Source organism: Lacerta agilis, chromosome 15 (assembly GCF_009819535.1).
Source record: "Lacerta agilis isolate rLacAgi1 chromosome 15, rLacAgi1.pri, whole genome shotgun sequence".
Taxonomy (NCBI): domain Eukaryota; kingdom Metazoa; phylum Chordata; class Lepidosauria; order Squamata; family Lacertidae; genus Lacerta; species Lacerta agilis.
The window spans coordinates 16,953,357-17,024,392 of NC_046326.1; the positions used below are offsets into that span (position 1 = coordinate 16,953,357).

The following is a 71,036-nucleotide window of genomic DNA, read 5'->3' on the forward strand; positions in this document are numbered from 1 at the left end:
GCAGGAAAGGAGAGAGGGTGGGAGGTGATGCCTCTCTCCAAAGAGCCATTGCAGGTGATTACTTGACAGACCTGACAACCACTTTTGAGGAAGGTATCGTAATGATAGCCCCACTGAGTGGGTGGGAAACTTGCCCATCAGCAGAAGGAACCTCAGTTCCCCAGCGACATCTGCGCTTTTGACAAGCCTGTTGTGTGGAGCGTGTGCAGGATAATTTTTCACGTCCTTGTATTGTCATTTGGGGCACTTAAAGTGTCACCAAGATTTCACTACCCTAAAAGCTTATCTGTCAGTGTTGGTGAGTTATTCCAGCAAAAAGGGTATCATCAACACCAACAATGGAAAACAAAAGGCGCCCAAGGTTTCAGATTCTATCGTGGTGAGTTCTTTATTTTCTGGGCTGCATCTGCTGTCTTCCAAAGGACAGCCACTCTACAAAGGGATGCTTCTCCAGGCTGGCTGGCTGGCTGGGAGAGGGTGGGATCCATGCTAAAACCCTCACATTAAACCTGGAGTTAATTTAGTTTTCCCAACTAGAAGGACCTCTTGATTTTTCAGCCTCTCTTAGCCTGGGTGGTGTAAGTCAAAAGGTTCACAAACTGCAAAAGAACAATCCATTTCCTTTTGTGAAATTGCAGATGAAACAGCTGGGAAAGTCAGGGAAAGAAAATGCCCAATTATTTACTGGTGTGTTTGTTCATGTGGTGAGGAGAATGCTGAAGCCAAATCTTCAAAAACACCCTGGTGCCCTAATCCTAAAAAAAGCTCAACAACTTCAATCTTAAACAAAGCTCAACAACTGTGGTCGGCCCTCACACATGTTCATTTCATCAAATCTGGCCCTCTTGAAAAAAGTTTGGACACCCCTCAATCCCTTCAAAAGTATTGTTATCAATTGGGGAGGGTAGTCTAAATGATATCTGTGGGCCGCACCCAGGCCTGTGATTCGGCATCAAAGAGGCTTAGAATCTAGTAGAAAAGGCTACTGAACTGTTCAAAACAGTGGCTGGGGAGACCCAGCCAGATGGGCGGGGTACAAATAAATTATTATTATTATTATTATTATTATTATTATTATTATTATTATTATTATTATTATTATTATTATTTCTTCGTAAGATAATGGCCTTAGCTGGCCAGTTAAGTACCACCATTTCCATGTCCAAAAATGAGCCCTGTTGCCATAGAGACAAATGAGCAGGCTTTTCCCACCACACCTGGCTGGATGCCATGTCATCCTAGGATGGAGTACATTAAGCCAAGGGGGACAGTATGTGCATGAGTTTTGGCTGATGCTGTAGGCTTGTCTTGCTCTGCACCAGCCTATGCCTTGGGAATCTCCTTGGAAACCTAATGGAAATACAAGATCTGCTGAGGTGTTAGTGCTGTGAACCCCTCTGTCCAGGGCTGTCTTAAGCATATGTGGCGCCGGGGTGCAAAGATCCACCCAGCGCCTTTCCCCCCCCCAGTTGCCCAGTCCCAGGTGTGCAGGAAGGCGGAGCCAGCTGGCCGCATCAGCATCTCGCTGGCTCGGTCAGCCCCAAACTCGCGGTGCAGAGCCACCCTCAGCAGAAGAGCCCACCGCGGCACTCAGACTGACAGGCGGGCTCTTCCCTGGACTCAACTCTCAAGCCCTGGACTCTCGGCCTGGCATCCTTGAGAGCGTGGCGCCCGGGTGCCCCGCACCCCTAGTGCCTATGGGTAAGACGGCCCTGGCTCCGTCTTGTGCTCAGGTTGCATATATGTGTAAATAAAACTATACAGGTGAAACTCGAAAAATTAGAATATCGTGGAAAGGTTCATTTCTTTCAGTAATTCAACTTAAAAGGTGAAACTAATATATGAGATAGACTCATGAAATGCAAAGCGAGATATGTCAAGCCTTTATTTTTATTTTTATTTTTTATTAAAGATTTTCTTGGTTTACAAAGTGTGTGTAACGTCTCTCGTATTTTTCCATAAAGCATTTTTACAGATCAATTTTAGTTGTTGAGACATTAGGGAGAGGGGGCGGGGAAGGAAGTGGGTGGGATGGGTGGGGAGATGATGTTTTTATTTTCCTTAAAATATGTAGGGTTTGGTATCAGCGTCGCTTGTGTTGGTTCTCTGTTGTTTGCTTGTGTTTCTTTGGTGGTGAGAGGTTGTGATTGGCGTAGGGTTTGATTGTTCATTTGTGGTTGGCTGTGGTGGTCTTTGGTTTCCTGTGTGAGTGGGGTGGGTGGGTGTTTTGGATCAGGTTAGCCATATTGATTTGTATGCTGTCGGTAGATTTTTGTCATTGTCTTGTTGGGCTGTGTGCGATGAAGGGGGACCATACCGGGGTGAAGGTGTCTTCTTCTGTTTGTCCCCGTGCTTTATTTGTTATAATTGTGATGATTATGGCGTACAGCTGATGAGAACCCCAAATTAACAATTTCAGCTTTGGGGTTTTCATCAGCTGTGCGCCATAATCATCACAATTATAACAAACAAAGGCTTGACATATCTCGCTTTGCATGTCATGAGTCCATCTCATATATTTAACTCCAGTAGCAAATGAAAAAAATTGCTTACAATTTTTCGAGTTTCATCTGTATATTATGAGGGCACCACAGCTTCCACTGGCCTTCATTCCAAGGAAACTGAACTCTGGATAGATGCAGGCATCCCTGAAGTCTCTCACCACTCAGCAATTGGGGTGTGCACAACACTACAACCCCCCCCCCCCCCGCTTTCTTTCTGCCCCACCAGCCTCCCAGAGAAGCTCAGCTGATCTGCACCCAACCACCTTGCAAGCCAAGGCTCTCCTGTGCAGCTTTGCGCCATTCTTCCTAAGGTGCCAGCAGAAGAATAGCAAAGGAAGAAGCCTGCTTTTGTGAGCTAAACAGGCCCTAACATTCTGTTAACGATATTTATATGACACTCTGTCCAAGGAGACGGATTTACATATGTATTAAATGCATGTCAGCCCACTACAAGACTGCCATGTCGTATTTCATTTACACTGGGAATCTAGTGCCAGCACAGGTCATAAACAAACAAACAACAACAAATTGTATAAGCATGCATAAAATATTTGTTGCAAATGCAGAAGTGAATAAAACAGGCCCTGGATGGATAGGGAGCCCAGGGGGCATATCAAACCGGGCCGAGTCAGAGGGGAATCACTCAAGTGCCATTTGCAACTCATAATCAATCGAAAAAATATTTTATTTCCTTACAAAATACACAGCAGCCGCCTGCACCTCCCACCAGATGGAGTGTGTAGTCCCTCTGTGTAAATTGATTCCTGTCTTTTTGATTCAGCTTTAGCTGATGCTGGCAGCCATGGGGAAGTCTTTCAGTGTTACTTCCAGTGAGGGAAGGGATATCCTGGCAGCAACAGCTGAGACTCTGACTGGGGACCTCTTGTTTTGGGGTTCTTTGGGAAGGGTGGGGGGAGAGGAAGCCACTCAAGGCTGCATAGCAGAGTCTAGGGATATAGGATATACTCGTTCAGTTTGCATAGTAAGGTGAGCTCACCAAACTGGCCCTTGGCAAATGAAAATGGAGCTACTCTTCAAAATGTGCACTTCTCCGAGGTTGGTGACATAGTTTTCCAACCAGAAAAGAAGTGTGCGCACAAAAATTGTTTATTTTAGTGGAAAATGGTGTACAAAAATGCATTATATTGAGGAAAAATGGTTGCAAAAATGCATTTATTAGACAGAATTGCACACAAAATGTTTATAGATTATCATGTGGAGATTATATATATATATATATATATATATATATATATATATATATATTCACAATCTCTCTCTCTCTCTCTCTATCTATCTATCTATTCACTACACACACACACACACACACACACACACACACACACACACATATTCACAATCTAATGTGGAAATGGGGATTAGAGAACTTAAGGATAAGGGGGGAAATGAGAAACCTAAAGGAACCAAAACTGACAGGTCCCTCCCTCCCTAACATAGGCAACACAGTCCTCCCAAGAAGCAGACACACATTTCATTTCAGTTAATGCAGAATGAAATGATAGCATTAGCTCATTCCGCTGGGTGAAAGAAGATTTGAATGCGTGAGGTGGCCCCTGGTTTCTTTAATAACATGTACCCAATATCCTCTACCCCAAGAAGAAGAAGAAGAGTTTGGATTTGATATCCCGCTTTATCACTACCCTAAGGAGTCTCAAAGCGGCTAACAATTTCCTTTCCCTTCCTCCCCCACAACAAACACTCTGTGAGGTGAGTGGGGCTGAGAGACTTCAAAGAAGTGTGACTAGCCCAAGGTCACCCAGCAGCTGCATGTGGAGGAGTGGAGACACAACTTGGTTCACCAGATTACGAGTCTACCACTCTTAACCACTACACCAAACTGGCAGCACACCACATCATTCATGGTTGACAAAGCAGGAAAGGCCATTTCACTTAACAGTGTCCTAAAGTGTGGGAAGGTCCTGGGTGCTGTCCAAGGTCCAGGAAACTTGCTTCTTGACCTGGTTTCTGTTGGCGTACTCATGATCCTCAAGCTCCCACAGAACTGGTGGTAGAGTTTGCAAACTATTGGCAGTGGGGCCCCACTACTAGATTCTCTGGTCTGAAGTTTGGGGGGCCTTACCACCTCTCTTGGGTGACCCGTTACAACCTTTCCAGAAGCCTGACACAGAATGGCCACAACCCCAGGCCCTGCCTTTGCATCGCAGAGGAGTTATGGGGAAGGGCCAAGACCTCACACTTTGTGAGCGATGCTGGACCTCCTCTTCCTCCACCTTTCCAAATACCTCTGCACCTTTCAGATGGGTCAAGAAGGAGGAAAGAACCCTAACCTTGTGAGGAGTGTCTGGGGCTTCGCAGGCAGACAGCATGAGAAGTGAGGATGGTGGTGCAGTCCATTTGGTGGATCTCTGGCTCCTGGCAATCTGGATCATCTCTGTGGCATAGGACACAGGCAAATGGACAGATGTAGAGCGGGGGACAACCCTTTGTTACACTTTTCGATACCCTTCTGGGAAGGGTTGTTTGCTTGCCTGCACAGAAAGCTCACAAAGAGAAATTTCTGGAGGTTCTCATCCCAGGTGACACCTGCAGGCAATGCAGACATTCTTGTCAGAATGTTAGGGAAGGATGTGAATGGGCCGGTGACCTAGAAAGGAGTCCTTACCTCTCCCAGGGTGTCAAGACACTTTAGCAGAGTGACAGAGGCTTTGCATGCCCACGTGTGCTCTAAGCCCTTTGGACAGATGAAGCAACCTCGTACTCCTCACGCTCCCGTCCCTTGTTATCTGCCACCGGCAACTCCTTGACTCCTGCCAATCTGAATCTTCTCATCATCTAGCAACATCTCTATGCAATCTGACAACGGAATCCCTTGCTAAAGCACACGACCTGTTTGTTTTGCTTTGTGTCTCAGTGGAAGCAAAGGCGGCTGCATTCTGGCTCCAAAAGCATGATTTGCCCAGTGACAAGCAGGGACCATCCTGGTACAGTGAGAGCAATCTGTAGGTGGTGGGTGGCTTTTCTCCATATACTGTATCCAGTTGTGGGAGACAGGGTGCAGTCCCACTGAACTGTCTGTCAGCATCTGCTGATTTGGATATGGAGGAGCATTTGCAGCTAATAGAGCCATACGGTTGCCCAATGGTGGCTTTGCACTAGAGGGCTGTGTTTACCTAGACACAAAATGGGTCGTCCACTTCCCTCCTAGCCTCCCTACCTATTGCAAGGGGTTGCCCTTCTGTCCAATCCTTCTCATCACCAGAGACGCCCCCAAACCCCAGGAGCACCATTTATGGGGTTGCAGGATCTTTAGTGAGTTGAGGCGATGGGTGAAAATCAGGTGCCGTGACTTGCACTGCCTCCGTTGCTGGCTGGCAAGACCATCAAGCCTTATCCTTCCGCACTCTCTCCTGCTCTGGAACCATTCGTGGGAGCGGCAAGAAGAGACATCTTTATTGCTAATTCATTAAAAACACATAAAGAAAAATCTAACAGCAGATTAGCTTATGAGGGCAGTTTTTACAAGTGCACTGCAATTAGCGTATATAGAAAACAATTATTTCCTAGTAAAACTCTCCACTTAATCTCCCTCCTTATTTGCCCTCTATTGGATCTTCAATCACTCTCTTGCCTTTTAACACACACAGGAACACAAACCCCTCTGCCAGTACTCTTACCTGCTTTCCCCAAAGCTCTCAGCTTTCACTGCCCAACTTGCACTTCTGTTACTGCAGGGAACATGGACCCTTGCGTCAAATGGCAAAGGAGAGCCCATCATTCAGTGGCAGTGTGTTTGGGTTGCATAAAGTTTCTGGATCAAACGCTTGCCTTCCTCATTTCACAGGAGGACTCGGCAAGTAGCAGGTTTGGGGCAGGACTACAAGCCCCACCATCCCTGGCCATTGACCATGCTGGCTGGGCCTGATGGGAAATGGAGTCCAGTAACCTCTGGAAGGTGGTAGGTTGGCTGGACTTGGCACAGATGATAGATGGCCAACGGTCTCACACTGGGTGGGAGCAATTTCACATCTTCCTTTTCCATTTCTAAACATTGCTGCAAGGCCTTTTTTTAAAAAAAGGCACTCTGGACATGCTCGGAACAGACTCACTTTTTCACTTTTTCCATTGAAGTCAAGAAAACTGTGCAGTCGAACAATCAATTGGCCTCGCCCAGTTCTCTGCTTGATGTCTGTGGCTCAACAACAGCAACAAAAGCCCTGACAAGAAGCAAACACATAATTACGGTGAAGCGTAATTCACTGACAAGACAATGGAGATTGTCTCAAACCACTCCTAGGGATGGAAGCTTGGGAGCAGAGACAACAGAAGTGTTATTAATTTGTGGAGGGAAGGAAAACAAACAAATTAACAAGCTGCTCAACCCTTTCTTGTAAGTAGAGAGAGAGAGAGAGAGAGAGAGAGAGAGAGAGAGAGAGAGAGAGAGAGATGGACAAATAGCCCTCTGGTTGCCCATCTGTCTATACTGCTGGCCAAGAATGGCTTCCTGAAGGCACACACACCTTCTGCAGCAAGTGAACAATCCATGCCTCACAGACAGGGGTCTGTAATCTTCATTCGTGCCCCCGCCCTAAGGTCTGCTAATGTTGAACCCCCACTTATGCGAAGAACTGCTTGCTTACATTTCAGTAGCTGGGAATTTAACCATTACTAGAGGGGATAGACTGCGGCAGCAGCAACAATGAAGAGTCTTGTGGCTCCTTAAAGGATAACACACCCTGACTCCCTAGAATTCCACAGAACTGATTTGGCCCTGCCCTCTTCACCCGCATAACCCCACCTCACCCCACCCCAAATTAGATTAGTGGCCAAAGTGGAACTTGGTAACTGACCTTTGGCAGTGATATGGACCTCGTTTTAAACAAAACAAAACAACACCTTGCATACAGCAAGCACACAGCTCCCCACAAAGATTTTCAACCCCATGCCTCTTCCTCCGGCATATGCAGTTGGTGTTGATCAAGGGTGGGGAAGTTCAGGACCTGGGGGTGAATGTGGCCCTCTAGACATCTTTATCAGGCCTTTAGGCTAGAACCAGCTTCAACGGCTTTGTCTTACAAATCTCTGTGGATGTACTTAAGTAACTTATTGCTCCAGATCTTCCTTGAACTTCCCAGCTCAATTGTTACCTAGGGCACGACCTTTTCGTTAGAGGGTTATTATTACACAGCTTTCAAAAACAAAGGAGGTCAGGTTAAAGCCCATACCGTTTAATTGTTGTTGTTGTTCAGTCGTGTCCGACTCTTCGTGACCCCATGGACCAGAGCACGCCAGGCATGCCTATCTTTCACTGCCTCCCACAGTTTGGCCAAACTCATGCTAGTCACTTCGAGAACACTGTCCAACCATCTCATCCTCTGTCGTCCCCTTCTCCTTGTGCCCTCCATCTTTCCCAACATCAGGGTCTTTTCCAGGGAGTCTTCTCTTCTCATGAGGTGGCCAAAGTACTGGAGCCTCAACTAATAATTAAGGCATAATTAAAGTTGGTATCAAGTAAAGATTCTCCTTAAGATTTTCGTTTTAGAGGCAGATTTTGTTCAATAATTCAGTTTGTTCTGTCTTCAAAGATCCAAGACACGATAAAGGAGCCACTCGGGCCTGACTTTTTTGATCCTATGGAAGAAGAGAGTTGAATAAGCACCAAGTTCAGTCACCAAGAATGGTTCTTTAAAGCAGGTATGGGGACACTTCTTTAGATGTTGCTGGACTACACAACACTCATATTTCCTGGTCACTGACCAAGCTGGCTGGGGCTGATGGGAGATAGAGTCCAGTGCCATCTGGAGGACCACAGATGTTTCACCAGCCCTACCCTACATGGGACCACCCTTCAAATCTACCCCATGAAACCAAGACTATGACCTGCTCTAGGCTTGTCAGGAAGACCAGCGTAAAACACAGGGACAGCGTCAGATTGCTGTCAGTGGCTCCCGGCTGGTTGCCCAGGAAAGTATAAAGACAAAGAAAGTTTCTCACAGTCCTTTTTATTTCAAACTTTACAGAGAGAGGCTATAGAACCCAGTCACTTGGATAATGGTGTTGTCCTGAGTGAATCTCCACCCCCTTCTCTCCCACTTCCTCATTTGTCATCATCATCATCATCTCCTCTATGGGTGCCACAAAGTGTCCTCTATCTTTGAGCTGTTTGCTCTCCTACATTTATGGTTCACCCAGTTCTGGGAGATAGTGGGTCTGGAATGCTTTCTAGCTGATCCAGCTCTGCCTGCTCCTCCTGTCCCATTATTTCCCCACTTTCCCCCTCATCTGCCTCTGAGCTGTGACCTCCCGCAATCCACTGTTGTAAATCTATATTGTCTTCCTCCTCCTCCTCCTTGGAAGGGTCAGGATGGGGAGGCGGTCTCCACCACTTCTCCTCCTCCTCTGCCCAGCCCCTGACACACAGAGGTCATTGTGAAGGCCCATAAAAGCCAACTATATTTGAGCCTTCATAGGGTTAAGCACGGCAAATTGAATTGTGCCTGCAATGCTAAAGGAAGCAAGAAATGCTGCAGCAATGGGACAATACATTCCCCTCCCCACAGGAAAGCAAGTTAGCACATTCTGCAGCAGCAGAAGCCGTAGAACAGTCTTCAAGGACAGAAGAACATAATGAAGACTCGAATCCTGAATGATGGTTGCCAAATCAAAACCTGAAATGAAAGACAGATTCATACCTGAAGCATAACTATCCAAAAATTGTATTAAAAGCCTTCAGTGATGGATACTGTCTATTGATACAAAACCCTCTTGCAGAGACCACCAGCTTTTTAACTCCTGCACTTGCCATTGGGGGAGCTTCAGCAATGTGAGTTTTATGATGAATCTGGGGTGTCATTATGAGAACATTCATAAGAAGCGACAGCACTTTGGCTCAAAGATGCAACAATAACATACCTGAACAGGCCTCTTGATGGAGGATTTTGGCAGGGGTGCAGGCAATTTTGCAACCCCACCTGCGTCCCAGGGCGAGCGATCCATATTGCCGGCTTTCCGAAAAGCACACGGAAGCAATCACCACCTTTTGACAGCAGACAATTAATTCCTCCGGAAAATGTGTGGCCAGATAAATCCCACAATGCACAGCTGCTGGACAATTCAACTGATGGATGGCAAGAGACGGAGTCTTTTGACTTCTGAGGACCCTGGAATCAAGCCAGTCTGCAGCAGCAACGATGGAAGGATGAATGCCACCAACCCTGCCGCCAGTCTAACGGCTGCTCAGTGACCTCTATGATGTGACTAATTTCCCACTGGACAGATGTCAGGGCTGGGGGGGGGATGCATGGGTCCCAGTCACTAATTGCCCTTTCATTTGGAGTAGAGTTTTGGCTGCAACAAAGCCTGGGAGGCTAATTTGCTTCTAGGTCACATTTGAGTAATGCTGTTGATACAGTCCTTCCTTTCGCCTGTCCTGAAGCTCCTGGCCTTCAGCTTCATTGGATGACCCTCACTGGGTTCTCGAGTGGTGATGAGGGAGGGAGAGAGAAAGAAAAACGATAACTCTCTGCCCGCTTCCTCCATGCTATAAAATTGTGTACCAGTTTGGAAACTCAGCAAACCTCCAAGATGCAAATCCAGATTTTGAGTATTCAAATGTCAAGTGTTATCATTGCTCACTTACGAGGGACTAAGGCTGGGACCCTGCTCTGGAGCTGGTTCTGTAGCTGCCTGAAGAGACCACAACTTAAAATTTGGCAGAGATTATTGGGTAAATTCATTCATAGGGGAGAGAAAGTACAGTTATGCAGCAGGATATTGTATAATAATGGCAACAAGGGAGGTCTGGGAGGTTCCCCATTCGCTTACATATTATAAGGTGTTCCAAATCAGGAATTTTGTGTCTTTCATTCAAGTTCTAGGAGGAAAACCATGGACTGATATAGAACTGGAAGATCAGAAGTTTAGGGCATGGCATTTTCTTACTATTATCTAGAATTAATGTGCAAGGTGGAAAACCATTAATTTGACATTTTTAAGCAACATGGTTGTCAGTTACGTTGTTTTATGTGTGATGTGAAAAATGAAAATTAATAAAAACTTTTTTATTATAAAGGGGGGGAAAGAGAGAGGCTGGCTTCCACAGTGTTCCATACCAGGTAGAAATCCATTAAACAAAACCACTAGGAGGTTTTATTACAACCAAATGCTGTGAAATAAATGAAATAATTTTTTGTTGACTTTCAAAGGCAGTTTGATAGGGCTTGCCATGGCCGCTGTTTAAAAGAAAACACCCACTGGGAATGCCTTAAGCATTCTCGATCCCATCCCAAGCATTAAATCTAGTGGTTAAATTTTAAGTCAGCAATATGAATGCACATAATACAGGGTTGTGCTTTTGGGGGGGGGGGAAGAAAGAAAGAAAGAAAGAAAGAAAAAAGTTTAGGTCAGACAGAATACATTGTTTGGAATGGTGTAAACATTCAAATCAAGGTAACCTCAACCTGTCCTGCTAATGACATGCATTTCCTTGGCTGCCTACCTTGACTGCCCACATCTGCCTTGCTCACCTGCTTCCAGGTGTCCCTGTGTGGCTTCTTCCTCATCTCCAAGGAAAGGCTTTTCCATTCCTTTCTTTGCAAACTCTAGAACTTCTTAAGGGCACAATAATTTGCAAAAAAAAAACCGCACACCTGTTTGGGGATTTTGCTGGCTCCAAAGATATAGGAAATGGAAAGGGTGCCATCTGCTGACAGTCAATAATATTTCACTTGCATTGCCAACCAGTTTAGTGCTTTTCAATGGTGAAAGGGTGCAGCTCCTTTGTGCATTAATAAAGTCTTGCAGGACCACTAGCCCTTCAAAAGGGTGGTTATGCTTGATTGCTAGATGAGCCACCGGTCCTTCACTTACTGTTTGTACACAAGCTGCCTTCAAGCACTTGAGGGACGGTCTCTGTCCCATTTTTGATGTGCACAAGAAATGCAGTTTTAAATATGCTTCTAGCAGGTTTTTAAGTAGCTTGGTAGCCATATGAGGAAATCTGTTTGTAATGAAAGAAAAAAGTAAATTGTTCATTTTGATGAATTCACGGGGTGAGCTGTTGTCTTCCAGTCCCTGAACACTCTAATGAGCATAATGACACTGACCCTGGTGCCACAGGGCACCATAAAGCTATGTTGTTTATATGCTAACTGGCAATTCCTCTAGTACCCAGAGGTTATAACATCTTTAGGCATTTCGGTTCCTTGTGACATTTCTCAAATGATTAAATTGAATCTAAATAGATCGGTGACAAATCTCTCGCTTGATTTGGAAAGATGGGCTTTACTTGGACATAGCGTTTGGGATAAGGCTAATATAATTTAAGAGGAATGTTTTATTGTGGATAATTTATGTGTTTCATGGTATTCCTTTCTATATCCCCCAAGTGTATTTTCAAAGGCATTTCAGTTTACATGAGGAGGGCGGGCGGTTCCTGCTCACCTCGTTTTTCATTTTAAAAGACGCCGTTGCCAATTTAAAAGGGAGGTTCAGCTTCCAAGATCTTATTTTATATTGTACCGCTTAGTCCATACAAATGGTTGGAGAGTTTCTCTTTCTGCAAATGAGTAATCTTGGAGATGGCCTACATTGCACCTCTCTTCGGATGAATGGCATTCGGGTCTGCATACACATTTCCACCTGCAATGACATCAGACAGGGAGTCATGGGGTTTAATGCCTCATCAGTTACATTCTCACCCACCACCTGAAGATCCCACTGCCCTTTCTATTTCCGAATGCACGCTCGTCAGTTTCATACATTGCAATAGTTGGTTTCATTTAGATACATATTTAGACTTTTGGAATGCCTATAGTGATGCACATGTTTAAAACTAATGGAATATTATTATTGCCAGTGTCGTGGATTTCTGTGGTTGTTGTGAATAAACACAGCAATTTTGCCAAAGGCAAAAGAAAAACACACACCAATAAATAACTTTTAGAAAGGGGCAAGATTGGACGTAGATGCACAAAGCATCCCCAACCCCTCCAAATCAAGACTTCTTTGTGCTCCACTTTGCTCCACCTTTCTTCCCACCCAGGACCAGCCTTTCCTCTGCCTGCCCTCAGACTGTGGACCTTAGCAGCCACAACCTCTCCTCCTCCTCCTCACCCACTCTCCAGAAGCTGCTACGAGCTACCCAAGTGGGGAAGTTCACAGCAGAAGCCACGGAGAGGCCATGGAGAGCCAACAAGATGTTCCCTCACAGCTGGCTCATCCTCCTTTCTGAGCTTGGCAGTGGCAGCACTGGTGAGGGAAATAGGGACATACATACTGGGATCAAATCAGAAGCAGAGATGGCTTTCAAAATTCTGGGACTGTCCCTGGAAAATTGGGACAGTTGGAGGGTATGCCCTTATGTTTTGGTTCTCTCTCTCTCTCTCTCTCTCTCTCTCTCTCACACACACACACACACACACACACACACACACACTTTTAAACCACATATATATCCTAAGACCCAGCCCCAATCATCTTAATTTGTCCAAAGGCAAATTTGCATCATGGGCCTGTGCCCCCGAGTCCTTTAAGTACCCCAGGAATCAGCTTCAATCGCTCTGCAAGGAGGGAAAACCCATGCATTAGTTGTCGTTGTGCCGCTCAGCTTCAGCCCCTGATGGAAGATGACAAGGAATCGGATGTTTCTGGGAGAGAAAATGCAATGATGAATCATATTAGGCTATTTCATTTCATTTCGTAAGCAGAGGATGCTTGGAGTCATATGTCTTGCTTGCCCAATGGGTGTTGTCTTTCGAGCTTTCCAGATTTTCATGATCGGCTTCAAGTAACTGTCATGTGAAATTGTAATGGATGTAGGAACTAGCAATTTGCCTGGCTCCGCGCCAGACTCCAGACCTTGGGATAGATGACCCAGGCTTCAATTCCAATAGGAAAATGCATTATAGATGCAAAGGATTCCACCGTTCATGAACAAAGCAGGGGATGTGGCGGGCCCTTCTTTCAGATGAAATTAAGAGTTTTGAGAGGCATCTGTCTTACAGGCAGCAAATAAGGTTTCTTTAGGATTGTACCACTGAAAAGCCTCTTCTGTTATCCTTCTTTTCTTTGAAGGTACCATATTTTTCCATGTATAAGACTAGGTTTCCCCCCTAAAAAATAATGTCAAAAATATTATACACGGGGCCATCTCTCCCCCCCCCCCCCCCATTTTCTTAAATCTGAGTCACCCAAAATCTTAAATCTGAGTCTTATACATGGGGGCGTCTTATAGACGGGAAAATACGGTAGATTGTGCCTCACTAAAGCAAACTCCAAGCACAGAACATAGTGCACAAGTGTACTTTAAATTGTCGAAAGGCTAATTTCTTTTAAAATTTGTCTAAAATATCTCTTCCCTCCAATCGAATGCATTTGCTTGCCCATAACATAGCAACAACAACAACAACAACAGCAGCAGCAGCAGCAGCAGCAGCAGCAGCAGCAGCAGCAGCAGTTTTATTATTTGTACTCTTGCCATCTGACTAGGTTGCCCCAGCCACTCTGGGAGGCTACCAACATATACAAAACCATGATAAAACATCAAACATTTATAACTTCCCTACACAGGGCTGCCTTCAGATGTCTTTTAAAGGTTGTATAGTTACTTATCTCTTTGACATCTGATGGGAGGGTGTTCCATAGAGTGGGCACCTCTGCTGAGAAGACCCTCTGCCTGGTTAATAATAATAATAATAATAATAATAATAATAATAATAATAAATAATTTGTTATTTATACCCCACCCATCTGGCTGGGTTTCCCCAGCCACTCTGGGCAGCTCCAAACAGAATATTAAAAACACGATAAAACATAAAACATTAAAAAAAATCTCCCTAAACAGGGCTGCCTTCAGATGTCTTCTAAAAGTCAGATAGTTGTTTATTCCCTTGACATCTGATGGGAGGATGTTCCACAGGATGGGTGCCACTACTGAGAAGGCCCTCTGCCTGGTTCCCTGTAACCTCACTTCTCACAGTGAGGGAACCACCAGAAAGCCCTCGGCGCTGGACCTCAGTGTTCAGGCAGAACGATGGGGGTGGAGACACTCCTTCAGGTATACTGGACCGAGGCCATTTAGGGCTTTAAAGATCAGCACCAACATTTTGAATTGTACTCAGAAACGTACTGGGAGCCAATGTAGGCCTTTCAGGACCGGTGTTATGTGGTATTGGCTGCCACACCCAGTCACCAGTCAAGGCTATGCACATGGGGCAGTAAATAAGAGATTTATGTTGTTACTAATCATAGAATTGTAGAGTTGGAAGGGACCCTGAGGATCATCTAGTCCAGCCTCCTGCAATGCAAGAATATACAGCTGTCACATATGGGGACTGAACCTGCGATTTTGGTGTTATCAGCACCATGCTATAACCAACTAAGCTATTGCATCCACTGAACTAATTACGATTAAACAGAAGCTGGCTCCATCAGCGGAGAGGTTGGTGTCCAAAGTTGTCTAGCATAATCCTGGCTTCCTTTAAAAGTCTAACTAGACAAGATGATGGATATCCATGATTCCATCTCCTGTCTCCTCAAATTGTAAAGATTAGCATTTACATGAAGCATGTCAGTTTCTTATAATGGCTGTTATAAAGCACAGCCTGTTCACCAATTCAGCAGAGCAGCCCTGACTTATAGGCAGGCGAGGATCTTTTCCCTTTTGGTATTTGCTCTCCTTCACTCGAGCGCAGAGCCAAAGGAACTGTTGCAAGCTTTACTCAAAGAGTAAAGCTTTACTCAAGCATAGAGCTGAAGAGATAAATGCCAGGGGAACAGCTGCGTTCGGTGTCCTCGCCTTTCCTTTGAGATTTTCAGCATGCTCAAACAGCTACTCCCAACAGGGCACTGCATGAATTAATGCGTTTGTGGGGAAAATATTATTGCTCGTGTGTATTTTTAAAGAAGCACCAGTGTGCCTGCCTCTTCACAGTGTAACATAAGTAAACAAAGGATGGGTTCTAGGCCTTGTACATTTACAGTCTAGCTTCCAAGCATGGTTGAGGCAGCAAAGGAAGGGGAACTGAGGGAGAGAAGGAAGAGGAGGAAAAGGAGAGACCAGTTAGAACAAATGCAGGGACACATCCTGAGGGCTTGCTTCCACTGTATGAGGGCTACCAGATTTAGCCAAAGAAAAATATGGGCTCTAAGCAGGTGTGGGGAACCTTTGGCCTTCCAGATAATAATAATTATTATTATTTATTATTTATAATTAATAATTTATACCCTGCCCATCTGGCTGGGTTTCCCACGATAAAACATCAAACATTAGAAACTTCAGATGTCTTCTAAAAGTCAGGTAGTTGTTTATTTCCTTGACATATGATGGGAGGGCATTCCACAGGGTGGGTGCCACCACTGAGAAGGCCCTCTGCCTGATTCCCTGTAACCTCACTTCTCGCAGTGAGGGAACTGCCATAAAGCCCTCGGCACTGGACCTCAGTGTCCGGGCAGAACGATGGGGGTGGAGATACTCCTTCAGGTATACTGGGCCAAGGCCATTTAGGGCTTTAAAGGTCAGCACTAACACTTTGAAATGTGTTCGAAAACATACTGGGAGCCAATGTAGGTCTTTCAGGACCCGTGTTATGTGGGTCATGGCAGCCACTCCCAGTCACCAGTCAACTGCTGCATTCTGGATTAATTGCAGTTTCTGAGTCACCATCAAAGGTAGCCCCACGGAGACCACATTGCAGTAGTCCAAGCGGAATGTTACTGAACTAGAATCCCTATCAGCTCCAGCAAGCGTAGCCAATGCCCGGGGATGGTGGTGGGAGTTGTAGCACAGCAACATCTGGAAGCCAAAGGTTCCCCACACCTGGTTTTCAATATGGTTTTGAGGGGAAAGAAGGGAAGGTGATATCAGTCAGATATTGTGGGAATCAGTTCCAGGCATAAAAAGCAGCCAAGGAGCAAGGACCTTTTGGGTGGCTGAAGGAGGTAGAGCAGAATCAGTACGGTCATGGGCAGAGAGTGTATGAGAAATAAAGGCATAAATTTTGAGGGAGTAAGGATGTGGAAGGAGATGGGAAGTTAGTTCAAGGACTCGGGCAAATAAGCCAAACCACAGCCATGAGACTACAGCTGCCTCGACCAGGGGAATGTTCTGGCCCCAAATAAAATAATGAGCGGGTTTCTGTATCTTGCACTTCATTCAAGTGCAGGATGCTCCTAATTCCCCAGAGGAGTTACAAGAAGATGAAAGATTGCAAGTTTTGAAGCTTCACACACACACACACACACACACACACACTACTTCAAGCCGGGGAGTCTGATTTTTTTTTGTTTCCCTCACTTTGCTTTTTGCCAAGACGCATAACAAATTGGTAATAAATCAAGAGCCTAAATGATTTGGGAGGCAGGGGAGAGAATCTGCTTTGCAAATGACCGTAAACAAATTTCAAGACAGCAGACTCAGTAGATGTTTTGGAGTAGTGAGCTTAGCAAGAGGATAGCACAGGAAATCATCCCTGCACTTAGGATATATTGTATGTCACCGGCTGATGAGTCAAACATTGCAGAGATGCAGGAAGTGGACGCCATCCCTTGCCAATGCAGAAAAGAAACAAGCTGGCAACAGATTTCTTTTGCTAGAACTATTCCACCCGTACCAGGAACTTTAGAACCATGCAGTGCAAGTTTAGAGCTTATTTCTGTGTTCTTTGCTTCCAGGGAAAGAAAAATTAGTTTGCAAATAATATGGAAACGAGTGCTAAACCTGCACTGTATTCCACTATAGTTCCAGATGTGACTTTTACGTTGTGCAGAAGCTCAAATATATGTGAAAATTAACAGTTTGGGGAATGTTGTGAAAATGGAATGGACCGCCATGTGAATGCAGCTCACACACAGGGAGGGGTCCCTGTACATAGGTCCTCCTTCCACATCTTAGTTTACTAGTTAAAAAACAGATTTGTACTATTCTGCATCTTGCATATGAAAGAAAATGCAATGGTGTGCATGTAAAAAGCCTTCTACATCCCAACAGTTGCTAGCACCGATTGTCAGTCTAAGGCTGGTCCTCTGAGAAAACAGCATCTCTCAGAAACCTGCTGAGGTTGCTCAGGTCCTCCAGAAGCAGATCAAAGCTGAACGTGCTGCTTATATCCCCCAGACAATGCTGTTCCCCTACCAATACTGGCTTCTGTTTTAGGAGAGGAGCTAGACAGAAATGCCCCAAGGAGAGATGTGTTTCCTGGAGACCTGCTTTGAATCTGTTGCTTTGGTAACACCCCCCCCCCCCCACACACACACAGAGAGAGACACCTCCCCAAAGAAGAAGCTTTGGAAGGGACCTTCCAGCACATTGTATAGCACATTGACAGAAGTTGGGAGGCTGCATGCAATTGTTCTGGACTGGACCTCATTCTCTACATTTGGGTCTCAGGTCTCAATCTCAAGGAATCAAACTACCCCTGACTATGACTTAGCATTCTTCTGGGACTGCACAGGTGAGTTATTCCCAAGGTGTGCCAAAAGTTGTGCTAGTCATGCTGGAGAGAGAGAGAGAGAGAGAGAGAGAGAGAGAGAGAGAGAGAAATTGAGTTATACGTTAGGCACCATGCCTTTTTACATAACCCACTTTTTGATTAAGCAGTGTATATGCATCCTGTTAAATGAAATAAACAAATCAATTTGGACCAATTCAGCTGCCACACAGTAGCGAGCAAGTTTAGGGCTTCCTCCAAATGCTTCCCCATGGTAGAGCAGCAAGGAATGACATGACATAGGGCAGGAAGCCTACATTTGCATTGAAACCATTTGTATATACGAGAGCCAGTTTGGTGTGGATGTTATCGAGTGCTGGACTAGGACCTGGGAGACCAGGATTCCAATCCCACCCAGCCATGAAGCTTACTGGGTGACCCTGGATTAATGTAACCCCCCCCCCCCGTGGGTTCCTTTAGGGAAAGGGAGGGGTGTTGGTGTAATAAGGAAAAGTGCTGTTTTTCTAGAAAAAGAGGTGCTGAAACTGTTAGAATTTCTATTAACCTGTTGGAGGTTATTCCAAGACCCCACAATCTGGATTCAATCCAGAACTTTGGGTCCTGTGCACTTCCAAGCACCAGGCCCCTTAATCAGCAGAGCATTACAGTGGTACCTCGGATTAAGAACTTAATTCTTTCTGGAGGTCCGTTCTTAACCTGAAACTGTTCTTAACCTGAGGTACCACTTTAGCCAATGGGGCCTCCCGCTGTCGCAGCGCAATTTATGTTCTCATCCTGAAGCAAAGTTCTTAACCCGAGATACTATTTCTGGGTTAGTGGAGTTTGTAACCATGAAGCGCCTGTAACCTGAAGTGTCTGTAACCTGAGGTACCATTGTACGTGGCTTCCAAGCATGTAGGAGTTCCAGGTCAGGAACAGAGTGTTGAAATAAATAAAGGGTACATTTAAGTACAGACAGAAATATTTTACCATTGTTCTTAAGCATAACGAATACATTATATACTTAAAGCACTCTTCTATCAGATCCCTGATAGAGGCTCAGTTTAAAAGCTCCATGTCAGGCCCTAAATGCTGGCAGATCCTCTCCTCAAATCCTCACAGTTCAGCAGAGGAGTTCAGACTGAAACTTTTCTCACAGTCCAGCCCAGAAACTGCGCATGTGTAGAAAAAGATTCTTCAGAGTGTCCTTGCAACTGCTGTAAGCAAGCCTAACTTCTGGCAGCTTCTGGAACTATCTTCACACAGGCTGGATCAAAAGACACATCAAAGAAGCGATTCAGTTAAATGCATTTTAAACTTTATACTGTACAGGGAAATCCGCAGTGGGACACCACAGCGCCATCTGGTGTCACAGTGTTATAAACGCATATAAAGTGCTTTATCTATATACCAAAGTAGCTGAGTCCACAGGCAGTTATTTCTGTGAATGAATGACTCTCACCCTGACAGGGACTCACCATTAACACCTCCCTTGTTTACTTAGGATGGCAATGCTGCCTTTAAATTGTTCTGACACTTTTCTTGTTTTATGGCTGTAACTGTTGCATTTATAGTTGTAGATTTTGCTGTTGTGATGTCAGCCGCGTCCCATTGCTGACAGAGGGGGAGTAGCGTGTAGAGACAGGAGGAGGTAATTAGGTAGGAATGTGGAAGGAGGAAGGGGCAGCCTAGTTGCAGAAGAAGCCTGAGATCCGAGAACAAGAAGAAGGAAGGGGGGAGTTCAAGGGAGAAGACACAGACTGACAGTCTAGGCTCGGACTCAGAGGGAGGGCCACCGGAAATAGCCCATCCCATGACGTGTAGGCGCACAAGAATTAATGAGAGGCGTGAACAAGAAAGGAAGTGAAAGTGGGGCTTTAAATGTGGGAAGAGGAAGGGGCGGATGCTGAGTGACTGAGCTCCAGAGTAATTTGTGTATTTTGAACAATAAACCTGAGTTAACTACTGCCGGAGTTGTCTTGCTTCTGTGGGAGAGACCCAACCATTACATGTGACTTGCCTTGGGACCTTGCCACGGAGAGTAGTGAAGAATTCTAATTGTTTGTTTGTTTGATTGATTGATTGATTAAGTGGGGCGAATCTAGCTGTGATGGAGAAGCCTCAAAGCCTGCACCTTAAAATATTCTGTAACTTGCCACGCCAATCTCTGAATGGCGAGGGACTCCAAGGAGGCTGAGAAAGCACAAGCGACTTCTTTGGATATGCTACACTATGGTACATCCAGGGGTCCTTTACCTTTATCTTTACCCATGCAAATAAGATTTCAAGTTGCACAAAAGAAACAGCATGTCTGTTCCTCCCCCCCCCCTTTTAAAAAAAAACCCCAGGAGCCAGCAGTTATTTGCATCTTTCCCCCCAGTGCTAAGTGGCCCATAGAGGGATCCTTTGCTGGGCACAAAGCTGAGGAAAGAAAAGCAGACCGGGCCTCCATTTAGCAAGGTTGGCAGGTCATTTCAGGTGGTTGTCATGGAGATTAACTGCCCATCCTTTACATCAAAGAGAACAAAGGTGAGTCAATATTTCCATCTGCCTGCTACCCACAATGCTTTGACTTCATCAATAACCATTCCAAAGGGGTTATGTTGCAAGAAACATTCATCTTTTAGGTGCCAAAGAACTCCTTGGGCTTCTCCACACAACCTGTTTTATTCATTCTGATTTGCTCTCACAAGCCCTACACAACCGGTTAGCTCTTTACTGTCAGGTGTTTATTGAGGATTTGTTCTCATTTGTTTACAGGGTGGTTGTATGTCAATGAACATCCATCCTGATTGGCTTGTGGGTTGTTTACACATCTTTCTGCTTATTTATTCATTCATCCCACACTTTCAAATCACTTTCCTAGCTGCAAAAAAGCCCAGAATTTGTTGCAACAGAATGCTTTAATTTACTTCAGTTGTGCAACCATAAAGTTTTGTTGTGCATTTGAATCCCTCCCGCAAAATATTGGCTGTCTGGAGGCACTCAGTGTTAGTTTTGCTGCAGAAGGCAAACTCAGCTACGTTTCCAGAATTCCAGGAGGGGAAAGTCCTGCTAATCCTTAGGATGTAAACAAAGCGCCACCTTTTGGAAATTACACACCCCCCCCCCGACATCAATTCCACCTTTGAAATCCCGCTAATGTCCGGGAAAATCCGCACGTATGGCAGCCCTATGTTATGCTCAACAGACAGAAGGAGACAGTGGAATGAAAATCACCAGACCAAAATGGCACAGAATACAAGAGGTGCATGGACCTCTGTGATATTTATATGCAAAGCTTATATGTATACAAGATAAACACAGCGAGGATTCTCAACATCAGTGGTTTGGCGATAACACATCATCTTAGCTTTGCTATGATAATTCAACATCGGTAGCAGGGGATAAATCCATGGTTTTGATTGGAATCTTAATGGATTCAAGATTCTTGTTCAACAATTTCATACTGAGTGCCCTCTTTTGAAGGTTTTTGTGTGCTTGCTTTAGGGTGGTAATTTCAGGGTCAGCAGCAGAGATTCAACAACAAGAGCACTTTGCAGGGTTTTAGAAATGAAGAAAGCATTTGGGCTTCAGTCCTATGCCCACTTACCTGGGAGTAAGTCCCATGAACTCAATGGGACATACTCATGAGTAGCCATGCATAGATTGCACTGCGAGTGTATCAAAATGTCCTCTTATCATGATTCTGTTGTTGTTGTTGTTGTTGTTGTTGTTGTTGTTGTTGTTATCATTGTCACCCTGCCCATTTGGCTGGTATCTTTTTTAAATGTTGCTTGAGTTATTGTTCTCATATTTTGAAGAGCAAAAAAGGGACACATTTGCTGACTTCTACTTTTAACCAAGGATTGATATGATGACTCTACCCATGAAAAATAGGATGTGTTCTGGAAAAAGAGGACATATGGCAACCCCAATTGTGACACTTGTCAGGTGGACATTTCATATCCTATCACTCCCGTCATGGATATTAAAGGTAAAAAAACAGATCATTATTCCAGATGTCATTGGCCCAGGACTCAAAGCACATTCACACATGCAAAATGTGCTGAACACATGCAGGTTAACCCCTCCCCTAGTCACTTCAGCTGAATAAGTGCAGTAAATCCACTGAAAAGGACTAGAGTTGAGTTGATGTGGAAGTCCTATCATGGCATTTGATCTGTGATTGCCCCTTCAACAGAGAATTCGTCCCTTGACCTTGCAGTGAATTGATGCGCATGTGTGAACTCAAGAAAACCCACCCAAACTGGCGTGCTCCAGAGTTGCCAAGCTTAACAGCTGCTCTTCTGGAATCTACATCATGATGTCTCTTTGGAAGAAGATGTGCTCAAGGTCTATGGCTCCCTGATCCCTGAGCCTTGTGGTGAGGCTGCCCTATTAACCTAACGCCACATTTTAATTTCATCTGCTGCTGCTGCTGCTGCTGCTGCTGCTGCTGCTGCTGCTGCTGCTTCTTCTTTAAGTCCAATCAGAGTTCAAAGCCAGGACATGTTTGCTGCATCTGCTCAGGAGCCCAGGGGAGATTTATGAGAGGTGTGCATTGTTATGGCATCTGGCTGACAGCCCTTTTGTTAGGTGAATTGCGGTTAATAGCTGGGGACAATCGGGTTAATGCTTCACCTGGGAGAATTGCATTAAGTGGTGGACTCCTATCAGCTGGGATCTCTCAGGTAGTGTATTGAAGAAGACAGGCAAAGGAGCAAGGAGAAAGTGACAGTTCAAAGGAGAAACTGGGGGACAGGAAAAGGTAATATTTTGACTGGAGTCAATGCTGGGGTCTAGCACTGGAGCCAGTTGTCTGTGAATCTGAAGCAGAAACCGATAGCAGCTGACCACCACTCTCTGCTTAGAAGAGTCTCCTTGCCCATTGTGTGCATTGTTGTTGTTCAGTCGTTCAGTCGTGTCCGACTCTTCGTGACCCCATGGACCAGAAGCACGCCAGGCACGCCTATCCTTCACTGCCTCCCGCAGTTTGGCCAAACTCATGTTAGTAGCTTCGAGAACACTGTCCAACCATCTCATCCTCTGTCGTCCCCTTCTCCTTGTGCCCTCCATCTTTCCCAACATCAGGGTCTTTTCTAGGGAGTCTTCTCTTCTCATGAGGTGGCCAAAGTACTGGAGCCTCAACTTCAGGATCTGTCCTTCTAGTGAGCATTCAGGGCTGATTTCTTTGAGAATGGATAGGTTTGATCTTCTTGCGTCCATGGGACTCTCAAGAGTCTCCTCCAGCACCATAATTCAAAAGCATCAATTCTTTTTTTTTTTTTTTTAATGTTAAGATTCATTACTTTATTATCTCACCAAAAAAATTTACTAAATCCAAAAACACCCGGTTGAAACCAGAATTAGATGGTACAAAAAAAAAGAGATTAAGTAAAAAGGAAAAAGGAAAAAGATTACACTGGGAATAATCAAACTTCATTAAACATAAAAGAAAGAATTGATATTCCTTTCCTAGATCTTAGCTTCAATGTTCGAAACTTTACTCCACGGTTGTTTATCGTCACCTTTCAATTCTTCTCCTTCTCCAAACAGTTCTTTTTTGTACCTCTTACCAAATCTTTCCGCTTCTTCAGCAGATCTTATGGTCTTTTTCCTCTCCTTGAATATAAATGAAAGTCCCTCAGGGAACTCCCAAGTAAACCAAATCCCCTTCTTCTTCAGGGCATCTGTCAAAGTCTTATATTTCTGCCTTTTCATCAACAAATGTTTAGGAATTTCTTTAATATGGCAATGGATCTCCCCTCTATTGTCAAATTCACTTGTTTCTTTCTCTGAAGGATCTTATCCCTAAGCAGCCTTGAATTTAAAAACACCATGCAGTCTCCCAGACTCTTGGTGTTCTTCGATTGATCTGTCCTTATTCTATAAATCTTATCAACGTCCAACCGCAAGTCATCTTCGTTAACCTTCAGCCAGCTGGCTAATTCTTTGATTATTTTACCTTCTATTTGTTCATCTCTTGATTCTGGAACACCTCTAGACGTAGAGACAAAGATTTCTGTTTCATCTCTAACATCGCAATCTGATCTGCAAGCTCTTCTTGTCTCTCTTGATATCCTGTCTTTCTTCTTCCTCCTTTCCTTGTAATTCTTTGGTCTCTTTGTTATCCTGAATCATTTTGTTAATTGACTTCCTCTTGTTTATTTACTTTAGCATTCAAATCCTTGACTGCTTTGTCCATTTCTTTATTTTTGCAGTTAAATCCTTTATTTGACCTGTCATTTCTGAAATCATTTTGATTATATTCTATTTTGTCTCCACCGAATCTAGTTTTTCATTCAAAGTTTATTCATTTCAATTATTAGTTCTTTAATGTCTGACAAAGCATCATTTTCAGTAGCTATCGATTGCCTTCTTAGCAAAAGCATCAATTTCTTCGGCGATCAGCCTTCTTGATGGTCCAGCTCTCACACATTACTACTGGGAAGACCTACTGGGAAGACCTACTGGGATTGTGTGCATAGCTACAAAGTATTTATCACAAAGGCAAGGCACCATCACTTTCTAGCATGCTTCAACCATGGGCAATGTAGTTGTATGGGGATAATGATTTCAGCAAGTGGTTTCAGCTCTCTGACATAGCAGGCAGGAGACAGCTTCTTCATGTAACACTCTTTATTCAGGCAAGCAAGACTGGGGAACTGAGGAGAGGGAAGCTACATTTATAGGGACAGAAGACTGGCTAGAAAGGATACATTTTGGAGGGAACAATCTCAAACAATCACAAAGCTGCCTTTTGGTGGGAACCAATAAGACTGAGGATCCAAATACAGCAACTTGAATGAACCAATAGTAGCTGCTCCTTCTGGAACAGGTAGGCAGTTACTTTCCCCTAATGTGAATACAGACAATAGTAATACAGATATGATAACCCTTGAATCAATACACAACAGGCAAGACCTTAGAGAGCGGGGCCCCTGCCCCTCAGAAGTGGTGAGTGTGTGACAATATTTCACTTTCTTTCTGGAAATGAAAAAGCACCATTCACATCCACCAGGAAGGGGCTCTCTGGAGAACTTTAGAGCTTGACCAAGTTTGCAGCTGGCCAAGTTTGCTCATCTGCCAGGAGAAAAGTGAGCAGATGCTTATGGGGTAGGTGAGGACAGGAGTGGAAGCGAGCAGGGCAATCTGTTCCTTTATTAATTTTTATTTTGTTCCTTTATTAAGTTAGCTTATTTTTTATATTTCTGAAAATATTTATAACCCACTGTTCAGAGCAGTTTACAACAGTTATACAAAAAAGTGTGTTTGTTTGTGTGTGCGTGTGTGTGCGTGCGCGCACGCGCGCTTTAATCCAGGCTCCAGCCCTAGCCAGCTCCATTCCCATGACCAGAAGAGAGCCAACGGCAGGAGGGCTTCCTTCCCCTAGAACAGGCATAGGCAAACTCTGCCCTTCAGATGTTTTGCGACTACAATTCCCATCATCCCTGGCCACTGGTCCTGTTAGCTAGGGATCATGGGAGCTGTAGTCCCAAAACACCTGGAGGGCTGAGTTTGCCTATGCCTGCCCTAGAAGCAGCCAGGCTGCCTGCAGCTGCACCCATGTCCTTGTAAGGAGCAATATCTGCAAAGCATAATAAAGCGAAGCACAGAAACGCCAGCAGGTGCAGAATGCTGCAGCGAAGCTCCTCACGGGGTCCCTGCCATGGGAGCATATTCACCCAGTGCTTTTCCAGTTGCACTGGCTCTCGGTGGAGTACAGGGTCAGATGTAAGGTGCTGGTTTTGAACTTTAAAGCCCTTTGCAGCCTAGGACCCTCATACCTATGGGACCGCCTCTCCTGGTATGCCCCGCAGGGGACCTTAAGGTCCATAAATAGCAACACCCTAGAGGTCCCGGACCCTAAGGAAGTCAGATTAGCCTTAACCAGAGCCAGGGCCTTTTCAACACTGGCTCCGGCCTGGTGGAACGCTCTTTCTCATGAGACCAGGGCCTTGCGGGATCTGATTTCTTTCCGCAGGGCCTGTAAGACAGAGTTGTTCCGCCTGGCCATTGGCTTGGAATCAACTTGATCCCCTCCCCCTCTATCCTTTTCCTTCTGTAGGTCTAATGGAACTCCTATTTGGGGACTTCCCTGGCTTTTTTCTGGCCCACATAGGACCAGTCTAGATAGCTGGCCTTGGTGAAGATTTGACGTTTTCTTCCCCAAACAGTTTTTGATTTGAGTTTCTACTGAAATGAGGCTGCATTTTAATGTTGTATTTTAATCTTGTTTTTAAGTTGTATTTTAACCAGTTGTTTTTATACCTGGTGTTAGCCGCCCTGAGCCCGGTCTCGGCTGGGGAGGGTGGGGTATAAATAAAATTTATTATTATTTATTATTATTAATAAGAAGAGTTGTGCGTGCATTCTTAATTGCCTGCATAAGCCTGGCAGAATAGGGGGGAAATCAGTAGGCATTTAAAAGTTGAAACAGAAGGCACCTGCTGAATATCTATTGGCAGAGTATTTCACAAGCAGGGTCAATAACACTAAAGACTCAGTTGTCTTGTTGTCAAATGAGCCTTGCCCACTTGGGAAATGACATCTCCTGAGTATGATCTAGGTGATCAACCCGGAATATAAGACTCCATGAGATCCCTGAGGTATCCTGGACCTAAGTTGTTCAGGGCTTTGTAAATTATCACAAGTTAACATCATAAATGTCTGAAGTATTAAACTTGGAAGCATTTTGTGGGCACAAAGTAGGGAGAGCAGAGAATTCCAACGAAAAGAGAAATGGGAATGGAAATTGCCAGTGTTCACATCTTTGTCCCATACCTGGAACATAAATCAATCCAGAGAATACAAGCACTGTCATTGTTGCTTTCAGTGCACAAATGATATGTAAGACATTGTGTCACTGTCCCCGCATTTGTATTGCATTTCCTTTGCATTGAAATGATTCAGGTGGGATAATATAATGACAAGATAAATCTATGTAATTAATGATGTGGCTTAGGACATGGGTAGCATCATTTTGCCATAAAGAACGGAGAGTTGATTTCCCCCCCCCCCCCAGAAGATGAACTGCAGCTGCATGGAGGAAGTGCTGCGTGTGATGAATACAGGGCAGAATGGAAAACAATGCTTTCTTACTTCCATAGTATGGAGAGAGAGAGAGAGAGAGAGAGAGAGAGAGAGAGAGAGAGAGAGAGAGAGAGAGAGCTGAGAATCATAGAACTGTATACTTGGAGACACCATGGGTCATCTAGTCCAACTCCCTGCAATGCAGGAATTCATCCAACCTTTGCATGAAAACCTTCAATAAAGGAAAGTCCACCACCTTCTGAGGAAGTCCATTCCATTGCTCTTAGCATCAGAAAGGTCTTCCTCATGTTTAGTCACAGTCTCTTTTCTTGCAATTTGAATCCATTGGTTCTGGTCCTATCCTCTGGAGCACCAGAGAACAAACTTGCTCCATCTTCCATGTGACAACCCTTCAGGTCATTGAAGATGGCCATCATATCACCTCTTGGTCTTCTCCAGGCTAAGCAGGCCTAGCTCCCTCAACCATCTCTCATACAGCATAGTTTCCAGGACTTTTGTCATCTCGGTTTCCCTCTTCTGCACCAGTTTGTCAATACAGTGGTACCTCCGGTTGCGAACAGGATTTGTTCCAGAGGTCCGGCCGCATCCCAAGGAATTCGCAACTGGAGGACTACTTCCGCACATTCTTTTTGTTTAATAAGACTTTTCCTGTTTGTTTGATCGACTCCTGTCTGAGGCACTAAGTTTTCCCTCACGCAAGTCCCCCACACGGAAGCCCGTGGTAAATTGTAAAACTCTGCAATGGGCATACAGTGAGTTGTGTGTGCTATATATAATGGGGGGGGGGGGCAGTTAGTGGGATGAGTTCACCACACTATTAATTGGTGGTAAGCGGTGGATACACGACAGATACTTTTAATATAAGACTAATTAAAGCCATTTTAAAAATCTACATACATTTAAAAAGCATTAGGAACATTATAGACACACGTAAAACAGCCACATACCCTCTCAGTTAATATTTTCAGGGATGTCAGGGGCAGTATATTTTTGTCATCAAATTCCTTAGTGAATAGGAACGTTTCTAAGTCGATCCAGAAAGTTAATTATGAGGGAGACAGACACATCTCACCAAGGAAGGCATCCCACAAACGAGCCACCACCAAGAAATCCTGGGTCAGCACCATATGCCCCACATGCAATAAGAGTGCATCTTCATAACCCACTGCCAAAAAACCCCTACCTGCCCCCCCCCAAAAAATACCACGTAAATGGTGATTAATAGAATGGCAGTGCTGCAATTGTGTTCAAAAGAAAAATCCACTAAGGAACAAGAACATGCCTGACTTTTTGACATAAGAAAAATGATGGAAACTCGCAGTGGAAAATGCAAGATAACCACCACATGACGTTTTTTTATATTGTTTATTATTGATTTGTTAATCACTTTCTATACAACCATCTCAATGTGATGTACAATAAAAACAATTAAATACAATAAGTACCTTTAAAACAAAGCTAAAACCATTCCGAATCGACACTCATGACAAAGACCCATTTCTCCAGCTAGGAAAGCCTGTCAGAACAAAAACGTATTCAATTGTTTCAGAAAGTGCAGATAGTGCGCTCCTGTCATAGCTCCACAGGAAGGCTATTCCACAGAACAGGGACAGGTTACTGCAGAGCAGGCTTCTGAGATCCATGGAACTTGCAGGAGACGCTCTCCCACAGACGTAACTTTCCAACAAATTTTGTGAAAACGAATAAGCAGTGGTCTTACTCATCATTGACCTGGCATTGCACAGCAGCACCTTCAGGTCATGTGGGTATCCCTTGATGATTCCAGTATCCATCCGGTCAGGACCAGACCCGGAGGCAGGGATAGTCCTCAAACAACGACTAAACCTGCCTCCTCGGCAATGATATGGTCTGGTCTTAGCGTAACTCCTCCTCCTACCCGTGATCACTGAGATCGGTTGTCCCAGGGAACCCCCCCCCCCCCCCCGTGGAACCTGCCCCAGCCATTTTGTTGGCTGCGACCCCCTCCCAGGCAGCCCTGACCCCCTCCCCTTAAGAACAAAATAAAACCTATATAAAAACAAAACAAACAAACAAAACACAATAAACAATACAAACCAAAAGCTATGAAAATTACAAATAAACCAAAATTAAACAAAACCCCAACCCCACTAAACATCCATCCCACCCCCCACAACAAAAGAATTTAAAAAGATGAAAAGGAATTAAAGTTAAAACCATTTAAAAACATTTAAAAAAGAAGTTTGCACTGTTCTGGGCAGCAACCAGCAACAGCAGTGGCAGCAGTCATTTTGAGGCCTGTCAGGCCCTGCCCTGGGCCAGGTGGTTAGTGGCAGGAACGGGGCCCTCAGGCACTCACGCAGGGGGGTCCTCCTGGGCAGCAACGCACAATTATATGCAAGGAGGATTTCATGAGACCTGAAGCACGTTAGTGAGTGTGTTCTCCATTTCCCGGCAGGCAGTCGTCATGATGTTCTTCATCACTATCAACAGGAAAGGATTCCTTCTGACATTGGGCTTGGCAGGCTTCCTCATCCTGAGCTCTACTCTGTACAGGAGGGTGTTCAAGGTAAGGGGGGGAGACGTAAGTTGCAGACAGAGCATTTTCTGTGTGTGAAAGAAATCCTATGTTCATAATAATAATAATAATAATTAATAATAATAATAATAATAATAATAATAATAACTTTATTATTTGTACCCAACCCATTTGACTGGGTTGCCCCAGCCACTCTGGGCAGCTTCCAACATATATAAGAACATAACTGTGGGGATAGCCAGCAGATGGGACGACCAGTAATCCCGGAGTTCCTGCTCCCACTGCGTCGTGAAAGGGTCCGCTGGCTATGAACCTGAAGGTAGTTGTCGTGAGTTCTGAAGGTTTCCGAAGGTTTTCTGCAGGTATCTGATGGTTCCGAAGATTCCGGAGGTCTCCGGAGAGAAAGATAGGCTAAGCTAGGTAGCGGCCAAAACTTAGAAGGCCAAATAAAAGTTTTTTTTAGGTAAAAGAAATAAATACTAAGAGACTGCAGTCAATGGTGAAGAAGCTCTCAACTGCTCTGTGCGGCTGGTTTTACTTTCGGTTTCTCTCTGGCTTGTCTCGCACTGATGTTCTCTCTGGCTTGTCTCGCGCGTTCTCCACACACGCTACAGAGAGCAGAGGCTATTTATTAAGAAATCAAACACCATCATAACATTTACATGAACCAATCACAACCTTGTCTCTAAGCTGGTTTCAGGGTGGGAAACCATCTATTGACCGTTATATTGGCTAAATTGCCGCGCTTTTCCCAAACGCGGAGGGATCCATGCAGCAAATTCCCTGCTGGATCCTTTGCCTTTCCTTTCTAACGCGGAAGGTTACCTAAAGTAAACACAAACAACCAGGTGCAGTAGCACCTTAAAAACATATTCCCACACATAACAAAACATTAAACATTTAAAACTTCCCTATACGAGGCTGCTTTCAAATGCCTTGTAAAGGTTGTATAGTTATCTCCTTGACATCTGATGGGAGGGTATTCCACTGCTGAGAAGGCCCTCTTCCTAGTTCCCTGTAACTTCACTTCTCACAGTGAGGGAACTGCCAGAAGGCCCTCAGAGCTGGACCTCAGTGTCCGGGCTGAATGATGGGGGTGGAGACGCTCCTTCAGGCATACTGGGCCGAGGCCGTTTAGGGCTTTAAAGGTCAGCACCAACACTTTGAATCATGCTTGGAAACGTACTGGGAGCCATTGTAGGTCTTTCAGGACCGGTGTTATATGGTCTTGGCGGCTACTCTCAGTCACCAGTCTAGCTGCCACATTCTGGATTAGTTGTAGTTTCTGAGTCACCTTCAAAGGTAGCCCCACGTAGAGCGCATTGCAGTAGTCCAAGCGGGAGATAACTAGAGCATGCACCACTCTGGTGAGACAGTCCGCGGGCAGGTAGGGTCTCAGCCTGTGTACCAGATGGAGCTGGTAGACAGCTGCCCTGTACACAGAACTGACCTGTGCCTCCATGGACAGCTGTGAGTCCAAAATGGCTCCCAGGCTGCATCTGGTCATTCAGGGGCACAGTTACCCCATTCAGGACCAGGGAGTCACCTGTTCAGTCCCCAACCTCACAAGCGGCAGAGCTGGAAAGAGCTTCTCCTTGCTGCTGGTCGGAGGGGAGGGGAGATGGACCAAGGGTCTTACTTGGAATCTGACATCTTTGTATGAAGGGCACTTTGTTTCTAGATACCCCAGCTCATATATGCTCTGTTGATATTACAGAGGACTCAGTGTCTGTGAAGTTTTCAGGAACAGTCAGTGTGTGTGTGTGTGTGTGTGTGTGTGTGTGTGTGTGATTTTATATATATATATGTGTGTGTGTGTGTGTGTGTGTGTGTGTGTGTGTGTATGTAGAGAGAGACTCAGCAAATCTGATTTCTGTTTCCTTAGCCTTTGTCTTCTCTTGTTTCCCTTTCAAGATCACTCTCTTTGGAGATCACAACAGACTCATGAACGAACCAGGGGATTTTCTAGGTGCTTTGGAAACAAATGAAGACTTTTGCCTTAGATTCACAGGAAATAGGATTTGTCAGACAGAGAATGCAGCCCAGTGCAGGGCTAGGGTGCAACGGTGGAAAAAAGAGCAGGAGGTGAAGGAAATCCTTACAAAACTGGACCAGATAATGCCCAGCATCACTTTCACAGATATAATGACCACCACAAGTGCCAGGAACAGCAAGGCCACCATATTAAACCAAAAGGGTTCTTATTCCATTGGAGATCCTTTGATAGTTCGACTGGATTTGTACAACCACTTGGGAAAGAGAAAGGAATACGGAGGAGATTTCTTACGAGTGAGGATCTACTCTTCAAGTCTTAGAGCTGGAGCTTCTGGGCACATCACAGACTATAGGAATGGGACATACCTGGTCAATTTCACTTTATTTTGGGAGGGCGATGTCAGAGTGTCCATCTTGCTCATGCACCCCAGCGAAGGGGTTTCTGCACTGTGGGCTGCGAGGAAGAAAGGCTATGACAAAATAGCTTTTACAGGCACATTTTTGACCGGAACATCACACATCTGCACAAAATGTGGTTTTGTCATAGAGACAAACGCGGAACTGTGCGAGTATCTGGATGAACGAGACCAGGAAGCCTTCTACTGCATAAAACCAAAGAACGTGCCCTGTGAAGCATTTGTTTTCCTGATGGCTGACAACAAGCCCATCACATACCTCACATCCTTGGAGCACGGCCTTTTTAGGAGGTGTTTGCAATTCCATATCAGACCTTTAGCTTAGACAGCAGTGCACTGGTTGTGAGTGTGGGAAGATTTATTAGAACTCATTTGCAGCTGAATATAATATTGGTGGGAAAGGGGCAGGTGGGTCCCTTTTGTGAGGACCTTGGAGTGGTCTGGGAATCACAGAGGTAGAAGTACAGACAAAACTGGGAGAGAAACCTTGAAGCTTTATCACAGCTCAGTACATGAGTCATCTGCACCATTAACTTCTCTCTCTTTGGGTTAAGCAGAGGGAACTCTGTGGCCCTCCAGATGTTGTTGGACTCCAACTCCCATCAGTCCCAGCTACCATGACCAATGGGATGGTGGGAATTGGAGCCCACCAACATCTGGAGAGCTACAGTTTCTCTTCCCCACACCTGGGTGTAAAGGTAAAGGACCCCTGACAGTTAAGCCAAGTCGCAGACGACTCTGGGGTTGCGGCGCTCATCTCGCTTTACAGACTGAGGGAGCTGGCGTTTGTTTGCAGACAGTTTTTCCGGGTCACATGGCCAGTATGACTAAGCTGCTTCTGGCACAACCAGAGCAGCGCACGGAAACGCCGTTTACCTTCCTGCCGGAGCGGTACCTATTTATCTACTTGCACTTTTTTTTGGCATGCTTTCAAACTGCTAGGTTGGCAGGAGCTGGGACCGAGCAACAGGAGCGCACCCTGTTGCGAGGATTCAAACCGCCGACCTTCTGATCGGCAAGCCCAAGAGGCTCAGTGCTTTAGACCACAGCGCCACCCACATCCCTTCACACCTGGGTTAGAGCCCCTCAAATGTAGTGTGGAACAGAATCATTTCCAGAAAAGAAGCTACACAATATTTGGGATGTGCCAGGGCCAATCTGGCTTCCAACAATTGCAAAATGCTACAAGTTCGCCAAGGAGTGCTTTGGCTGTTTCAAACCCCCTTCCCCATAAATTTGCTTGCAATTATTTCATTCTTATGCAAGTACCCTTGCCAGATTTCCTGCTGCAGTCTTCTCCGGAAGATGGTCTTGTTTCTTATACCTAGCAATTGGTACCCAGTGCTGACCCAAGATGCTTTGCTGCCTGATGTATAAGACAAGGCCACCCCCTCTCCCTCCATAACCTGCAGAAGCCAACGAGACTGGCCCTTGAATGGTGGCAATGGGACAGAGTCCTCCATCATACCCAAGGACACTTTTTGCCAGCATGATCCCAACACATGCGTGACGCACGTGTAGAGAAGGTCAAATAGAGGCAAAGAAGTGTTGTTATTTCTTATGCACTCATTTGCCATTCTCTTCTGTCTTTGAAGGGACAACATCGGGATCGAGATACCACAGAGTTTTGGGGAGATTCATGTCCTATCCTGTAATAGTAAGTTGACTTTTTAACCAACACAGGTTTCTTTGATGAATGGTGCATGGCTTAGCACCAGCTGTAGTGACACTTTGCCACCAGATCTGATGTAAACTCGCCCCATTCCTCAGAACTATTTCTTTCAAGCATGCTAAACACTTTTGGAGAGACTGCCGCTCAGTGGCAGAGCATCGGCTTTGCATGCAGAAGGTCCCAGGTTCAATTTGTGCTTCGTGTCCAGATAGAACCAGGGAAAACTCCAGTATGAAATTCTGGAAAGCTGCTACCAACTAGTGTAGGCAATAAGGACGTAGATGGACCAATAATCTGACTCGGAAGACTCTGGGCTGTATTTAGTGCTAGTATTACTCAGAGTAGACCCATTGAAGTCCTATCTGCATCTAAAAAGAACAAGGCTTTGGAGGAGTGAAAGAGGGAAATCCACAGGAGTCCCTAATCTAAGCAGTATCTCAGAACTCAGTCTCTCACATAATTCTTCAGTGATATTGAAGGGTCCTGTCCTTTTGAACTCAAAGTGCCAGGGGGACACTGATGCAGAGGCGTACCGAGGGGCTGGGTCTCGCTCCGTATCGTATGCGTCATGATGTCCTGACGTATGCGCTGCGGAGCGCAGCCTGGGCGGAGTGTGCATGTCTGCAGCAGCCTGGGCAGACTGTGCATGTTTGCACATGCGCAGTCCTCCTGGACTCCCAAGCCACCGCCAGGCACCCCTTCTGTGCGGCGGCTTGGGAGTCGCACTTGCGGGGTGGTGGTGGTGCAGAGTGTCACCCTCCCCAGGCTGGAACCTGGGGCGAACCGCCCCCAACGCCCCGCCCTCACTACGCCACTGCACTGATGGTGACCATATTCCAAAGATGCTTAAATCCCACGCAAGGAAACTGAAGCTCCAGAAAGTCAGCTCTCTCCATGTTCACCCCCAAATATCCCTCATCTGTTTCTGTTAGGAAGTGCGACGATGGTGGCAAAAGACAAATGCAGGATCGGGATGAGCTTGCCCGTTCCCAGCGGCTATGCCTTGCAGGAGGTTTGGCACCCACACTTTTGCTCCGTATCTGATTTTAGCACTCTGGATCGAATCCAGGAATGCCTGAAGAAGAAGAAGATTTATCTCATGGGGGATTCAACATTAAGGCAATGGATCTATTACCTTCCTGAAAAGATGGCAAGTACGTTCTCCTGGTATGCGTGTTGCCTTCAGATTTGCTGTGAACACCCTTCACTTTTGGCTTCAGCTTCGCCTCCCATTCCCATTCACATAAACATTGGTTGCAGTTGATGATTTACTGCATGTAATTAATGGATAGATCACTTAGCGCATGATAACGCCACGGTTGCAGGTTTTATCCCTGTATAGGACAACTGCATTTTCCTGCATTGCAGAGGGTTGCACTAGAATTCAGGCATGGCCATACTTGGCCCTCCAGCTGTTTTGGGACTACAATTCCCATCATCCCTGACCACTGGTCCTGTTAACTAGGGATGATGGGAGTTGTAGTCCCAAAACAGCCTGAGGGCCAAGTTTGGCCATGCCTGGACTAGATGATCCTCAGGGTCCCTTCCAACTGTACGATTCTATGAAGTTGTGGCCAACTTTTAAACCCACCTATTGCTATCAGCCTCTTCCTTGCCAGCCACAAGGGTAGGGTAGACTCCCCCCCCCCCCCGCCCCATGAACTTGATCTGCAGAGTCCAGAGCCCACATGCTCTTTCTCTGGTACACATTAAACACAAAATTAGCTACAATGAAAGAAGACTAAACGTGCTCTCCTCATTGAGGACCCAAAAGTGCCATTAAAAGTTGGGTCCACATCAATGCTACCAAGTGACACCACTTTTCAAATAGTAGGATGCCTGATTCCCTTTTTTAGGTACAAGAGCTGGTTGACCCCCTTTCAAACTCTCTTCCTTTTATTGTTTGCTAGCATTGAAGCTCTTTGATCACCACAGTGCTGGGCCATTCAAAACACACATAGCTTTGGATCTGGAGAAGAGCACTTTCATTCAGTGGAAAAGACATGGAACCCCTTTTATCTCTAGGAAGCTTTTCTCCGTAAAGGGCGGCAATTACATCACCAATGAAATTGACAGGCTGGCTGGGGACAAAGACACGGTTATTGCCATCACTCTGGGCCAGCACTTCCGCCCTTTCCCTATGGATCTTTTTGTGAGGAGGCTGCTTAACATCCGCCGAGCCATCCACCGCCTACTTCTGAGGAGCCCAGAAACAAGAGTCATCATCAAGACAGAGAACACCCGGGAGATGGACACAGACATAGAGCGGTTCAGTGATGTCAATGGCTACCCCCAAAACCTTGCTGTAAGGGACATCTTCCAAGGTCTCAGTGTTGGTTTCATAGATGCCTGGGACATGAACATTGCTTACGCCATTTATGACGTCCATCCACCTGACCATGTGATCTGGAACCAAATCATTATGTTTTTAACATACATCTGTTAGTTTAGGGAAGAGAGGGTTGGAGACAGAGACAGTACAAAGTTCCAGTCTATCAGGAAACTTAATGAGGATGGGGGGGGGGGCGGTCACAATGATTTATATCCCTAAGTCCTCTTGACATTTGATCACTTGGAGAGCGAATATCAGTTCAGGTCTGGGTGTGGAGAAGTCAGTCAAACTTACTAAGCACTTAGGTCCAAGGATGGGTTGGTACCCCAAACATCCTCTGTCTACCCCCATCCAAAAAAAAAAAATAAAAAAAAATCCCACAACGTTCACAGATTCATCCCATGTCTGGAACAGAAATCAATCCAGTGAATGCAATTGCTATTGCTTCCAGTCCACAAATGATACAAAATTTCATGAGAAAGTAAAGCTGGTTTTGTCTGCTTCTGAGCAACTGACCATTGGCCTTGCAGGATGGGACTAATGGAAGTTGCAGTGCAGCAACATCTGCTAAGGCGCTAGGTTTGAGCAGGGGTTCCAACACACTCTCAGGATTGTGGGTGCCCGCCAATGCAACGCGGTCGTGTCACATCACACACACGCCTGCGCAGGTGTGTCTGTGTGTGTGATGGCGCATGCCCGCATTTTGGTGGCAGCGGCTTCTCTTCCTCCTCTCTGCAGCCAGCAAGGCACCCTTTTCCACAGGGAGGGGCTCTGGTGTCCAGGCCCACTCCCTCAGAAAAATGTGCTTCACTGGCTGGCTGCAGAGGGTGGAGCTGAACTACTTCTCTCTCAGAGGCAGCACCGCTGCCGCCTGCCAGCTTTTCTCACTGACTTTGTGGGTACCCAGCACCCACAATTATATTTTTGTGGGTGCCCAAACACCCATGGCCCCCTGGAGTTGGCTCCTATGGCCTGCAGTCAAAGAGAAGTGTTTAACTTGCAGCAGGTGCATAACTCATTGAGAAAGCATCTGTTAACACATGACATGCTTAGCCCCACAGAACAATTGCACTATAAATATTTTTCCGAAGTGCTGTGAACTAATGATAACAATAATTTATTATTTGTACCCCGCCCATCTGGCTAGGTTTCCCCAGCCACTCTGGGCGGCTTCCAACAAAGATTAAAAATACATTAAAATGTCACACATTAAAAACTTCCCTAAGCAGGGCTGCCTTCAGATGTCTTCTACATGTCAGGTAGTTGTTTATTTCCTTGACTTCTGATGGGAGGGCGTTCCACAGGGCAGGCGCCACTACCGAAAAGGCCCTCTGCCTGGTGGAAAATATGCAGAGGTCTTCATTTTGGAATTTACTTTCACAGTCTGCATCTGTACTAGAATTGTTTTTGGGTGTTTTAACTGTTTAGTAGTCGCTTGGGCTCCCTTGGGAGGAAAAATGGGATTTAAATTTAAAAGAATTACTATACTGCAGAGCTGAGCCCTGCCATTGGAAAGCAAGAGTCCTGGACCGTCCATGGGCCGGATTTAGAAGGAGATTGGGCCAGATCTGGCCCTCAGGCCTTAGTTTGCCTATCCATGACTTAGATCAGTGTTTTTCAACCTTTTTTGGGCAAGGGCACACTTGTTTTATGAAAAAAATCACGAGGCACACCACCATTAGAAAATGTTAAAAAATTTAACTCTGTGCCTATATTGACTATATATAAAGTAATTCTCTTGAATAGGAATCCAATAAACACAATTTTTCCCACGGCACACCAGGCAACATCTCGCAGCACACTAGTGTGCCGCGGAACAGTGGTTGAAAAACACTGACTTAGATAATCCTTATAAGCTTACAGTGGGGACAAGTTAAACACTTAACAAATTTTCCAAGGCAGTTCAAGCCTCTGTGGAATTGAATGGTTGTTCCTGAAGGTCCAGTACCCCCATTTTTTTTGAATACTGAAGGTAATGATGCAAGGGTGCCCTGGACTTTGTGGTAGTCGAGATACTTTCCATGAGGCTTTCAGCTCACCAACCACAGCCATCTGCCTCAAGCACCCACCTGCTGTTAATCTGGGGGTGGCTACTCTGTGGCCTTCCAGATGTTAGACTACAATTCCCATCCTCCTTGGCTACAGCCCATACTGAATAGGGCTTCTGGGAATTGAAAGTCCAGCATTAATCCTTACAGTTCACGGATGCTGTTTTTTTGTTATCAAGTGTCTTGGCACATGAGAACAGGTTTCCATGACAAAATGGCACGCACTTACCTGCGGTAATCGGTTGTGCATGTGTCTTTATCTCCCTAGTATCAACTTGCACTGATCCTATGTCTTTATTTTGTTGCTAGCCCTAAAACCATTTTACACCTATGGGACTGGGAAGCTCCAGAACCTGCTTTCTGTAGACACGGCCGGGAACATCCAAGTCCAATGGAAAAAAACATGGCCACCCCATCATTACAGTCCTCGAATATACCACAAAAGACCACAGCTATGTCGCTCGAGAGATTGGATGTCTTCTCCCAGGGCCAGCACTTCCGCCCCTTTCCCATCAAGCTCTTCATTCAAAGGATGATCAACATACGGGGAGCCATCCAGCGCCTTCTCCTGAGGAGCCCAGATACAAAGCTCATCATCAAAGCAGAGAACACCTGGGAGACAGACATTGACCAGGAGCGATTTGGTGACTTCCATGGCTATGCCCAATACCTTGCACTAAAGGACATTTTTCGGGATCTAAAAGTGGGTTTTGTCGATGCCTGGGACATGACGGTCGCCTACGGCACAAGCAACACCCACTCAGTAGATCATGTGGTTGTGAATCAAATTAATATGCTTTTAACTTACATCTGTTAAAGCTTACATCTGTAAAACATCAACCATTAAAAACTTCCCTTCTAAAAATCAAATACAGTAGTTGCTTATCTGTTTGACATCTGATGGGTGGGTGCCATGACTGAGGAGGTGAATAGATGTGTCATATTGAAGTCCTTGGGCACGGCTGAAAATTGTCTCCTTGGATTCTGACCTAAGTGTCTATACCAGATGCCTACACCAAGGTGCCTGCAAACTTAAGCCTGAAATCATCAAGCTGGAAAGACAAGCGTTATGTCACATGCCGAGGGGGAGACACAGGAAACAGCACCTTGCCTTGGACTGCTTAGGTGACCTTGAACTAGCCGCGGTCTTTCGGCTTCTGCTTCCGAGCTCCAAAATGGGGCAAGTGCCGAAGCGAGATTCCAAGGGGCTGTTACAATAAAGGCACGACTCCAATGCCACTCAGGCTGAATCTTGCTAGCAGCCCCCAAACGTACATACACACGAAATAGGAAAAGCAAAACAGAAATACTTAAGTCTAGAAAAGAGGCAAGCATCTTTCAGCAAGGCTGGCTTTATTGCATAATAAAAGAGGGTTCCTAAAACCAAATAGGGGTTCTTTAACTACAAAAGGTACTCCGTATGCATGAACCAAATGGCTGCGGTTGGTTCAAGGCACTGGCTGCAATTCAGATGTCAACAACCCGTCACATGTGGTAGTCAGTGATTGTTAACAATCTTGAGGAAGCAGCCCCTTCTTTAACCAACAGGGAACTGAAAACGGCAGGCGGGAGACACATCTGGTGCCTTGTGCTTTTGCTAAAGAACCAGGCTGCAAGATCAACTGGCCAGCTTTTCATTTTCACCATTTTCCACTAGTTTTCTTTTCTTCTCGTCCGTTTTCCTCTTGAAGATGCTATTTCTGTAGAACTGAAGCTCTTTGATACTCTCCCTGATGTCATCCAGGGCTCTAAAGGGAATTCAGGAAATGTTAATGTTCCTTTAAAAGAAGGCTGCACCATACACACCTCCAAACGCAAGGGCAGGCTAATTTAAAAAGAAGCTGATAAAGCTATGACTTTACAGCATTCCCCAAAATGCTGCAAGCAGGTTATGCAATAATATGTGCTATGGAACCCTATATGGAATCCTGTATTTTAATCTGTGTTAGAAGCCGCCCAGAGTGGCTGGGGAAACCCAGCCAGATGGGAGGGGTACAAATAAATAATATTAATTATTAATTATTATTATTATTGAAGGGGAACTGAAGGAGAAATTCAAAGCCGGTTGTAGGCAGGAGAGCAAAAACGCCCTTACACACATGCCTTCTGCCCTGCTGGAATGAGACCAACAGAACTTTGGATTTGGCAACTTATTCCCTCTTGGTTCTCCCTCCCTGCCACTTTTGAACTGCTCTGTAACACACACTTTCTCCTAGGGATATAATGTAAATAAAGGAGGAAATGTTCTAATACAAAACATGCTACTCATCTCGGCAATAAACTTGCTGGCTGAATTACTATGATCAAGCACTGTGAAAGAGGGTAGATAATAACAACACGTTCATCTTTCTGAGTAATGACCAAAAGGCAAGATTTGAGATGGATGGGGAAAGTTTCTTAACAGCACAGTTAACAGATGAGAAAAGGAAATGACACACAGGAAGCAGCCTTATACTTGAGTGAAGCCTGATGGGCCATCAAGGTCGGGGTAAGCAAGTTCTTGCCCACCCAGTATAGCTGGACTACAACTCCCACCACTCCTGACCATTAGTCATGCTAATGGTCTGGGAAGATGGGAGACGAATCCAGCAACTTCTAGAAGGCAACACATTGAAGAAAAAGAAGAAGAGTTTGGATTTGATATCCCGCTTTATCACTACCCAAAGGAGTCTCAAAGTGGCTAACATTCTCCTTTCCCTTCCTCCCCCACAACAAACACTCTGTGATGTGAGTGGGGATGAGAGACTTCAAAGAAGTGTGACTAGCCCAAGGTCACCCAGCAGTTGCATGTGGAGGAGTGGAGACACAAACCCGGTTCACCAGATTACAAGTCCACTGCTCTTAACCACTATACCACACTGGCTATCCCTGGTCCACACTGGCTGGCAGCAGCACTTTGAGGTGTCACATTCAAGTCCCTCCATGCACAATGTGGAAATGCCTGTGATTGAGCCTGGTACCTTCTGAATGCACAGCACCTGCTCTGCCCTTGAGCTCCACCCCTTCTACATTTGGAGTCGGGGCAAATGTCCCTTTCCAGATTAGTATCTTAATAACTAGACTTAAAATAGCTTTTATCAATGGCACCTCCCCCTGTACTGTGCTGTACTTACCATACTGCATAAGCTCATTGTTGATGCCTGGTGATACAATCTGACACACACAAAACAATCACTCTTCAAAGCCAAGCAATTAGCGTTACCTATGAGACGCAGCCTTCTTTGGAGCAAACTCGTAGTCTTCTGGGTACCAGCGTCTGCACACACAAAACAAGTCCCCATGATCCAAAATCTAAATTACCGTATTTTTCGCTCCATAAGACACACTTTCCCCCTCCTAAAAATGAAGGGAAAATGTCTGTGCATCTTATGGAGCGAAGGCACTGGACGGCAGCGGGATCCCTCGAGCAGAGGGATGCCTCTGCCGCCGGAGCCATGGCTCCCAGTGGTGGGCGAGGGGCAACCAGCCCAAAATCGGGCTGTTCCCGCCTCCGCCGCGGAGCAGGGTGGTAGCCGTGGTTGCCCCTGCGAGAGGCCTTGGTGGGATGAGTGCCTCAAAAGGGCTCCTTTCGGGGCGCTCATCCCGCAGCTGCATCTCGCAAGAACAGGCTTCTTTCTCTCTCTCTCCCACCCACCCCTTCCTTCTCTCTCTTCCCTCCCCTCCCTCTTTCTCTTTCCCTCTCTCACCCCTTCCTTCCTTCCTTCCTTCTCTCTCTCCCCGCTTCTTTCCTTTCTTCCTTCTTGAGGCTATCCTCAAGGTCTGCTTGCTTTACAGCGAGCCAAGAGGAGGGATGGACGTGAGCCCCTTCCGCCCCTCACCGCAGCTCACTGTAAAGCAAGCAAAGGGAGATCTGCTTACACGCTCTGTGCGTCTCTCGTTAGAAAAGAATTTTTTTTCTTGTTTTCCTCCTCTGAAAACTAGGTGCGACTTATGGTTAGGTGTGTCTTATGGAGCGAAAAATACTACCAAATGTGGTGGACGCCATAGGCAAGAGCACTCACAAACGCAGGACTCTGGAGCCGGCTCCAAATATAAAATCACCAGAGGCCACAGATGCACCAAATTTGAAACAATCTCATGCAAAAATCAGGACTGCAAGAATTCCAGCTTTAATTTTTTAAAACTCACGGAACCTAGTTATTACATTGTAGAGAAGTATTTTCCACTTCAAAAAGTTCCATGTTACACAATAATTTTACTATAGTTCAAAACCTCATAGAATTGCAGACTGAGAAAGTACCTTGAGGGTATTCTAGTCCATGGATAGGCAACCTAAGGCCTGGGGACCGGATCTGGCCCAATTGCCTTCTAAATCCAGCCTGCAGACGGTCCGGGAATCCGCATGTTTTTACATGAGTAGAATGTGTGCTTTTATTTAAAATGTATCTCTGGGTTATTTTGTGGGGCATAGGAATTCATTTTTTCCCCCTTTCAAAATATAGTCCGGTCCCTCACAAGGTCTGAGGGACAGTAAACCGGCCCCCTGCTGAAAAAGTTTGCTGATCCCTGTTCTGGTCTAACCCCCTGCAATGCAGGAATCTTCTGCCCAACGTGGAGCTTGAAGCCACGGCCTTGAGATTAAGTGTCTCATGCTCTACCTACTGAGCTATCAAATAAATTAAAAAATGAATGCAAATAAATTTTCTGACTGTAGAATCTGAACCTTTCAGAATGCTGCATCTACTGTTGACTGTAGGCATCTTGGTGGTCACATATTACACATAAGGCCCGCAAGATTTCCTCAAAGTCTGTGGAATGCCATTCGCTGCCCGAGGAGCCACCCACACACCCAAGCTCTGCCAAATGATGTAGTGGGTATTGACCTGCACAGTTCTTTGATGGTGCTCACATCAATGATCCTGTAGTGAAGGTGTTTCATGAACTGGGGCATGTGCTTGTCGAGGAATTTCTTGTCCGCATGAACCGAGTTTCCTGAAAAGGGTGGAAAGGCACAGATTCTGTTCATGCACTCAACGTGGAATTCTCAGGTGGGTGGCGAAGACACCCCCAAATTCCACCCACCCCCAAATATCAATCTCAAATCTTTATTACAGTCATAGACCAGCGTAAATAGGGTGGGGTACGGTCATTAAAAATCTATAAAACATTTTGGAAAGCTAAAAAGTAATAAAACAGAAGGTATATAATAGAAGCTAAATAATCTAAAATATAAATACAGTACAAAAGAAGCTAAAATAATCTAAAAGAAGGGTTAGGAGCATTAAACAGATGTGGAAGAGCACAAAAGGTTAATATATAAAAGACTATGGCTAGCACAACTTCTCTATGGTGCCCAGCTGGCCCCTTCTCCGACTTTGCGCCACTAGAACTTGTACAATCTAAATTTTTAAGATCAGCTGTTCAAGTCCGAAAATGTGTCTCTAATGCCACTCTGAGTCTAGAGACAGGCTTCACAATAGTGGAGGCTAGAGTGTGGGTGACCATAGTCAACTATTGGCCCAATTATTTTATTTTTATATGAACACATGAATCTGCCTTTGACAGAATCAAGACACCCGCCCAACACCACTAGATTTTATCTGCAGCACTGCTACAGCCTGACCAAAGAAGGCGCTTGGCCAAACGTCCAGGTAGGTGACTTAAAATGTGGCAACTGGGCGCTGAATTTGCCTCGCTTTCCACTCACACTAATTCCAACAAATCTGAAACTGCTGCATTTTCCCACCTGAACCTTCCCAGGCTCTACAATCAACATCATAAGATGTGCTGTCCCCAAATATACTTTCAGACAAAAGGAGGAGGGGCGTCACGGATTAAACCATCTGAATCTCAGTCTCCAGAACTCCCTTCCCATAAAGGCACGGATGACGCCTTCCCTTCTCTCAGTTGAACTTTTTATACTGAATGGCGTTTTGGAGAAATGAACGTTTATTAAGGGATGGTCTGCTGCTGATTCTCGAACTGGCTTTGATTAATCACATAGGGTTGGACCCAATGTTACACATACTCAGAGCAGACACACTAAAATTAATAGACCTAGATGACATGGTGCCCATTACTTTGAATAGCTGAAGTTAGTTGCATACAACAAATTATGATTTGTTGATGTTAAGAGTGATTCTTAATGGGGTGTGTGTGTGTGTGTATGTATATGTGTATATATATATATATATATATATATATATATGTATATATATATATACACACACACACACACACACACATACTGTTTGCATTTTCGTTGTTTTGATCCATTAGCTGCCTCAGGCCCTTTGAGTGGAAAGGGATGGCACAAATCAATAAAAACGACTATCTTTCATAAACGTTAAAACCTCCTACCGGCAAGTGGGCAGAGTCCTGGGGGTGTCTGTTGACGGACAAAAGACAGGAATTCGTACTCTGCTTGACGCAGTGAGATTGTGCTCTCCTGCACTGCCTTTGTAAGGCCAGACTGCAAGAAAGAGAAAAGCCAAAATTACATCATGTTGCCTGTGCCTTAAAAAGAGCCAGGCAGTTAAGATGTCATGCAAGAATCAATACTATTATTAGTTTTTATTAAACCTGTGGTCACTTCTTACTCAAAGGCCTCCAAGCCAATTACAACACATTTAGAACATAAATATCGATATATTATACCATAAAAACAGAAAGAAAACAACCCCCTGAACAGGCACAGGAAGGTTGGGCAGCACACTACTGAGAAAACATCATCATCTTAATGGATAGTGGAGGATTTGCACTACTAGACCAGACCAAAAGAACAATTTAATCCAGCCCTCTGCTTCCTACAGACATCAGCCCAGATGCCCCAGGGAAGGCCAAAAAACAGGGCATGGTGCATTGGCACTCCACCACTAATATTCAGAGGGAGGCTGGAACTGGATCTGGAGGACTCATACAGCCATCTCGACTAGTAGCCATTGATGAATGTGGCTGAGACAGGTCACTGATCTCATTCGCTCGCAGGAACTGCTGGTAAACAAGGAAGCGGTCTCCCCACTCCCAAACCCCAGCCAAAAAATGCAGCAATTTTAGCACAACAAAAAAGGTTTAATATCAAAAAGTCTTCATAATAGACATGGGAAACTCTAATGTCACGCTAAGGACACACTGTGAAGCTGGGTGACGGTTTGGCAAAAAGCTGGCCCATTTTGCACAGGTGAGATAAACCTCCAGCCATCCTTTTCAAAGAAGTGCTTAACGCAGACGGCAGGGAACATGGAACGATCAAGATAAGGTGCCTTAAAAAGACAAAGGAGTTCTTCTTAAGGGAGTGATGAAGAAGCAGGCCTCTACCTTTCCGTGATGCTCTTTGCACCATTCTGACATGCTGTCCAGCAGCTCATCTGGCTGGTTTATTATCAGGTTGGGACCCTGTCAGCAAAATAGGAGAAAACAATGGGGAATCAGATGAGACTGTTACATCACTGATGCTCATTTGTTGTTGTTGTTGCAATTATTAATATGGTAATACTAGCATTTTATCCTTGTTTTCAGCCAATAAGGGTTCCCAGGATTGCTCACATGTATCAGTGATGTGATAGCCACTACCCACAGGCTAACAATCTAACCCAGGCATAGGCAAATTTGGCCCTCCAGATGTTTTGAGACTAAAATTCCCATCATCCCTGACCACTGGGTCCTATTAGCTAGGGATAATGGGAGTTGTAGTCCCAAAACATATGGAAGGCCAAGTTTGCCTATGCCTGATCTAACCAGACATGACACAGAAGGAAGTGGAATTGAGAGGGAAGAGGAAAAAGCAAATTCAGGCACTTCTTAAGTTACAGGGTTCTTAGAGGAGTCAAATGTGGCTGCCTTTTTTAACAGTCAATGAAATGGACCTGCAGCTCCACCTCTCTCTTCAAACAAGTCCAAAAGAAGAGCTGCTAAAGGACAACAGCTCAGGGAGGAAGGGATGGTGTGTGTGTGTGTGTGTGTGTGTGTGTATGTGTGGCAGCAATATAAGTGGAGCTGTTCAAACAGCAATATGTATTATGAACAGAAATAATCACCTTTGTTTGAACACGAAGGGATGTAAACTTGTAGCGCAATCAGATTCATTTTTACTCTCAAGTGTAATGGTGACAGTTTGCCCCAGGTAACAAAAATAATCAACTAAAATAACTGATGAACTTTTAGACTTGATGGCAACAGGAAGCAGCCATAATCTGTTCAGCTTTCGAGTTCGCAATATCCAGTTGGCACTCACTCACCTCACTAAAACCACCTGGAAATTGCATGCATAAAAAGCGCTTTTCATCAGCCAGCTATGTGGCAAAGTAGTCAGTGGAAATTGTGAGTGACTAACAGCAGTTAGCAAACTAGCTGGCATTTAAATATATATATATATATATATATATATATATATATATATATATATATATATATATATATATATTGAAAAGAAAAAAAGAATTACAAAATTAAAATCCTCCCTTCCCCCCTTTCTTCCACCCCAAAGGCATAGTTCAGATGTAAACAAAAATTGTACAGTTAACACAAGCACTAAAATGGAGAAAAACAGAAAAGTTATTAATGTCAGTATGAAGGAAAATGTTAACATAAACATATATTATGGAATGCGGTAGGTACAGTTTGTGCTGTAAAGTATTTGTTCAAATACTGGATCAATGACCACCAGACCTCCAAAGTAGTTTTTTGCACCAGTTTTTCAGAAATGGCTGTCCCAAATTACATTAAACCGTTTTTGCACATTTAAACCCTTTGTTTCCTTCCATTTTCTAGCTATCGATATTCTTCTCACCATTAATAAGTAACCAATTACATGTTCATATAATAACCCTTGGTAGTCTGCACTGAATATACCCAATAATGCTGTTTCAGGAGGGTGTTTTCTTTTAATGGGTTTCTCCAGTATTTTTGTTATTTCTCTGCTAGCTGGCATTTAGCAGGCACCAGACCAGAAATCCGCAACCAACATACCTCAGCCAAGATGTTCAAGTCTGAATCTGTTATGAGACAGGCCATCTCGATGATCTGGTCTTTCTCGATGTCCAGCCCAGTCATCTATATCGAAGTCAAAAAGTTAACAAATATAAGATGTCAGGAAGAGCTTTTTGTTCCACTGTGCTAGCTAAAGTGCATTTTAACAAACCTTAATCCCTTCCCTGGACTATATCTTAAATATACTGATGCTGGTAGGTTAAAAAAGCATTCACAGCAGCCAGGAAATGGGGTGGTGGGGGAAGACCCACTGAAGGTTTGAACAAATGTGTCTGCCTCACAAAGAGCTAGGAAATCAACTCGGAAAATTGCCCCGGAGCACAATTTATTTCTTTATTTCTTCAATGTCAGGCCACAGCAGTGATGTTTTTCCTGCTCACTTAAGCCAAGTGGTTAAATGTTTAGTTGGGGTTCACAGTTATTTTAATTTGGGTATAAATGTAAACTTTTTATTATTGCTATTATTGTTGGTTTCTATTGATTTATTGCTCGCAGAGGATATTTTGTTTTTTAATGTTTGAAACTTTGTTGTGTTTTTATACATGTTGTAAGCCGCGCAGAGTGGCTGGGGAAACCCAGCAAGATGGGCGGGATATAAATTATAAAATTATTATTATTATTAAGTGTCAATTGTTTTAGGACCTCAAGCCTACACAAGCTGATAAAATCTAGGATAGTGAATTGCTTTGTTGCAAGAGGCCCAGGGGAGAAGGTCAATCTTTTTAAAGTGTGAGGGAATTTGTGATAAATAGGCCTCTCGATGACTATTAAGAGTGATAAATGGCCTCCATATTCAGTGGCTTCTGGAAGCCAACAATAAGAAATGACATCTTGTCTGCTGCTGCTGGAAGCACAGAACTGATCCTCAGTCTGGTCACACATGGAGCCAACATATCCCCTTCAAATAAAACTGTGAACTAGAAACCTCATTTCCTCAGCCTGGTGCCCTGGTTTGGATTGCAACTCCCATCAGGCTCCAGTGGGCCTACTTGTGGGCACCCTGTTGGTGAAGGCTGCCCTAGATCCCATGCGAATTCCCGCACTGCTAATGCAGATATATGTTAGAACACTCAGGGCGATCATATTTGATATTCTGCTCCCAAGACCTCATTTCCTGTTAAATTAGGCTGTTTCTTCCCCCAGAAACCAAGCTTTCTACATCTCCTGGACTTTCCTCCTTCCCTTTTGTGGATCCTATTGTTAGTCATTTCCTCCTGCATCTTTTATAATAATCCAAATCTTTTACATCTCCTTTATATCCAAAATTCACCATTAAAATCCCAAGTGTTATTATTCCGATCCTACAAACGATTTTAACTGTTTACAATGATTTTTTTTAAGATAAATTATAAATTTTCTGAACCAAATCTCATGGGGGGCATATTATGGGATAGTAGCCATTTGTATAACTGTTTCATATTTCTCCGAAGGCAATGTTCTGGGGGCAGCGGGGAATTACGGGATGGAGCCTCCTCAAAAGGAGCTAAACCGCACCTGTCGCGGGGCGGGGGGCATATTATGGGATGGAGAGCCCTTTTTTACACACCCACCCTATACTGCACCCAATTCCAGGGAGCAAGATAATACGGGATGGAGCCCCGGCATTGCGCTCCACATGGTGCAAGCGTCTCGGGGAACGAAAACGGCAGGATATTATGGGATGCCCCTTCGCAGAGGCCTCGTTACGGGCTGGGCGCCTCACCTCCAGGTCCACCCAGACCATTCTCTGCCCCATGCCGGGCTCCGCCGCCCCTCCGGCTCCTGCCATGACTCGCAACCCGCTCAGGCAGCGCCCCGACAGCCACCGCCTCCCTGTTGGCGCGCCGAAAAGCCGCCAAGCCCTTCCGCCAGCGCGCATCATATGGAGAAGCCGGGGACTATAAATCCCAGCAGGCCCCGCGCCAGCTCCGCCCGCTAGGCCATAAGGGACTGCCGCGCAGCCTTCTGGGATTTGTAGTTTTGCGTAGCGACAGCGTGAGTTAGAGCGTCGCTGCGATCTTAGTGCCTCACTTGGCATGCTGGGGGTTGTAGTTTGAGGGACGAGGCTCCGGCGGCGGAGGTGCTCGGTCGGTGTTCCCACAATGTAATGTGGGATCGTGGCCCAATTCTCCAAAACGGGAGGCTGGCCCAGTGAAAGGCTCAACTGGGCTTGCGGGTCCCCCGGGTCCCCCCCTTCCCCAATATTAAGCTGCATTTTCTTGCCATATTAAGAAAGCAAATACTAGCCCTTTTAGTGAAAGCACTGAGCCCAGTTATCATGTGTTACTTCTAAAAACACCCAATATGTGGTCTGTGCAACCAAGGAAAACCCAAGGCCCCTTCATGAGACTCATAATCTTTTTCTTTATATATATATACATATATGTATATGTATGTATATATGCAGGGAGCAGGATCCCCCTCCCAAGCTTAGAAGTAAGAGTAAAGGGATGAAAAAAAATATTAATACCATAATTAACTGAGGAATAGACAGGGGGGGGAGTTAAAATAATGCCTCAAAGGGGGTGGGGAAAGACCCATCAGTGTTATCGACACTCACAGGGAGGTTTCAGGTGGGAGGCATTCCCAGCCCTAACTGGAGAGAATGCCAGAGATTTTTGGTTTCAGTCCTTCTGCATGCAAAGCATGTATCATAGAAAGATGGCCCCTCCATCAGAGACAAAAACAGGTTTTAAAGGGAGACAAAGGAGTGTCCCGTGCATTAGGTTAGTTCAAAGCCACACCAAGATAAGAAACAACACTGGCACACGGAGGTGGTAAGGGACAATTTTTTGTTTGACATAGTGGTGCTTAGAACAAAAAGAAAAACCCTCCTCATTGGCTCCAGTGTCACTTTCTGCATGTCAGGGATACTTTTAAAGAGTGAACTTTGTGTGAAGCACTTACCTTGACCCAGGAAGGTTTAAGATGGAAGCCCTCATCTGACCACACAACCTAAATCCACTGTACTTGAGCATTATTATGGCTGTCCACAGAAGCAGCATGCAGGTATGAGAAATTACATTCTATATTTGAAGAGGGCATTACTATTTAAGAAAGTGTGTCATTACATGACAACTTTGCACCTCAAAGCTTCTTTACACATTGCATTTTCATCCTGCACACACAAAATGCCTTACACATCAAGAATGCTACAGTATGCAATGTGTTTACACCAACCCAAACACACATTAGGTTCACAGAATACAAAGCCAGAACTGGAACATGCAGACATGGTGATGGAACATGCATTTACCATTGCAATATAGGAAACAACCCTCTGCCACCCAACCCTTGGGTCCTCTTGAAAACCAGAGCAAGTCAAGATTCCCTTCTGTTTTTAAGTCCTAGTTGGCCTCATAATATGTTCCACTCCCCATCAAAAGAGAGACAAAGCACTTAAAAATGCATTTATTTTACATTTATAGGCTTGGGCTGCTGTCTGCAACCTGGTGCTGTCTGAGACTAATGGAAGTTGCAGTCCAAAACATCTGGAGGGCACCAGGTTGCAAAAGGCTGGGTTAGGGAATAACAAGGAACAGGGGGGAATCAAGGTTGGCTTCTGGTTTTTAAAACCCTAAGGCTGCCATCCTAACCCCACTTACTTGCGAGGAAACCCAATTTAATTCAATAGAACTTACTTCTGCATGGACATGGTTAGGATTGCAGTCTTTATTTGATGTTTTGCCTGCTTGTGAATGAAAGAGAACCCCACTTACTGCACACAAGACACTGGCAGCAAACCCTCTGCTTTAATGGAATAGATAGTCCAGTGCCAAGAAACATCAATGGATGTCTTGCTCTGACCTACACTGGTAATGTTAGTCAATCAACTTTGATATACACCCCCCCCCCCCGGCACCAGGTGTAACGGGGAAAAAGGGCATTACAACTATCTCTGTGAATACAAAGCAGGTTGAATAGGCACAGCACATGGCTGATGTGTGGACAGCATTTGTACAATCTGCCTAAAAAATACTGTACAGCGTGAAGACTGATGGCTAGGCATCTGGTGTAACAGCTTAAGAAATGTGCCCTATTTAAGATGCAGGCTGAGCACATCAATGCAAAAGCTTGCTGGGCATTTTCACACATTCAGTCACTCTGAAGGCATCAAAGGCCACTCTCTCTCATACAAAGTTTTAGTTCTTAGGAAAATTTGCTTGCACACATTATTTCGAAAGAACGAGAATTTATTTTAGCCAAGATAAAAATATAGCTAACCAAGTGTGTTTTTTAAAAATACTATTAACAGTATTGCTTGAGGAAATGTTGAATTATGTAAACCTTTTTTTTAAGACGGGTGCTTGTTTTTACAACAATGCCAAAAATATGTAAGTCAAAGGGTAACAATGAATCCTTTTATATTAGTGTATATTTGACAAAAATATTGTATTTTTTTAAAAAGATGTCCCATTTAGGCATGCAGATAGAGGGTCACAAGCACCTCCCTCCTCTTGCCCCCCCCCCATATAAACCCAAACAGCACGGAAGAACTAGGGTTCAAGAAACCACAATTGATTTGGATTAGAGTAAAAGAAAGCAAGAGAGAGAGAGAGAGAGAGAATTTCAAGAGAAGTGACAGAAAAATTAAGGTAAGCCACATTTTACTGCTGCTACAATTGCCCCCTTGTCAATTTTGTTGTAGCTTGTTTCCGTAACAAGCTGAAAATGACAAGGGTCTGAATACTTTTCAAAATAAAATACTTTGCTGTGCAGAGCAGACAAGTTTTTTTTTTTTTAAGAAACAATTTGACACTGTCCAGACAATGCATTTATACATTGCAACTTACACGGAAGTTATGTTCCAGGGATTGTTCCTAAAGCCAAAATTGTGTATAGTCAAAAGACATTGGGTACAAAGGCAGGTGCTATATGTCTTTTTTTCTGGACGCCTGCTCCCCGTCGCTTTTTTATTATTATTTATTTTGACAAGCACGTAAACCTGAATGTGCACGAGTAAAATGTGCACAAGTTGCAGGTTTACTGTACTCCAGTTGCTACAGAGATTACTAATGTTCAAACGGAAGCACTGTGAACATAAACGGAAGCTACTGGAAACAATTTAGCTACAGGATCTTTTTTAAAATGGCACCAAAAGTTCCCATCTCAAAAGTCCCACCATGTTTCAGTAGAGGAGGAATCATAGTTAAAGACATTGATGGCATTTCAAATGCACAAACTTCAGGAGGATGGATGTCACAAAAATCCACCCTATTGAAAAAGCTCACCCCAGATTTCTGGTTAGTTAAAAGATACTCCAAATTTAGCTGTACTTGCAAGTGGAGGCTAGCAGTTGCACTTCTGGGCAAGACCAGCCAAACACTGTAGGCCAATGGCCCCTCCCCAAAAACACTGACTTTATTTAATTTATTTAATTTTAAAAGATGAACCAATGCTGAAGGCTGGATGAAATAAAGCACTTGGCCAGACGAAGCCCATGGACAAGAAGTTGATAGATACGGTACTTACCTTCGTTTCTCCTTTGTATTAAATAACAATTGTAATGTCAACATTTTTCCATTCAATGGGGTTTTTAAAAATTATGTCAACTCTAGAAAGGGAATGGACAGAGGCATGCAATGATTTCCTGAGAGGTTTTAATCGCTTAAATTGTTGGGAAAGTCTTTTTACGATACTATGGGCTCTCTTGCTCATAATATAAAAATCAAAGGACTCTCAATGAAAGCAGCTGGAAAAATTAACACATCATTCAATACAAATCATCCAGCAAATTTGTTTCACTCTTAATATCTGAACAGGCTGCATGTTTGCTTAATACAAATATTTAAAAGCAACATTTATTCCAGTAGAAAAACACTGTTACCAATATTTCCATGTGCCATTGAGCCTTCTACTCTGTGGCATTCAATTTTTCCCATGGGATTACTTACTACCAGAACCACCTCAGGGGCTCTCTTCCTTTCTCATTAACACTCTACAAAAATACCAATGTTCATTTTAAAATACAACCAAAGCGGCACGCTTTTTTCCCCCTTACAAAATTAATTACATTGATTTCTCTTTTGTTTAAAGTGTGGCACCTTCTCCTTTTTTTCCTAAACCCTGAGGGAAAGTTAATACAATTGAAACAAAGCCACTTCTCACGAAATACATACTGCAGGTAATTTTTATAAAACGATTTTTAAAAAGTAACTCGTGCAGTTACTCGTTGCAAGCTCTCTGTAAAAAATGATTTCTTAAAAAGGAAAGAGCCACTCCGTCTCGCCAAGGAAAGGTATGCAAAATCTGCTCTGAATACTTGCTAGTGGCGGGAGGGGCGCCATTTGCCATCTCGGTAGTTATCCCTCCGGTTATCGTAATCGTGACTCCAGCCTCCATAGTGCCTGTCATCGTGGCCATATTCCTCCCGATTGCCCCTGAAATGATGCTCCGAGCCATAGTCGCTGGGGCGCTGAGGTTCCCGGCTGCTATAATGCCTGCTTTCAGTAGGATACGGATGGGAGCTCACTCTGTTCTTGCGCTGGGCGGCACTTGTCTCTGAGCGCCACTGCATGGATGAGGCTGACGACTGGGTGAACGAGTAATTCGGGTGGTGCCCTGGCGAAGCAAAGCCGGATGGCTCCGGGTGCAAGGAGTTGTGCCTGCCACTGTACTGCGACTGCTGCCACATATTATTCATCTGGAAACAGAAAGCGCTTCTGTTAAGAAGAGGTATGGCCAATAGTCAGGGGTGATGATGATGATGATTTGTTCAATTCCTTACTTGCCCTTCATCATAAGGTCCCAAAGTGCCAGTGTAAAAATACATATCAGTTAAAACTATTTACATTAGAAAGAATAAGGTTAGTTCTAAGAACATCTCTCAGGCTGAGAGGTATAGTCCAGCAACTTCTAAACAGCCACAGTGTGCGGCTGCCAGACTGCTGAATGAGAACAGCCGCCGGGACTATATAACCCCAGATCTACATTGGCTTCCAGTACTTTTCTGAGCAGAATTCAAAGTGTTGTTGTTGTTGTTAACCACTCAGCTTTTTTGTCTGAGGCATGCACCGCTCCACTCATTTGCAAACCCTTTCCTGCCTATTTCCTGTTAACAGCCAAACAAAGAACTCTCACCACCGCTTGTCTCTGGAGGTTATCTGGGGATGAGAAGGACCTCTGCATAGTTGGCGACTCTGTTGAGATGTTATCCATATTCTTCTCATACCTGCTAAGCAAAAACCAGAAGTCAATTGCCCAGAAGAAGTCTCAGATCATGGAATTCTGCACTAACAGTAATCAGAGTCAACAGTATTGAAGTGAAGAAAGTTATACTGATGAGCAGGGGTCTGAAAACCAAGCCTTATGAGGAACAGTTGAGGGCATTGGGTATGTTTAGCCTGAAAAGAGGAGACAGTGAAGAGATAGGGTAGCCATCTTCAAATATCTGAAGAGCTGTCACATGGAAGATGGAGCACACTTGTTTTGTTCTGCTCTGGAGGGTAGGAGCCAAACCAGAATCACAATTCTGTGATTTTGTGACTAAACATCTGGAAGAACTTTCTGATGGTTGGAGCTCTTCAACAGTAGAATGGACTCCCTCAGAAGGTGGTAGACTCTTCTTCATTGGGGGTTTTAAGCAGAGGTTGGATGGTCATCTGCCATGGATGTTTTAGCTGAGATTCCTACATTTCAGGGGGTTGGACTAGATGACCCTCAGGGTCCCGTCCAATTCTATGATTCTACTATAGTTATTTGCACATGGCTTTCCCAGGGGTGGGGAAAAATAGGTATCATGAAAATAACCAGGAAGCAGGTAAACCAGGAACCAGGTAAACACTGGCATTAGCAGCTTCATGAATATAGCTATATTTCTATCCCACTCATTCTCATAGATAACGGTTATTTGTTCTCCTAGCCACAAAACAAAGTTGTGAGATAATTAGGCTGAATGAGAGACCGTGATTGGCTAAAGGTCACCCAGTTTGTGACTGAGTGGGAGATTTGAACCTGGGTCTCCCTGGTTGCAGCAGAACACTTCTAGTCTAACCACTACATCATACAGTTTTCCTTTGATCCATCACCGTAAACTGTTGCTGAATACTGTATATATTTTTCTAAGCAAAGTATAACTGAGCAATCTGTTTTCAGTTCATCTTCAATTTTATAACTGACACACTTGTCAAAGCAATACAGAAACACAGATCGCAAGCCTCAGGAGGTTTCTAGTAACAGCTTCTTTAATCTACTATGCATCTCAATTTAGAAGATTCTGAAAAGACTCACAGCTTTCCCTAATGGAAACTAATTTGCTTGTCCATCTGTTACATTAGAAACAAAATTCCTGATGTGCCACATCAAAGTTCTCAATACCATTTGATTTTTGTAGCTGCTCTAGAAAGAAAAGCTAATAATAGTAATATCTTCTCTCAGCACTAGAATTCAGTTCCTATTATTCCTTCCTACTTAAATACAAATAATAAACATAAAGGTAGAAAGGGAAGCTCAGACATAGGATACTGTATTATGCCCACTTTGGAAAGCAGTCACAGAATTTACCATATGGTAATGAATGCTAAGAACACAATCCTATGCACAATTAGTCAGAAGCAAGTCCCACCAAGTTCAATGGGGTTCACTACCTAATAAGGTGCAATTCTAAATGTACTTAAATGATTTTCCACAGGCTTCCTAAAACTGGTGCCCTTGAGATCTTTCAGACTCAGGGTTGTAGTCCAAAATATTTGGAGGACACCAGGTTGGGGGAAGTCTGGCTTAACATTAAGAACTTACCTGCTACTGGCAGTTGTTGGCAGTTGTTGTATACTGGAGGGGCTTCCATTAGCATATGCAGGTTGAGAATAAGGTGAATTGTTATCTTGAGATGCATGACTGCTCCCTAAAGGTAAAAGGACGTGTTTGAAGTGTAACTAAAACAAGTCATTACACTGAGAGAGGTTAAGCCGACGCAAGATGCTAACAGATTGAAAACATGGCACATTACTTAATGGGCTCTGGAGTATCACACTAGAGAACCATTAAGACATACAAACAGATTTCCAAAACAAGTGTTGCAACCTACTGGAATACCCAGTGGTGAAGATGCAATCGAGATGCAATGCTAAGGACACTAAACTTAAGTTACCAGTAATTGCAGATGAAACTCAGCTTTCCTAAAGTGAAAAACTTTGGACACTACTTCAAACAGTCCAAATAAGCACCAAATAGTGTTTTCATTTCCTTTATTTAAAAAGGAATTTTAGCAATTCCAAGGAATTACACATGGACTCAATCCAAGCTAAGGCTCCACTCTAGAACCAGCTTGAGTGCCAGGGCTCATTTCAGAAATAATCTGAAGTAATAAAAGAATGCTTCTAGACATGAGCAAAGTGCATTCCTCTGTGATCATAGGAGCTCAGAATACACACAGCTCTGTTTTCAACTGAAAAAGGTACGGCAGATGTGTAGAATGTGTGGCCCTCCAGATATTGTTGAACTACAACTCCCATCAGCCCCAGCTAGCATAGCCAATGGTCAGTGAGGATGGGAGTTGCAGTTCAGCAACAAATGGAAGGCTAAAGATTATCCAAAGCTAGTATAGGACATCCCTTCTAAAAACAGATGGTTTGTCCCCAAACAACTGAAACTGAGTTTTGTCTTCCAAAAACTGACAGAAAGCCCCCTTCAAATGAGTTAGCTCCTCAAGATAGCATACAAATATGCAGCAACACTATGAACACACGAGTGGTTTACAGGCTCAGTGAAATTTCAATTTGATATATAATTCAACACAAAAAATGCACCCAGAATAAAAAGTTTTACACATCAGAATTTTAAGCATAAAGGGAATATGAACCCCCTTCAATTCTGCCTAGATGACTTAGGCTGTTTTAAAGGTTTTGTGGATACCTGATCGAAACTGAATTTTGAGAGGTCTCCCAAAAAGTTTGATCCCATTAAGTAGATTCATGCCATAGGGGACAGATTCTTCATGTTTGAAATTCACAAATGCAAACTGCTTTGCTTTCCCATCCCTGTCCTTCGGAATCTTTACTTTAATGACTGGACCTGCCTGCAAATCAAAAAACAAAACAAAACAAAACATTAAAATAAAAAAGGAGCAACTTTCCCTTGAAGGTTATTTAGTTGCATGCACCTGCATTCCAAGGTAATACTGTATTGGCATTCAAGTACAGTGTAGGGTGTTACCCATTAAATGAAAGATATGCATTGTCAGGCAGATTCTAAAACAACTTTCTTAATAGTTGGCATTTTACAATTTTACTCTCCAAAGGACTGGAGAGTAGGACATAGTCCTAGATTCACCAGGCAGGTGAAGGAGGTTCAAACCAGGTAATGGTCAGTTTACTGCTGGTCTCTAGGCATCACTTCCGGTAGGTGCTATGAAGGCAGAAAAGTACATGCCCCCATGTGAATCCAGAGCCATCAGGTCTGGGTGGGTACAAAATTGCCACAGGGACACCAACTTGGGTTCCATGATGGAAGAATTGCAGGAGATAAATGTAAATAAAACAAAAACAAACGACTTTGGTTGGTACTCAATATTCTCCAGGGAAGAAACCAACAGTAATGGATTCAGCCACATACTAGCATGGAACAGAAAGTTAACATGTACTGTGAACCTCCTTCCACTCATAAGCATGCACCCAAAAAGCAGAGGGAAACTCATTGATCATTCAACCATGCTGATTTTACATAAGCAAGGAGCATTGAAGCATTCCTTTCAAGTCAGCCTCACAATGTCTTTCTGTGGGTCCATTATTAACCTTCTGTGAGAACATTACAATGGTTCACATCACCCTTACCCAATAGAACTGGACATAGATACAGTGGACGCTCGGGTTGCGAACGTAATCCATGCGTAAGGCATGTTCGCAACCTGCAGCATTCGCAACCCGCAGTGCCGCGTCCGCGCATGCTGCGATTTGGCGCTTCTGTGCATGCGCAAAGAGCAATTTAGTGCTTCTGCATATCCACGAGCGCCGAAACCCAGGAGTAATCCGTTCTGGTACTTCTGGGTTCGGCGTGGTGTGCAACCCGAAAACGCGCAACCTGAAGCGTCTGTAACCCGAGGTATGACTGTATAGAGAAGAAGAGGAGGGCAGTTTTTCAGGAAGCCTACAAGCAATGCATGAAGGCAACAACCCTCCCCCTATTTACTCCCTCACAGTTTGGCATCGAGGAGTATCCTGAGCACCGACTCAGTTACTGGAACTAACAGACCAGTTCTCAAGTACTTCATCTAATCTCCTCTGAATGTCACTGAGTGTCTACACTTTCATGTGTGTTCTAAACTTATAGCCAATCTACTTAATCATAAGAGCCCAGGTTCTAGCATTATGAAAATGGTTGGAACAGTTCCCTAGGTGCTTTTGCCACTCCATGCCTATGTCTATAAATGTCTATTGTAGCCTTTTGTTCTATACAGAGAAGTCCAGACATTTAGCCTTGTAGGAAAGGTGTACGAACAGCCAACCAAGTCCTTGTCAAACCATTTCCAGCTCTACAATTTCTTCTTCTTCTTCTACGTGGGAGCAGCCAGAGAACAGTACACACCACATTCCGAATGCAACTGCCCCATAAAGACATGACAGTTCTGGCTGTCTTAGTTTCACAGCAAATGTGAATATGAAGAAATGTGATGGTGCAGGACGATGTGGCAAATTTTTGCTTACACGTATGCTGAGCCTGACATCAGTAGCCCAGATCAGTTCCACTACCTCTTAGAATTAGGTCCAGGATAGCTTCTCCTCAGGTCAGCTCTATGACTAACTGTTTCAAGGCAGAGTTGCTCACAATCTATACATTTTGCCTTCTGGTTGTAACCTGAAGTACCCTTAGGAAGCCTGGGCAACAGAGGCAACCCATTATTACAACACATTCCCCATTTCTTTCTCCCCCTCAAGGCCACCCTTGGCATTTTGCTCAGGGGATGAGACCACATCCCCAAAACTAAATTAGTTTTCAGGACTGGTACATCCAAGGACGAATTTCCAGTTCATTAAACATTACGCTTCCCTAGATATATAGAGCTAAACCATCCCCAGCCTACCTTTCCTGTTTATGCACCTCCTGGGTTACCACTGAAGTTGCCCTCCTCATTTCTGTTCATTTTAGTGCTTTTGTTGTCAATTCTGCAAGCTGCTGGTTTTTGTTGTTGTTGTTTTAATGTTCTGATACTTATTTTTAAATCCTGCCGACCTCACCCATCCACCACGAAGTTCTCTTTTTCGGGCAGGAAACCAGCTAACGATCAAACCTGTTTGCCGCCAGCGTTTTACCTTTAGAAGAATTCGCACCTTGCCTTATTTTAAGATGGAAACGGAGGGAAGGGGCTTTTTCGCCTTGCAAGGGCTTCTGAACGAAGCCAAGCGAAACGGAAACCCGTCCAAAGGTAAAGGAAAGCGAGGCAGGCGAGACGCAAACAAAGCCAATGCCTCCCCGTCTCCCTTCCCAGATCCGATTTCGCTCGCAGCGACACCAAGGAGATGCCAGTCTTCTTGCAGGGCTGCCCCCGCTCCTCTATAGCTCCTGGGCATGTGCAGAGGGCCCGCGCATTAAAACGTAGGCAGAGGGAAACGCCCCCTCCCCACACATACAGCAAGGCCGGCGCCCCCTGCGAGGTAGGCCGCTCTGAGCCCCGGCCCCTCTCCGAGGCCGAGTCAAGCCAGGCAGTGGCGGCCCTGCCCACCCCGTTACCTGGTGGAAGAGCTCGAAGAGAAGCTCCTCGGTGACTTTGGGGTCGAGGTTCCCCACGAAGAGGGTCCGGTCCGCCTCGGCCGCCGCCGCTCCCATCGCCTCAGCTCGCAGCCGGCTGCTGAACTGCGCAGGCGCGCGCGTCCGGCCCAGCCGAAGGGAGGAGAGCCGCTCCCGCGGCCGGTCCGATTTAGATCCGCGGCGGTGCGAATCAGGCCCGCGGGCCTCTCGAGTGCGCAGGCGCCGATCTGGGCCTTGGGCGTGACAGACTGCTGGTCTCACTGCGCATGAGCTGCTCTGCTCCTTCCTCGGCGCCCTGAATTGTGCCTTCGATGGCTCAACTGCGCAAGCGCAGCCTCTCGGGACTGTGATTGGGTATTCCTTAATTATTGCTAATATATAACTTTCAGCGTTAAATGCGAACGTGCTTCTGCAGCGTGTCAAACCCACTAAAAGCCTAATACTTGCGCAGAAAGGAAAGCACAAGTCGTTTCTAAGATACCTAAACGGCGACGGCAAGCGAGAAGGGACAAATCGAGAGATTGACCGCTCTTCTTTCCTCTTTTCGCTCTGGAAAGCGAAGTCTCCGCCCACTGCGAGACAATGTGCCGCCCCCTCATTTACATAAGCAGTTCCAAGGCTGCAGGAGGCGCCTCAACCACAGTATGCGTTGTCCCGCTCCGTTTCAAAAAGTGAAAATCCGGAAACAAAAGTTGTTCAGCTTTTTTTGGTGGGTGGTGGAGAGGGAAGCAAAGTTGCGCTTTTTTCTTCTTCTCCTTTTGCCAAAGTTGTACTTTTTGAGCTAATTTTTAAGGAAATTTGTCCAAAAATGCAACACTTCCTTCATACGTCCAGTTTTCCTGGACATTTTACTTGATTTTTGGAAATTAAACTTGGACGCTATTTTCGACCGGTGAATCCCGTATGTGTCTGGGAGGTTCCAGACATATGGCAGCCCTAATTGGATGTGCATGAGAATTACTTGCCCCAGGTAACTCCACACACTGTGTTTCTGTTTGATTCCCTGATCTGACTGTAGATTCCACTTGCTACAGCAAGGACTCATTCAGAGACGCACAGCTTCCTCACTGTGGGCACAAAACTTGGCCATGTGGATTGTCATAAGAAAGTGCCTGCCCTTAGGGCTTACAATCTAAAAAGACGAGATGCAAGGGAAAGGCACTGGGAGAGAGATGGAAATAAGCAATCTCAGGTACAGGTGCATGGTTAAAATAAGTTATTCCTATGGACTCGGAAAAGTTCCAGGACAGAAGGAGCCAAACATTGCCAGTTTCTTAGCTGCACTGATGGAGTGGTTCAGTCTTCAGCCCTTCTCTCCCTTCCTTTCCTACAGCAGGACTCCTGCCTGGTGACCGTTGGTGGAGGGAACAGTGGATGGTTTTGCAAAACATACAAGAACACAGTGAATGCATAAGTGACTTACCTACTGTTCAAAAGTTTGAAACACTGTTCAGTCTGAAAACTTAAAATACAACTAAAGCTTTTATGTCTCTGTAGCTCAAAATGAAGGTTGGTGTATTTCATATCCTATATCCCTGTGACTGGGGCGCTGTGTCCTCCAAGATCTGCAGTAATTTTCTCCAGTCAAAACTGTTGTTTGCACAGTCTTCATAAATGTGTGGTGACCCCCTAAGACAATATCAAATGGGCACGCACACACCCTCCAACCGGATATCTGCACTGGCAAGTGTGTGTGTGTGCGTGTGTGTGTGTGTGCAGACCAACCACTATCACATGCAAGCACACATTTAGCATCACATCTAGCTGGGCCCTCCGCCAATGCCTACCTTTTTTCTTCATAAAGATGCTTGTCATAGTCCCATCCCGATTGCTGATACTTCACTTCTGGAAGTGAGTCTCACTGGCTGTCCCTGCCTCTTCCCAAGGGAGCACCCTGGTCAAGGGGGCACCCTGTAGACAGGATAACTTTGCCTCTTGTCTTTTTTTTCCAGCCTCAGCTTTCAGAGAAAGCCAGCAACTGGGATTGCTTATTCCTGGAACAGGGTAGCCTAGGATTGCAAACGTTTGCGTTTGGTTGTTTTTATTACGCCTGCTTTCAGCATTCTCTCCACTTTTGCTCATGCGGTGCATAATTTCATAAATCTTTATTATGTCCCTCCACAATATTTGGAGTGTTTTCTTCTAGGGACACTCACTACTCCAAAAAATTCCTGCAACTCCATCATGCTCGGAGGGGTTTCCTTTGGTGATAAACAGAGCTTGTCTTGTTAATCTGGAACAGCAGGACTGCAGGTAATCGGTACTTTTTTCCCCTGGGCATACTCAAGAGTACGCAGTACCGGCACCTTTTTCCCCTAGAAGAAAAGCACTGCAGATGATGATAGTAAAATGTGGGTAACGATGAGAGAATGATAATTTCCCTGGTGTCCTGGGTTTCAGGTTCAATTTGTGTGGTGTTTTAGATTTGAGTTTGTGTTTTTAAGAAAAAGGAAAAAAAACCAAAGGGAATTTTATTATTATTATTATTATTATTATTATTATTATTATTATTATTTCTATACCACTGTTCATCTGAGGTTCACAGGGCTGTTTGCAAAATAAAAAGAGTGTTCAAAGTGGTATAGCCCTTTCTACTGGACTGGGAGGGAGGGAGGAGGAAATAAGCAAACTCTGGTTCACATCCTTATTTTCAAGTTGCTTTAAGATAAGAGTGAACCCTTTTCTGGCTTTTCAATCAGTGGGAGACAATAAGCTGTTTTAGAGTAATGTGAAAGAAATGTTTCAGTCCACTTCAGTATTGTGCAGTAGAAGTGACTGTGTCCTGCCTGTGTTCCTGGGAAATGTAGGGTTTCTGAGAAATACAGTCAAACTTTCCACTGCCTGAACCCAGCTCTGTAAATTAAGCCCATATGCATGTTTCAGGGGCGAGCTCTAAAAACAATAATTGCACAGACAAACAAGGAAACAGACACAACTGCTTACATAAACTGCTTCAATCAAGATTATAAAAGCATTGGCTGCTGGGATGAATTACCAACTGTTACATTTTCACTGCCCCCTCTAAAGATATTGAAATCTTCCTGTGTTTATTAATTTTATACACTTCACCCGAAGATCACAGGGCTGTTTACAACATAAAAATGCAAAATGAAAGCACAGTATATACATGACATAATAAACGAACAAAGAAACAAAACCATTAACACCCCCCCCCCAAACACTTTTTAAAGGCCATTGATTTATCAGTCAAAGTCTTGGGTGAAAAATGGAAATCCTTACCTTGAATTTCTATTCCCAGGATTCTTGGAGGGCATTCCTGCTATGGGATGGCTGCTCCCCTCTTGCAGGTCAGTAGGGTTTGATTTTGAATCCTCCTGGGGAAGGGCCAGATACAGCAAGACAGATCATTCAACCCTGTTGCAGACTCCCCAAAGAGATCCCCGACACCATCCCTAGGTGTCTGCCTTGTGTTGTCTCTATTTATGGCCTCCGTCCACAGTGCTCCAGAGCGTGAGAGACAGGAGAAAACAGACAAGACACAAGATGTAGAGGAAAACAGCCCACCCTTGTGCCTTATGCTAAAAATTTATAGCATCTGTTGTTACTATTATGTTCCATGACCTGGTCTCTGATGAGAGGTGGGCCCTGCCCTCCAGGAACCCTGGGAATAGAAATACATGGTGAGAATTTCCATTTCCTCCTGGAAGTTCCTATAAAGGCAATCCTTGTATGGGATGTAGCAGAGCTGTAGTATAGATGGGCAGGAGGGAGCTGGGTCATAGACTGAGTACCCACTGAAGTACTTTTCTCCCAAAGGCTGAGTTGCCTGAAGCACATGAATTTATAATATAGTGTTCACCAAACGCAAAGGTATTTGTGGAGGCCCACATGACTGCCCTGCAAATGTCAGTGATGGGAAAAAGTCCTTTATATGTGGCTGCTCCCCTGAGGGAGTGAGCCAGCAGTCCCCTTGGAGGGGACTTCCCAAGGCCTAATAGGTCTAGGCCAGACATGGCCAAACATGGCCCTCCAGATGTTTTGGTACTACAACTCCCATCACCCCTAGCCAACAGGACCAGTGGTCAGGGATGATGGGAATTGTACTCCCAAAACATCTGGAGGGCCAAGTTTTGCCCCGTCTGGCCTAGGCAATAGTCTCCTTAAGCCACTTGGAAACAGTGGAGGTGGATACTTTCCATCCCAGTGTGACACCCCCAGACAAAAGAAGCAGAGATTTCCTGAATACCACTGTTCTGTCTAGGTAGAAGCAGAGAGCCCTGAGGACATCCAAGGTGTGTCTGGCCTTAGCCAAGCTGCTAGGAGGCAGTAAAAGGAGCAGAACCTGGAAGGAAGAAGCTTCTAATTAAAGACACACTATCCCCAAGAAGCTTTAGCACCTGTATACGATTGAGAGTCTGGTGCTGCAATAGCATTTTATTGCCAGCTGGTGGTGACGGAGAACAAGCAATAAATCATCTTTCCAAAAGGCCCAAGGAGACAAAAAGAAAACAGGAGGCTCTACCTGCCTCCCCTGACGTTCCTGTCCCAGCAGAAATCAAATTAAATCACTAGTGAGCCAGGGCAAATTAAATCACTAGTGAGCCAGCTGTAAAGCAATAAAAAGCTGAGTCTCTACCTAAAAGGCAAGATGCAGGAGTGTTGGAAGAGAGGCCCTAGGAAACTTGCGAGTAGAAAGGAATAGATGTTGGAAGAAGAACAAGACAGGGAAGCTAGTAAGAAGGCTGGTTTGGCTCTGGTCAGCCGGAGAATAACGTGCTTAATTCCAGGGGTAAACCCTAGTGAGGAGCGACTAAGGAAATATGCCGTATGGGAAGGTGAAGGAAGGGAGACACTGCACTCTAGAGAATTAGACAGGAGCATAGGAACGAAAGCCCCACACATTGGAAATAAAAATAGAAAAGGGTTCCTGTGATGAAAAGGGGATTTCCAAGCCCCATTGGTAAGCGACCCACTTGGCAGTCTCAGAGGCCTGCCAAGTGAGTCGCTTGCCAATGGGGTAAAAGAATCTCTCCTGTTCCAGAGAAAAGGAGCTGCACTTTCTTGCATGAGCAGCTGTGATGCTGCAGTGTAAAAGACCACAGCAGTGTTTGGTTGATTGCGACCGTAAGATGGGCCTATTAAAGACACCGGAAGTTATAATGCTGAAACTGCAGATTAGATGTACATTGCAGGTCCCCCAAATCAGGAATGCAATCATGCACTAGAATTGCAGGAGTGGAACAAATGTGGGTCATGGCTAGCCGGCAGGAGGCTTTCATCTAGATCCCAGTGTCAGCTCTTCGAACAAGACCCTTTCCATGGGCCACTCTCCCACAACAAGTCTTACTCCACAGGCTTGTTCACACATTGCACTGAATATGGGTACAAGCTGTCTCTACACATGTTTGTTTGATTGTGCACTTGTTGATTTGCATAGCTCAACTGTTACGTACCAGACTGTGCACTCATTGAACCTTACGTGGGAATAACTGGACAAGTGTACAGTCCAACTGTTGTCTACACAGTTTGTGGGTAAAGGTAAAGGACCCCGAAGAAGATCACAATGAAAGGCAAATGAGACAAGCGACTGCTCTCGCAGCCAGTAGGCCCCAAGTACAGCAAAACAAAACAGATGGTTGGTAGATCTGTTGAAGCCAAGCAGATCCGTGGAAGCTGGAACAAGAAGGGAGATCCCTTTGGTCGTGCAGCTGTTTAAAAGGGATAAGCCACGCCCCCTGGCTGACTGGATTGACCGGCTGAGGGCCATGATGTGGGGTTTTGCCAGCCCCTGCTGTGTGTCGAGGCCATGTGGCCTGACCGCAACACCGCCCCACGTGGAACGGCTTTCCCATTCCAACAACAGTTTACATTTTTTCTTTGACAATAGTTTCTCATTAGGTAAAGGGACCCCTGACCATTAGGTCGGTCCAGTCATGGACGACTCTGAGGTTGCGGCGCTCATCTCGCTTTATTGGCCGAGGGTGCTGGCATACAGCTTCTGAGTCATGTGACCAGCATGACTAAGCCACTTCTGGCGAACCAGAGCAGCACACGGAAACGCCGCTTGCCTTCCCGCCGGGGTGGTACCTATTTATCTACTTGCACTTGAACGTCCTTTCAAACTGCTAGGTTGGCAGGAGCTGGGACCGAGCAATGGGAGCTCACAGCCAAGCTTCTGATCGGCAAGTCCTAGGCTCTGTGGTTTATCCCACAGCGCTACCCATGTCCCTTTCTCATTATTTCCCAACAAATCCTTTTCAAACCTTGACAGTTCTTTACTGAAACCCAGTCCTTTGACCAACCTAAATAAATCATTTAGTAGGTGGTATTGTAACCAATCCATTAATAAATGTCTTATATCCTCAATTTTTTTCCACCTTCAATTGGTTTCCTACTTCGGTTAATAGCTATTTGGAATTGTCGACCAAGTGCTCAGAAGGATAAATTCCCATTACCCTGCCCAGGATTTTGGGGGAACCTGATGTAAATTAAATGAAACAAAACGCTCTGGGATGCCAATTCAGAAGGGTTCTGCTTTCCCAGCCGATGGGTTGGCCTCAGCGTACTGCCACCACCCTCCCAGTCACCCCTCCCTGCTCTCTTCCTCCCCAGATATAACTGCATTCATTGTGCAATTATGATTTCCTTGCTTTTTAAAGAGCTGTTTCTAAGTCCTGCACTGGTCGCTGAGCTTGGGAAGCACCAGACGGGTGTTCATTCCCAGTGGCTACTCCCCCAAAGTGGGATAAGACTGAAGTCAAGCTTTTGCTGGCGTCAGTGTTTTTGGTCAAAGCTCAGCAGCAGAGAGAGCTCTTCAAGACAAGATCACCTCCAAAGATGGAAGCATCCCAGAGAAATGTTAATTCTTACCTTGCCCTTTCTATCTTCAACCTGCTGTGTTGCTGTCTGCCACTTGGAATTGCAGCTCTCGTCTTCTCTCTCCAGGTAAGTCTACTTTGGGGTTCTTTGCCTCACTCTGCATAAGAGAATGCTGAATATCCAGCTCTTAAAAAAACGTCCATCGGGCAGAGGAGGGATGTTTGCATTTATATGTGCACACGTGTGAATGTTTAGTACGTTTGTGCGTACTTTATGTATGCACAGTGTCTTCCTCCACTAAAAATTCCAACAGTTTCCTCACCATGAAACGTTTGATCGCAGATATGTTGATTTCTAACTGCCCTGGAGAATGGATTTGTTAAAGGGCTTTGCGTTTTTGAGTGTGGTGTGGTTTGTGTCTGGATGTCGTGGAGGGCTTTTGGTGTTGGTGGGCATGAAAATATTTGTCAAAGACACAAGCAGAGTAGTAGATTCCTTTGCAAATTAAATACATTCATGAATTTAGGAACTGCTAGTAGATTTTATCTGTCCTCCCCCCCCCTTTTTTAAATTCTCCGCAAAAGTTTAGTGCAGGGATGGAAGATGCCAATATTGGCTGTTGGGAATAACACAAGTTACTATTAGCAGCTTTCAGTGCCATCAACCATGGTATCCTTCTGGACCTCCCTGGTGGGACGGGACTTGGAGGCATTCTTCTACAGTGGTTCTGTTCCTTCCTGGAGGAGTGAACCCAGAAAGTGGGGGGGGGCCCTCCTGTTTGACACCTTGGCCATTGGCTGTGGGGTCCCTCAGGGTTCTGTTCTGTTCCCTATGCTATTGATCAATTGCATGAAACCACTGGGAGAGGTTGTCCAGAGCTTCAGGGTTGGGTGTCATCAATATGCTGATGACACCCAGCTCTATTTCTCCTCCCCACCTGAATCCACAGAAGCTGCCTTGGTTCTAAACTGGTGTTTGTCATCAGTGATGGACTAGATGTGAGTGAACAAATGGAAACTTAATCCATACAAGACAGATCTGCTCTTGGTCAGTCAGAAGGCAGAATAGGGAAGAGGGATTCAGCCTTTGCTGGTTGGGGTAACACTCCCCCTGGGACCGAGAAGAGATATGATAGTCATCTTCAGGTATCTAAAGGGCTGTCACATGGAAGAGGGAACAAGCTTGTTTTATCCTGCTCTGGAGGGTAGGACTCGAACTAATGGCTTCACGTTACAAGAATGGAGATTCCAACTAAACATCAGGAATAACTTTCTGATGGCAAGAGCTGTTTGGCAGTGGAACAGACTCCCACTAGAGGTGGTGAACTCTCCTTCCTTTGACGTTTTTAAGCAGAGGTTGGGGTGCCAGCTGCCATAGATGCTTTAGTTAAGATTCCTGCATTGCAGGGGGTTGGACTAGATGCCTTCCAGGGTCCCTTCCAACACTGCAGTTCCAGCATTCTATGATTCTAAGACACAGCTTTGCAGTTTGGAAAAAGATGGATCAATCTATAATCAAATTGTAAATGTTATGAGAGAATCAGAACCAGGAAAGCGTGTTTACAAAATGCCACTTGGGAATCCATTTTGCATCTTTTTGGAGACTGGAGGGCTGGAAGTGATTTCACGATACAATTAAAAGATGCACAAAACAATTGTGTGCATAAAAACAGTTGGAACAACTGCACCCATCAGTAACAGTTTCAAATTCAATACAGATGCTAACTATTTCATTAGGAAGAGGGGGGGGGGAATCACTCCAGCTTAACAGATGCTCGCCTTTCGCAGTCCTGGTGGCTTAGAAAAGAGCACCTCTGCATATCCCTGGGAGAAGGTGCCCTCCCAGGCGCGGAATAGCTGCTCTGGTGCACAGAGCAGCATGCGCGCCCTGCAGCCAAGGGTGGGAGCCGCCAATGGTAGACATTTGGCACACCACATACTCAAGACTCCCTAGCCTCCCCCAGCTGCCAAAACGAAGGGGGAAGGGGGGGAATACAGAGCAGCACAGTTCCTCCCTTCCCCCAACAGCTCGGGGTAGGCTTTGGAGTCGCGGGCAGGCGGCGCACCAAATGTCACCTCCCTCAGCGAAGACACCCGGGGCGGTCTGCCCCCACCGCACCCCCCTTCCTCCACCCCTGGCACAGGGTACCACTGAAATCTGATAGCCCAAACTCTGCCACTGGTTAGTAAATTCTTTGGGGATGCTCCCTGAAGCTCCCCAAAGCAGGGTGTTCATGGTGTGTGTGATTTTTTCATGTCACAGACAAGCAGGCGCTGTGCCAGGGGATAGGGGTAGCTTTGCAAGGGGCTGGCCAACTTGAATAAAATATTGTGGGGGGCCCAGGTCAGCCCCACCCTGCATAATCAATCACATGATGTAGTGCACACATACCATTTGATTGGGAATGCCCATTGGCTTTGTGGGGGCCCAGCTCCCTCAAATATTTTATAGGTGACTCCTATGGCAGGTGCTGATCTCCAAATGCACGGCAACAGACCAATGGGGCATACTTTCCCCCTGGGTTGATAGAAGCTGTGGAGCTGGAAGGTGTTCTAGCTTAAGCCACTCTGAGCCCTGATTTCTCTCTCCTTCCCCAGGCGAGAAACGCCAGCAATGAAGGAAACATCAATCAAGCCGCAAGCTCTTCCCGCACCGCCCGCATCCTGAATATCGTTGGGATTGTCATTGGAGCAATTATGTTGGTGATTATTATAGTGATTTTTGCTGTCGGTTCAAAAAAGAAATACTAAGAGGAGATGTCCCGTACGCTTCCTCTCGGAGAGTGCTCCTGTGATGGCCCATCGGAGTGGATCCAGCGTATTCTTACAAGGGAGTCCTGATCCAAGTAGTCACGATCCACCAGCAAAATTGTCAGTTCAAAGAGACAATGCTACAAAGCCGCAGTTTTTCTGAAGGGGGAGGGCTCTTTTGTACTATCTCTGATTAATTGCTTTGCTTTCTTTTTGAGGGGGGGGGGGAACCCACCCTACTCAATCATGCTTTGCATGCTTCGAGAGCATGGCGACATGTAAAATAATAAATCAAAAATAATAATAATACAAAACATAGATGGATCTTTCTGCGTGTTATCCTGTCCTTCCCTAGCAACTAGAGAACCGGAGGAAATTTGGTTTGTTCGGTTTATTTAGGTGGTGATGGCTGTCAGTGTGCTTTGGTTTCGCATCAGTAAAACGATGATTTCTTGTTTATGCCACTTTATATATATATTTTTAGGAAAATAAATCTCAAAGCAGTTTACAACACATTAAAACATCAAAGGCAACGTAATTAACAGGAAACTGAAATATTATCTGAAAGGTTTCAGAGTAAAATGTTGCAAAGGAGGTCAACTACAGAATGCACATTTAACACAGCAAAGTTAACAAACAGAATTCAAAAGCAAACATTACCAAAGGAAGACGAGTATAAAATGTGCATTTAAAACAGCATAGTTAGCAAGAGTCAGCAGGGAGTTCTAGAGTGTAGGGGCTGCCTCACTAAATGACCCAGTTCTTACAAATGTGGAGCAGGCATCGTGTGGCTTCCACCGATCAAAGTGGCCAAATGGTCATGTGTGGGGCAAGGCGATCCTGCAAGCAAGCTGGCCCCAAGTTGTTAAGAGCTTAGTATACTAATAGTAACTCCTTGTACTGTGGTACCTCTGGTTACAAGCTTAATTCGTTCATGAGGTCCGTTCTTAACCTGAAACTGTTCTTAACCTGAGGTACCGCTTTAGCTAATGGGACCTCCCACTGCCACCATGCCACTGGCACATGATTTCTTTTCTCATCCTGAGATAAAGTTCTTAACCCGAGGTACTACATCCGGGTTAGCGGAGTCTGTAACCCGAGGTGTTTGTAACCCGAGGTACCACTGTACTTGACCCGGTAGCAAATCTGCAATCAGTAGGAAACTGCAATTAAATTGAAGCTGCAGCAAAACAGCAGGATAGACATTTAGCAGGGTGGCTCAACCCTGTCCAGACTCCAGAGAACAACAGGTTGTTTAGGCCAAAAACAGTATTATTATTTTTTTAAGGTATGTTTTCCCCTTTCCCCTTCTCAGTGGTGATCCTCCTCCAAACAGGGCCTCCCCCTAAGGGCATTGCATCACAATTGATCCAGGAACATTGTTGGGGGGTGGGAGGGAGGAAAGCATAGCAGCTCACCTTGGACTGATGAGATAAGATGTTGCACCACAATGGGGAACTTTTGGGTGGAGGCATTGTGTAGAAGACATGGCCACTGGTCTGTTTGGCAATAAAGAAATGAATAAATGTTAAGAGAATAGTCTTTGTCGCTGCTGCTGCTTCTGCTGCTGCTTCTGCTGCTGCTGCTGCTTTTCAGGTAAAGCTGTCTGCTAGGGTGGGGTGGGGAATTGATTCAGTTCACATTTAATGGCACAATTGCCGGATTCACACATCCTGAAAGCGACACACAGTCATCCCTCCAAATTTGAATTCTGAATTTTGCAATGCAGATCTCCAGCCAGGAAATGTGCACAAACAGCTGTATTCCTATGGAAAGTGTGCACAGGAATGACCGCTCACCAGTCAAGTTGGTGGGCAGCTTTTGCGATCTGGCACGGGCTTCCTGGCCTCCGGAGTCACGCAGGGCTCCCACCTGGCCCTGGTTCCAATCAGCCAATCGGAGGCGGCCTGGGGGAGTGGGGTGGAGAAAATGCCAGGTAAGGAGGCTCCCACCAATGCAGGCCATCCAGTCGGCTTGGATGTTTTGCAGTGTC

General features: G+C 45.0%; 3 protein-coding genes across 5 annotated transcripts; 1 reads left to right on the forward strand and 2 right to left on the reverse strand.

Annotated features, from left to right (window-relative positions):
• The first annotated feature begins 29,368 nt into the window (after positions 1–29,368).
• On the forward strand, positions 29,369–38,742 carry LOC117059731 (NXPE family member 1-like). The gene is made up of 6 exons (XM_033171517.1): positions 29,369–29,492; positions 31,377–32,164; positions 33,469–33,530; positions 34,478–34,699; positions 35,456–35,818; positions 38,549–38,742. The coding sequence occupies exons 1-6, from the start codon at positions 29,391–29,393 to the stop codon at positions 38,740–38,742; spliced, it is 1,731 nt and encodes a 576-aa protein (XP_033027408.1). The 5' UTR covers positions 29,369–29,390.
• A 498-nt stretch (positions 38,743–39,240) lies between these two features.
• Positions 39,241–48,715, reverse strand: REXO2 (RNA exonuclease 2). The gene is made up of 7 exons (XM_033171522.1): positions 48,556–48,715; positions 46,833–46,916; positions 45,183–45,260; positions 44,226–44,337; positions 42,749–42,857; positions 41,128–41,181; positions 39,241–39,673 (listed from the first exon to the last, which is right to left on the reverse strand). The coding sequence occupies exons 1-7, from the start codon at positions 48,712–48,714 to the stop codon at positions 39,544–39,546; spliced, it is 726 nt and encodes a 241-aa protein (XP_033027413.1). The 5' UTR covers position 48,715; the 3' UTR covers positions 39,241–39,543.
• Positions 48,716–52,415: 3,700 nt separating this feature from the next.
• RBM7 (RNA binding motif protein 7) lies at positions 52,416–59,651 on the reverse strand. 3 transcript variants are annotated; one of them, XM_033171520.1, is made up of 5 exons: positions 59,496–59,651; positions 56,685–56,847; positions 55,569–55,674; positions 53,913–54,003; positions 52,416–53,475 (listed from the first exon to the last, which is right to left on the reverse strand). In XM_033171520.1, exons 1-5 carry the CDS (start codon positions 59,589–59,591, stop codon positions 53,098–53,100), a joined length of 834 nt encoding a protein of 277 aa, XP_033027411.1. In that variant the 5' UTR covers positions 59,592–59,651; the 3' UTR covers positions 52,416–53,097. The 3 variants fall into 3 exon arrangements, with proteins under 3 accessions (XP_033027411.1, XP_033027410.1, XP_033027412.1); XM_033171519.1 differs by having other exon boundaries at positions 53,913–54,006; XM_033171521.1 differs by lacking the exon at positions 56,685–56,847 and having other exon boundaries at positions 53,913–54,006; positions 59,496–59,602.
• Between the last annotated feature and the right edge of the window lie 11,385 nt (positions 59,652–71,036).

Bases quoted from the DNA above. Each gene is read 5' to 3' on its own strand.
- LOC117059731 (XM_033171517.1), top strand. From the start codon at position 29,391: ATGATGTTCTTCATCACTATCAACAGGAAAGGATTCCTTCTGACATTG. The intron at 29,493-31,376 runs GTAAGGGGGGGA...TTCCCTTTCAAG, and splicing joins TGTACAGGAGGGTGTTCAAG to ATCACTCTCTTTGGAGATCA. The intron at 35,819-38,548 runs GTGATGTCAATG...CCTGGGAGACAG, and splicing joins CACAGACATAGAGCGGTTCA to ACATTGACCAGGAGCGATTT.
- REXO2 (XM_033171522.1), bottom strand. From the start codon at position 48,714: ATGATGCGCGCTGGCGGAAGGGCTTGGCGGCTTTTCGGCGCGCCAACA. The intron at 44,338-45,182 runs GTAGAGGCCTGC...TCTTTCTTGCAG, and splicing joins GCAAAGAGCATCACGGAAAG to TCTGGCCTTACAAAGGCAGT. The intron at 42,858-44,225 runs GTAGGAGGTTTT...CACCCTTTTCAG, and splicing joins AGGACTCTGCCCACTTGCCG to GAAACTCGGTTCATGCGGAC.
- RBM7 (XM_033171519.1), bottom strand. From the start codon at position 59,591: ATGGGAGCGGCGGCGGCCGAGGCGGACCGGACCCTCTTCGTGGGGAAC. The intron at 55,675-56,684 runs GTATCCACAAAA...TTTTACCTTTAG, and splicing joins CAAAATTCAGTTTCGATCAG to GGAGCAGTCATGCATCTCAA. The intron at 54,007-55,568 runs GTAAGTTCTTAA...GTTTTTGCTTAG, and splicing joins CCAACAACTGCCAGTAGCAG to CAGGTATGAGAAGAATATGG.